The sequence below is a fragment of the Delphinus delphis genome, chromosome 2, assembly GCF_949987515.2.
Source record: "Delphinus delphis chromosome 2, mDelDel1.2, whole genome shotgun sequence".
Lineage (NCBI taxonomy): Eukaryota > Metazoa > Chordata > Mammalia > Artiodactyla > Delphinidae > Delphinus > Delphinus delphis.
In genome coordinates this window covers 28,117,706-28,178,653 of record NC_082684.1, presented here as the reverse complement: position 1 = coordinate 28,178,653, position 60,948 = coordinate 28,117,706, and the positions used below count along the sequence as shown (strand labels likewise).

Here is a 60,948-nt window from a genome sequence, read left to right as displayed (position 1 = left end):
CTGAGGCTTAGGAAGGCAATGTCACCTGCCCAAGGCCACACAAGTGTAAGATAAGGCAGGCAAGTCTGCCAAGGTCCGAGTTCGAAGCCCATGCCGCCTTCGGCTCTTTTCCGGTAGTGCAGAGGAGGAACGGCGCGGTGCCCCTGGGTGCCAGGACAGAGGGGCACCTTCGGGAGGACCGGCCCGGCCGGCTGGCAGCGCGGCAGCCTCACCAGCGCGGACAGCTGGCTTGAGGCGGTGGCAGCTCCGCGCTGCCCGTCGGTTCCCCCCGCCCGCCAGTGGTTCGCTCCGAACACCCCTCCCCGAGCGGCGGGTGCCGCGGCCCGCCCCGCTTCCGGTTGTTGCCGGGCCCTATATCCGGTGGCCGCCTGCCCTCCGCTCCGCCGCCTCCGCCACCGCCGGCGCGATGCTGTCCCGGTCCCGCTTCCTGTCCCGGGCGTTCAGCCGCTCGCTCTCCGCCTTCCAGAAGGTATGGTACGGCCGGGCCGGGGCCCCGGCGGGTGAGAAACTCGCCGGCGGCGGACGGGCGGCTTGGGGACAGGGACAGGGGCGTGGCGCCCCGGCCAGGCCGGGCACCAAGGGCACTGGGACTCGGAGGCCGCGGGCTGGGCGGCCCAGAGCCGCTGTTGCCCTCGGGGCCGTCTTGCGGAGCTCACCGGCCCGTCGCCTTCCCGAGACAGCCGGCGCCCCGTCCCCTGCTGGACCCCACCCTCCGCCCCGGCGGAGGAGCCGCCTTAGAGCCGCGCCCGCCCCCGCACGAGACTCAGAGTTCGGGAGGAGGCGCCGCGGAAGCCCCGACGGGATTCGGGGGCCCGCTTCCTGTTTAAGTTGGTGGATATCAATCCGGTTGGGAAGTTGAGATAGTTTGGCAGGCCCCGTGTGCTGACGGACTGAGAGCCCGCCCAGGCTGTTGCCTTCACCTTTTGGAGTCATGAGATTCGCCTGTCACCGGCACCTGGGCAGCTTTGAGTCTGTGCTTGAAAGAGAAAGCTGTTTATTCTCCCCTTTCGTCTTGGGTGACGTCGATAATGTCTTCTTTCTCAACAGGGGAACTGCCCTCTAGGGAGACGTTCCCTGCCTGGTAAGTTCTGCCCTTGCCGTCACCTAAAATGCTCTCCTCCTGGGCAGAGCAGTATGCGAGGAAATCGGGGTGCCTGTGTTTCTTCGCATCGTGTTCAGATAGATAGAAGTGAAACAGGTGTTGTTTAATAACAGCTATCATTTATTCATTTAGCACTTAGCTACTCAGTATCTGCTGAGTGTCAGGCACCATGTTAGGCCCTCACAAGGGATCCAGCAGTGATGGGTTCTCGCCCTCCTGGAGCTTACAGTCTAGTGGGAAAGAAAAAATGTAAATTGCTAAACAAGTGAACTATTGTGAATCTTGGTTAAATGCTGAGAAGGAAACATACGAAGCTGGACACTAAAGCTGTGACCCAGAGGATGTGACAGGCCAGCCGGATGAAAAGCAGGAGAAAGAAAGAGAATAGCATGTACAAAGTCCCTGAGGAGGGAAAAGCTTGGCAGTATTTGGGAACTGGAAAAAGGGTGGTTTGGCCAGAGCATATTAGTTGAGGGAGAGAGTGGCATGAGATAGAAGATGGCATAGAGACTAGCGAGAATTTAGGTTTTATCTCAACAGTTCTTTATATGCGTGGCATAAGTATTTGTTGAATGAGTTGATCTTATTGTGGGCATTCTGTGTGCCAGGCATTGTTCTGAGTGCTTTCTGTGCATTTTTTCAGTTAATCATCAAGAAAGAGTGAAAGAGGTGTTTTCTCTATTTTACAAATGTATAACTCAAGACTTAAGAGAGGTTAAGTGCCTTGACCAAGGTGATGCAGCCAACTATTGGTCAAGCCAGGTCTGCCTATTCCTCAGCCCGAACTCCTAACCCACCATGTTATCATTTACTCATATAATCAACAGATTATTGAATTCTTACTACATGCCAGGCAGTGTGCTACGTGACAGGGATAGAGGTGGTCTCTACCCTCCAGGATCTTAGGGGCTACTTGGAGAGAAAACAAATATATATTTATGCATACCTAAGGACATAATTACATTGTGATTACTATAAAGGAGAAGTGGAGTGTAATGAGAGGATGGGATGATGTAGCCAGGCTTGGGAGGGTGGAGAGTGTGGTGGCAACGTCAGTAAAGGCTTCCCCAAAGAAGTGACATTTAAGCTAAGTCTTGAAGAATACATAGGAGTTGGCCAGGAGAACGATATTCTAAACAAAAGGGATTGCTTGTGCAAAGGTTTTCAGGCAGGAAGAGACTTGACCGGTCATAGAAATGGAAAGGAAGCCTGTCTGGGAGGGCTAGACAGGAATATGGAAAGTTTTTGGACTTTATCCTTAGAGTCATGAGATCATAGGCACCTAGCACAGTGTTCGCTCATAGTGGACTCTCGGTAATAAACTTTTTAACTTGGAATTTTGAAAAATGTCAGTAAACATTTTCTCCGCTTCATAGATTGGCAGGACAATGGGAAGAGCCTTGTATTTGGGGGTTGCGTTGTGGTTCAGGGCTTCTCCTTGGGCTAGTCACTTAACTTCCAGAAGCCCTGCTTATATATGAAACGGGAGTAATGGCAGATGGTCGTTCCACTTCAGGGAGTTGTGAGACACAAAAATCAAAATGAGGTCATTACGTGAAAGCTTTTTATAAACTCTTAAACACTGTACAAATGAAACTTGCTATAGGATGAACTCTAAATTGGAGTTAGGGTTCCAAAAATCAGTAAGGGCTGCTGACTGTTCTAGCTCAAATATATGCTGTGTTTGGGATCTGTACTGCAGCATCATTGGTTACTGGATATAGAGGTGACTTAACTTGCCTCTGAAACCCTGGGGGTGTTTGTAAGGAGGAGGGCACAAGAGAGAGTTGTCTCCCATTTGGTGTTTACCCTGCCCGTGGTTCAGAAAGAGTTGTTAATAGATCTGAAAAAATAAGACACATGAAAGAATATAATCAGGTGAAGCAGATATAGTAATCAGTTGTCAGTTGAAGAAGTGCAGTTATCCGTGATAAGGACAATTGGTGGGGCAGAAAGGAGCTCGCACCTTGTTGAGTATGACCAGAGTGGAAGGCCTCGGGAAGAGTGTAGGAAAACAATAAACTGAAAGGAGGGACAATGATTTGCTTGGTCCTAGAGCAAGCTGGAGACCTTAGGCCTGAAGTAGCCTAGTCTTTGCTACTGGGGTTCAGGCAACAAGACTTCCTGCTCAGTGCATTTTAAGTAACCAGGGAAACAAACTCAGATCAAACATTCCCACTGCTTCTCTGATTAGGCTATATGTAGTCACAGGATAAGCCATCATGTGTCTTTTTCAAGCTTCAATTGTATTTGAAGTCTTGGGGAGTAGAGCATTTTATTATGAAAACATAAAGGGATAATGAAAGTTTATGAGTTTTAAGATAAATAAGATTATAGAATTCTCCCCTTTCTTCCTCAAAGCCATTCCCACCCAAAGTCCCACATGCATGTTGTTCTCTGCCATTACTATTGCTGTGGTGGAAAAGTTTAAGAAGCAGGGCTCTGTGTGATAAAGATTATGTTGTTGCCTGCTGTTGATCCTGTTCTACCTCAGAGTTAGGGGGTGAACAGACTTCTTTTCCATTCCCAGCAGGTATCCTGTATAAGATAAAGAGTTGTTGGTTAAGAGTTGTTTTGTTTCTTGCAGGGATCTCCTTATGTCAGGGACCAGGTTACCCTGACAGCAGGAAGACTGTGTAAGTATCACTGGGAAGCACAGATATGTGGACATGGGGTATTTAAGACACCAGTTGAACCATCTGCTGTCTTAACTGTCTTTCAAGCCCAGTAATCAAGCTGGTCATGTTGAGTCCCTCTACCTAATCTTGATGTTAATTTATGACATGTGCTTGAGCTTCAGCCCCATGTTAATTAAGTGCTGGACCAGGAGTGTGTCTGTCCTGAGGTGTTTAGATTATAATGGAAGTGAAGCTGGAATCCTCTTTTTATGGGAATAGATATAGAAAGGTGCTCCTAAATATTCTGGTTGGATACAAGTGAAGCTGAGGGACTGGAGGTTACATCTATTGTGGAGATTAAGAGCATCTGTTTGGTTGCATGGTTACTCATTTTAGAAACAGTAAAAGCAGAAGACTAGTCAGTTGAGTCATGGGACTTTGCCTAGTTCAGAGGGAATGCTATTATTGCATAATGCAAAGTTTGGGGAAAGGCCACCCATGTGTGTTTCAGATTAACTTCTGCTTATGAATGTTGCTTAATGCTACTTTGCATTCCAAGTATTTTCAGGGTGGTGGTAAGAGGATGCTCTTTAGTTACCTGTTGAGCAGCTGTCAAGCTATTTTCTCTACAGGTAGGATCTTCAAAATGAAGGGTGAGCAGATTGGCTCCTTCTTCACTGTGCATTACAAGCATAATCCCATTGTAAATGTTCTTTTTGCTGTTTCTAAGTATTCTACTGTTAACATCTAATACTTTTGTAATTTAAAAGTTATTTAGGGAGATTCAAAATGTGTTACTCATCTGCAGTTTAAATGAAAAGTGGAGCAGCCACAAATCCTATGCAATAAATGCAATAAATAACTATTCAAAAGTAAATTATTTTAAAATACCCTAAACTTTGAGGGATAAGGATCACACATTAGGGTATTACTCTAATCTAATAACTGTTTTTGTGTTGTATATTGTCTTTTTTCATGAATAAGGTACCCATTTTACTTAAAAATCTTTTATTGTAAAACTATTTTTGGTTTTATGTTTTTATTTAATAGCTTATAAATTTACATGGTTCAGAAGTAAAATGAGTGTCCATGAGAAGATTTTTTCCTGTTCTCCGGTGCCACCAAGTTTCTCTTCCCAGAGGAAGCCAGTGCTCCATGTTCTCGGGTGTCCTCAGAGAGCAGTCTCTGCATTTATACATTACCTGTTAGTTCTTGCCTACGAACATGTACCTATACATGGTTGTAAACTGTTGGCAGAACACTTTGTGTTCTGTATTTTTTTAATAACATACATTTTCCCCTTGATTTTACATAGACCTTATAGTTATTTTGAAATTATAAAAATAAAAATATCAAAAGGCAACTTAAATCTGTTATACTTTTCTGTTATAAAGATGCTTATGGTAGAATATTCAAACAGTCCTGAAGTGTAGAAAGTCCCCATCAGTCCAAATCACTCTTCCAAAATGTGTGTGTATGTAACAGATAACCATGGATACCGTATATATCTACGTGTCCCACTCTCCAGTGGTAACCACTATTAATGATTTTGTGCATACAAGGTAATATATTTTTTTGTGTGTGTGGTACGCGGGCCTCTCACTGTCGTGGCCTCTCCCGTTGCGGAGCACAGGCTCCGGACGCGCAGGCTCAGGGGCCATGGCTCACGGGCCCAGCCGCTCCGCGGCATGTGGGATCTTCCCAGACCGGGGCATGAACTCGTGTCCCCTGCATCGGCAGGCGGACTCTCAACCACTGCGCCACCAGGGAAGCCCTACCTTGCTCTTTTGAAGTTCCTCTTGAATGAGTCCAGAATGGACTGATATGCTGCCTCCTGGCAAGAGAACAGATTAGGAGATACTGTATCAGTTTTTTGGTGTTTTGTTTGTTTGTTTGTTTTGCATATAACACCTTGTTTTACTTGTTAACTGTCTCATCTTGCTGTCCTATATAAATCTATAATCGTGTGGACAGAAATTCTGTTGTATGTGGCACAGTGGCATGTACCCTGAGGACACACAATTTATCTTACTTGCATTTAGTTAAGAAAAAAACGTCATCAGGAAGCTGAGTCCTTTTGGTGGGTATGCAAAGAGCCAAGATGCTATCTTTTTCTTCAAAGACCCAAACTAGATCTGTTCTGGGAGAGCTGGCATTTCACTGCAGCACATTTCACTCACCCAAGGGACTCACTGTTTAAGACACCCAAGTCATCCAGGCTTTGCTCTAGACATGCTGAGTCAGAATCTCTGGGAATGGGGCCTAGACATGTATGCTTTGAAAAAGTTCTCCCAGGTAACACTGATGGGCACTCCTAGTCAAGAATCACTGATTTAAAGGGAAGGTGGGGCTTCCGTGGTGGTGCAGTGGTTGAGAGTCCGCCTGCCGATGCAGGGGACGCGGTTTCGCGCCCCGGTCCGGGAGGATCCCACATGCCGCAGAGCGGCTGGGCCCGTGAGCCATGGCTGCTGAGCCTGCGTGCCCGGAGACTGTGCTCCGCAACGGGAGAGGCCACAACAGTGAGAGGCCCGCGTACCGCAAAAAAAAAAAAAATAATAATAATAAAAAATAAAGGGAAGGTGAAGGAATCTAAAAAAGAGTGGATATATGTATAACTGATTCACTTTGCTGACAGCAGAAACTAACACAACATTGTAAATCAACTATACTCCAATAAAAATTTAAAAAATGAAAATAAAAAAGGGAAGGTGACCCGTGATGCCTTATCTAGACTAAAATGTGAGTGAATCACCTGTTAAAGGAGTTTACTTTTATGTTTGTTTTCTAGCATTAACAGCAGTAGTGTCTTCAGTGTTCGCTTTTTCAGAACTACAGCTGTGTGCAGTAAGTACCTTCAGCTCCCTACCTTATTGGGAATGGAGTTTTAATGGAAGAACAATTGACTGAATTTAATTAAAGAAAAAAATTAAAAAGGAGAAATGTGGACTATGTGATTTTTTTTCCCCCTCTTTTACTAGAGGATGATGTGATTACAGTCAATACCCCAGCATTTGCAGAATCTGTCACAGAAGGGGATGTCAGGTGGGAGAAAGGTAAGATTTAGTGCCTTCTCACTTCTTAAGTTTAAATACTTTTGAAAAGTCCCCTTTACCCCCACGATAATCAGTGGCTCCACCCTTTTCTTTACCTGCAGTGTACTTTCCCCTGGCTTTAGGAAAGGGGTCTTGTAACACACCTGCCAATGGGGATTTTGTGGCTACTGGAGGGTTCCCCCCTGCACCCTAAGAGGTAGCCTTTGACTATCTTTTCAGCTGTTGGAGACACAGTTGCAGAAGATGAAGTGGTTTGTGAGATTGAAACTGACAAGGTAGGCTTGTCCTATTAGTACCAACTTTTCATGGTCTCCCCTTGGTTTCTTAACCTAATGAAAGGAACAGGGACTTAACTGTTGGTTATAGATAATTTTTAACTGCCTCAGTTGTAAAATTGTTGGAATAGCTCATTAAAAAGAAAACATTAAAAGTTTAATTTTAGATTGTTCTAGGTGTATGTACTATGTACTTTAATAGCTTTAGTTTTATAGCTTTTGTGTGTGTGTGCATGAGCTGTTTCCAGTTGTTTTTATGTATCACTTGGAAACACATTAACTGAATCTTGCTTTAGTGTTCTGAGAAAGGACGGAAAGGGTGAATCTTCACAGTAGCATTGATTACTCTTACTCTGAAAGTGTGGCCTTGGTGTTTCTATATACAGGGTCTTGTGTATCTGTGTTGCAACTCTTGTGACTCATTTGAGATTCTATACAATTAATTTTCTAATGCTGAGTAAAAATTTGGACTCTTTCTCCATCTGTCTTCTTTTCAAGACATCTGTGCAGGTTCCATCACCAGCAAATGGCATGATTGAAGCTCTTTTGGTACCTGATGGGGGAAAAGTAGAAGGAGGCACTCCTCTTTTCACACTCAGGAAAACTGGCGGTAAAGAAGTTCTCCTGGTTGTCAAGGTCTCCAGTGTTCCCCCTTGGAACTGGGGCTGAGCATAATATACTAATTCCTTGATACCTCAAAGACCATTTGGCATTCCCTCTGCCCTTTTTGAGGCAGTAAGAGGGGAGCTATTTATATTGTGAACTTTAAATGTCAAGTTTTAGAAGAAAAGGGTATTAAAAAAATAAAGCTCATAATACTCTGTTCTTTATTGTGCTGGACCTTTTCTTAAATAGGAATGAAGAAGATTCTAAAGACAGTGATTTCCCCCCACCCCAATCCCGGCGTCAGAGTCACATGGAGGCTTTAAAAATAATACAAATGCCTAGATTCTGAGTCCCAGGGATTCTGATATATTAAATCTGGGGTTTTCAGATCCTGGTTATCTTATCATAGTTTTCATTGTTGTTGTTGTTGTTGTTGTTTTTAATGCTCTCCAAGTGATTCTGATACACAGCTAGGGCTGGGAGCCACTCTTCTAAAACGAGAAGTAGTATTTCATCCTGTCTGTTATAGAGAATTTGGTGTAGTTTTTTCATATCTATTCTCTCATAACATTTTTTAGGGAGAGTTGGATTTCTCTTGGGAAGAAATGAGAAATAAGGAAATGAATTTGTACTGGATCTCACAGCCAGTATTAGAGATTAGAAAAGAACTTTCTGATTCTTAATTAAATGCTGTAACTACTAAAGTATTTTTTTCATTGTTAAGATAGTTAAGCAGAAAGATGGTAGATTGCATCGTTATGATTGATCAGGGCAAGACCAGAAGCCCAGAATAGAAACAACATACAGTAGAAGGCTAGGGGATAAGATTGATTCTTCTAGTTGGAGAATTTCATCTTCTGATCATTCCTTAAGAGAATGTTCTTCTAATTTAAATGTAAACCCAGATGTGATGTCCAAATTGGTAAAATCAAAAATATTTAAAGTTGTGAATTTATATTGCTTGACCACCTCATTGGTTTATAAAGTTACCCTAGATAAAATGCTTTGAAGTCTTCAGTCTAAATGTGCCCTTGATTATTTAAACTTTTAAGTTTTAATAGTTAAGAGTATTCTCCCACATGGGATGTTAAAATAGAAGAGGAGACGATCAGTATTACCATAACTAGAAAGGTGTTGCTCTTATGTGTGTATTTTAACATCTTAAATTACCTGGGTTTCTTTTGCTTTGAAGTTTACATTACCATGGACTTCAGTAGGTGCTTTGAAAGTACTGGCTGAATTTGATGATCAGTAGATATTTGTGAAATCAGGAAGGCAGCTGAATTAAGTCAGTTATCTAACGTAGGACATCTAGGAGCCCTGGGGAATAGAAGCATAGTGCCTTAAATCATTCTGTGTATCTCAAAGCTTTACATGTATAGCAAATACTCAGGAAGCATTTGTTAATTGATTGGAGATAGAGCTTTTGCTGCTAAATTCTACTTAGTATCTGCAATTTGGTTGCTTTCCATTCTAGATAGTGCCAATGGCATCTATTTTTCCTGTTTTTCAGCTGTTCCTGCTAAGGCCAGGCCAGCCGAAGCTCCTGCTGCCGCAGCCCCAAAAGCAGAACCTGCAGCATCGGCAGTTCCTCCTCCCCCTGCAGCATCTATACCCACTCAGATGCCACCAGTGCCCTCGCCCTCACAACCTCTCACTAGCAAACCAGGTAAGCCTCTGGCTCCCACGTGTCTTTATGTGGGAGAACAACATCTCATCTTATGTCATGTTCCCTCACAGTCTAAGACTAATTACGGCTCTGAACAGGCTCCACTGTCTGCTTTGTAGAAAGAATTCTAGACTTTGTATCAGAAGACCTGATACAAAGGGTTTGCATCTCAGCTTTTTAGCTGAGTGTATAGCTGTGTGACTTTAGGCTAGTTATTTAACTTCTCTGAGCAGATTGTTCGTTCGTGAAGTAGGAATGATAGTAATTCACCTCAGCATATCTTGAAGATTAAGTGACAGTACGGTATGAAAGCACTGGCATGTACTCAAGTAAATGTTTCTCATTTTCTGATGCAGTGTACCCTTTCTTCATTTTCAGTGTCTGCCGTAAAACCCACTGCTGCCCCTCCAGTAGCTGAGCCAGGAGCTGGCACAGGTCTGCGTTCAGAACATCGGGTAAGTCTCTGAGGACCACTTCCAAGAAAGAAGCCGAGGGGCAGTGCTGAGATTAATGGAGTGGGTATGCTCTGCCTACGTTTGAATGGCTGGCAGCTGATTCCCTTGGCCTTGACAAGGAAATTGAGTTTAGGATGTGACTTGTTCAGTGACATGACTGTCAGATGACAGGACTAGAACCAGAGGTCTTCTGAACACTTGTCCATTGGTTTTTCCCACTTTGTTATGCCAGCAGTGAAATGCTGTGGGTGAGTAAGATATACGCAGGGGATGGTAGCCTAGTGACGCATCCCTTCCCTCCCACGATAACGCATACTTCGGAGAGGTGGTTTAGTGAGCTCTATTCCTATACTTCCGGGATACTTAGCTGAGGGCTACCCAGTGGCAGTCAGGAGCAGACATAAGACCTCAAGGAAGTATGGTCAAGAGGGTGGGTTCCTCTGCCTGAGAATACCTCCTAAAAATACTATAGCCTCAAAAGTTTGTTGCCTCTGAGTTTCCATTCCACCAGTAGCTATTCTCGGGCAAGTCTTTATTACCAGAAATTTCCCTTTGTGCAATGACTCCTGGGCTGGCTAGCCCTACCCCACACTCTTCCATAAATTGGTTTTGGTTTTTAAATCAAACCATATGCGAGGCCTCTATTCTTTTTTTTTTTTAATAGAAACATCTTTATTGGAGTATAACTGCTTTACAATGTTGTGTTAGTTTCTGCTGTATAACAAAGTGAATCAGCTATATGCATACGTATATCCCCATATCCCCTCCCTCTTGCGTCTCCCACCCTCATCCCACCCCTCTAGGTGGTCACAAAGCACCGAGCTGATCTCCCTGTGCTGTGCGGCTGCTTCCCACTAGCTATCTGTTTTACATTTGGAAGTGTATATATGTCCATGCCGCTCTCTCACTTCTTCCCAGCTTACCCTTCCCCCTCCCCGTGTCCTCAAGTCCATTCTCTACGTCTGTGTCTTTATTCCTGTCCTGCCCCTAGGGTCATCAGAACCATTTTTTTTTTTAGATTCCATATATATGTGTTAGCACACGGTATTTGTTTTTCTCTTTCTGACTCCACTCTGTATGACAGACTCTAGGTCCATCCACCTCACTACAAATAACTCAATTTCATTTCTTTTTATAGCTGAGTAATATTCCATTGTATATACGTGCCACATCTTCCTTATCCATTCATCTGTCGATGGACTCTTAGGTTGCTTCCATGTCTTGGCTATTGTAAATAGTGCTGCAGTGAACATTGTGGTACATGACTCTTTTTGAATTATGGTTTTCTCAGGGTATATGCCCAGTAGTGGGATTGCTGGGTCATATCGTAGTTCTATTTTTAATTTTTTAAGGAACTTCCATACTGTTCTCCATAGTGGCTTATCAATTTACATTCCCACTAACAGTGTAAGAGGGTTCCCTTTTCTCCACACCCTCTCCAGCATTTATTGTTTGTAGATTTTTTGATAATGGCCATTCTGACTAGTGTGAGGTGATAACCTCATTGTAGTTTTGATTTGCATTTCTCTAATGATTAGTGATGTTGAGCATCTTTTCATGTGTTTGTTGTAGGCCTCTATTCTTGGTCAAACTTCAGGCACATCTGAGTGGGTAGTTTGTGTTTCCTTGTTCTTGCACAGAGGAGCAAGGCCACCACAGGAAAGAGGAAGCCTGGATCTCTCCCTGTATTTAGATACTACAGTCTGTCCTTATCCACTCCTAGGAAGCCCAGTGCTCCCTCAGACTAAGTGTGAAGGGTTAGTTCCAGAGAGACCAGGTGGTCAATACTTGTCCCACTTTCCCTTTCAGGAGAAAATGAATAGGATGCGGCAGCGCATTGCTCAGCGTCTGAAGGAGGCTCAGAATACCTGCGCAATGCTTACCACTTTCAATGAGATTGACATGAGGTGAGAGCTCTAGTCCTCTTCCTCCCTGTGCCCATTTTCTTGGAGAACACTTGAACTTGCCCAAGTCCCTACCTAGTGCTGATTCTAAAACTAACTTAACAGGAAAGAAGTACTTCTTTGCAGTGCTTGTTGACTTATACAGAGTGACCCACTGGTTTCACTCTCTAATCGACTTTCCTAATACTGTGCCTGCCTCCTCTGTGACCTAAAAAACTTAGCCTTTTACTTTTATACCTGAATCTTGTGATTTCTGATAAACGAGGCTGGTAATAGTCTGAAAATCTAATGACTACTGTCGAGCTGACAAGTAGAGAGATAGGGCATCCAGGCTGACAAGGCTCCCCTAGGGATACAGAATCACTTGACAGCGTGTCCAGAGTCAGGCGCCATACCCTGCTTCCTTCTCACTGGGACTGCTCCTTATGTGTCTTCCTAAGCGACTCAGAATTGAGTGGGTGGAAAGGCATAGGCTTGTCGTATCTTTCACCTTTCCCAGCTTTGATAATGAAATGGGAAGCAAGTTGTGCTTTTAAAGAAAAACTTCAGAATTAACCAAAGGGGCTAATTCAGTATACCCATTTCTGTAGTGAGCTAATCGTTGACTCACTTATCTTCTTCAAGACTTTGATGTTTATAGGTGTCAGGACTGTAGGGAAGAGAATGTAGTTAAAGTCAACAAACAGTTTTTGAGTGCTTACTGTGCACAGTATATTACACTATATTTGAGGGGGATGCAAAGATGAGTGAAAAAGAGCCCTTACCTTCATAGAGCTACCATCTTGCTTAGATAAATAGAAAGTAAAATCTCTAGTGTCAGTATCAGGAGGATACAAAACGTATGAAGTGGAGAAGAGAATGAGATCATTTGTTTATGAGGTGACAGGGTGGAGGTAGGGATCAGGAAAGGCTTCCTGGAGGAAAGAGATTTTTAATAGACCTTAAAGAACGACTAGCACTTTGACATAGTGGAGGAAGGTCATTCCAGAAGATGTTAACAATATGGACCTGGCACAGACAGGAAAGTACATGACACATTTGAGAAACAATCGCTGTGAGAAATATGTGTAAGAAAGAATGGTAGAGAAAGTTGGATCCATACTTCAGAATGTTTTAAGTGCCAGGGTAAGAGTTCGTAGTTAATACAGGAGGTGAAATCATCAAGTCTTCAGGTCATCTCTTTGTTTTTTATTTTTGTCCCAAGTGTTTAGTCTGTGAATCTACATTTCATTAAGGAAATTGGTCTCCTTTGGAAGGAGTCTGAGAAGTGTAGAGAGGGGAGTGTGCTGTGGCGCTCACAGAGTAGGACTCTGTGGCCCATTTCACTAGATGTCATACATTCTATTGTGAAGCTTCCCAAAAGACTGGATGTCATTCAAGCCAAAGATTTCTCTCCTATCCATAGGATGTAGGGAAGGACCTTGACTAATGAATCACAAGGGCTGCAGCTTATGTTTCAGTGCATTAGGGCCAAATTGTACACAAATCGAATTGGGCTTTGAAATTCTACCCAATTCCTTAAGACAAAACATGTAAATATTTGTGGCCTTGAAAGATGCAGTTGGCCCAACAGCTTTGATTGAAGGTAAGTACAATAGCTGGATCTCCTTTCAGCAGCTAATCGAAGTGTCACTTAATGATGGCCTGGGGTCTTACTGCAGTCAGTAATCTGGTTTAGATTGAGTGCCCTTTGGGTCTTGCACTGATCAGCTAACCCATAAGGGGCCTTTCTGAGACCTTCTCCTCTCCCCTGTTGTCCCAGCCTCTGCCTGCAAGGGCAGAGCTCTGAAATAGAAACTACTTAATGACCAGACAATAGCATTTGGGCAGTTTTGAGAGCAGAGATGTTTATCACTCCTCTTTCCCTCTTCTGCAGCTCTTGTGTCTTGGGAACCAGTAATGTCTTTAGGGTGGTAATCCTAGCACTAAATGAGGTTAGACTCAGGAAAACAAAACATTTTAAAACCAATCAGTCTCCCTAGGAAAACTTCCCTTTTAAAAAACAAAAGGTCTAAAGGGGGGAGTTAAAGTTATATCATCTTATCTTTCGTGCTAATGTCAAATTAGGCCATTATAGAGAGAAAGGGAGAATTGAGCATTTGGGCCTAAGATAAAGTTAAATTCGATTTCCATCTCGGAACTGTATTCCCATAAATACAGAGGTTTCTGCAGCAAAATGATGGGAAAGCCATTTCCCACTAACTCTGTTGCACATGTGTTGTATGTATGTGAAAAAACCAGCCCCGAAGGAACGAAGACTGGTCACCTTGCAAAGGCTTCTTAGGGGCCTTGCTGCTTGTACTTTAAAAAGCTTAGATCCGCACATGGTCACTTTTCTAAATACCAGGGAAACCACGTCCATCAAACTAATCTTAACAGCAGGAACTGTGTCTTTATTATCTTTATATCTTGGTGCCCTGCATTGACCCCCACGTGTGGTGGGTGTTAGTACCTGTTTGAAGGAACAAACGGGGGCTTCCCTGGTGGCGCAGTGGTTGAGAGTCCACCTGCCGATGCAGGGGACACGGGTTCGTGCCCCGGTCTGGGAAGATCCCACATGCCGCGGAGCGGCTGGGCCCGTGAGCTATGGCCGCTGAGCCTGCGCGTCTGGAGCCTGTGCTCCGCAACGGGAGAAGCCACAGCAGTGAGAGGCCCGCGTACCACAAAAAAAAAAAAAAACGGTAGAAGGAACAAGCGGATGGAGCTGCTAACTCTGGGGAGATGAATGAATCTACTGACTTTCTCGTGAGCCTAAAACAACACTGGATTATACCCATCCACAGATAGTCATGACTGCTTTTGCTCCCATGAAGCCCATGCACCTGTGGGGCTTTGGGGTTTATTTCATCTTCACTAGTTAGGAGACAGGAGGAATGTCACAAGGAAGTCATAATCAGGTTTGGTGGTATTTTGAAAATAAATGAGACAAAAAGAATGGTGCTTACTTTGCGGACTTTGTTTATGCTTAAAAAAAAGCTTTTTTCGGTGTGGATGGCTCATGATTGTAGTGTAGCTGGAAGTCACTTTCTTGTCCAGGGTGAGGATGTTGCTGTGCTCTCTGAGCTCTCGTTCATATTGTCTGTAACTGAAATCTTTGACTTCTGGAACACAAAGGAGCCCTGTAAAGGGCTCAATCTACCTTAAAGACAGATTGGATCCGGTTCCTTTGCGTCCAGGTTTTGTAAAGGAATAAAGTTATTGTGTTGACCTCTAGTGGACTATTTCAAAACTTGAACTTAGGTAGTTGGTCCACAGTAAGGGAATAAAGCTTACGCAGCTGTGTACACAGAGTTAGAAACCAGTATGAAAGTCAGAATTGAGGCTGCTTTTGTGGTCAGTTTGTTTTGTAATGTTAATGTGTCTTTGCAGTAACATCCAGGAGATGAGGTCTCGGCACAGAGATGCTTTTCTGAAGAAACATAACCTCAAACTAGGCTTCATGTCGGCATTCGTGAAGGCCTCAGCCTTTGCCTTGCAGGAGCAGCCTGTTGTAAATGCAGGTGAGTTTGTGGTGGCTAGAATCACAGAGGTCCTGGGAGGTGTGCGTGTAAACACACACCTGCTCCCACACACAGACACAAAGACGGCGGTCGACAGACTAAGACTTCTTATTTCATACGTGTGAAAACTTGAGTACCTTCCCTGGGGATTTCTTGACTCACCTTCCCAAATGGACGTCATGATTACCTCCTCCCCCGCAGCTGGACAGAACAGGTTCTCTTCACAGTGCATAGCCTGGCAGCTGCTGTGGTGACAGGCAGTTCTGAGCCAGGCCAGCCATCCAGGCTTCTCGTGTCAGTGTGGAGACTTGTGTTCTGGCTGATGCCCACCCTCCCACAAGCCCTATTATCTTGGGACCTGACTCTTACACCTGGCATAGCTCCAGGGTGACCTTTGATTTCTGGTCAGTGGACCTCATTGGGAGGCCTTGGGCCTGGCCCCTCTTTCCTGGACTTGGTGCCCATTTTCCTTACTTTTTGCTCACCTACATCATTGGAATGTTGACCTAACAAGCAGTTCTCTTTCCCATTGAGACAATTCTCTGTTCCCTGGAAGATTAGAGAGGACAGTGGCACTTCTGCAACCCTCAGCAGTGCAGGGTCCCTAAAAGTCTAGAAATAGAAGTCCTAGTCCCTTCCGCCAAGTGGTGTGCCCTAAGGTGGGTGGAAGGGCTTTGTTTCACCCTGATGTGTATCTCTTTATTTCTTCCGTTCTTCTTATGCTTCCTGATGACTCTCTCCATCGCTTCTGCCTACACATACATGTAGGCATTTCTCAGAGTTCCCCTGACCTCTTTCTCACTTTACATGCTTTTCCCGGGGTGTCTTACCTGTAATACAGTGCAGACTTTCTATGAAAAAGATTCCCAAGCCTGTATTTTCTCATGAGCACCAGACCTAAATTTTTAGCTGCTGGTTTGCTCTCTCAGACCACCCTGCTTCCTACCGAGTCTCCTAGAAAGAGGCTTGCCTTCTTGTTGAGAGTGGGCAGCAGAATGGGCAACATCCCCATCCCCCCACTTCCTTTACTAATTTGCCCTTTTTGGGAACACTTTTTAAACCTGCCGTTCGCTAAGGGAGGGCTGGAGTAGAGCTAGCTGACAAGAACTTTGGCACATACTTATCCTGTGTTAGCCTGTGTATTGATCCCTCTGAGGGCTGCCAAGGAAACGGATGCCCCTGTGCTCATGCTTAGTCAGGGCACTTGGGGGAAGTTACAGTTGGCTGGCATGGGAGTAAGAGGAGTGTCAGCTGCCACTTGTAATGCGGTGGGTTTTGTGCTAGTTGGTCACCCCACACTGTACCAAGCACCGTGGTTTTTTCCTCTATGAATGCAAATTTTTCCTCACTAGCCTAGGCCTAGGGAGTTGTATGTAATGTGTGTTTTCTCTCTCATAGTGATTGATGATACAACCAAAGAGGTGGTGTATAGGGATTATATTGACATCAGCGTTGCAGTGGCCACGCCTCGGGTATGTTGGGGCAAGAAGTGGGGAGCTCTGATCTTTGACTCTCTCCTTACCTGTGTGAAGAAGCAGACCCCTGGGAGAGATCTTTCCTGTAGTTCTGTCTTTTTAGAAGGGAGTTACTAGAAGAGTAACCTGTTTTTGACCATACCACGTTCTTCTATCTCTGGCAAGCCTAAATATTTTAGACTCCGTTAATCACGAGTCTGGGGGATATTCTGGGGGAGGGGAGACCATAGGCTTGAATCAAGAGAGTTATAACTATAAAGGGTACTATTAATTTGCAACTGAAAAGAACGTTTCACTCTCATCAGGGTCTGGTGGTTCCCGTCATCAGGAATGTGGAAACTATGAATTATGCCGATATTGAGCGAACCATCAGTGAACTGGGAGAGAAGGTAAAAGAGAAAGGATGGTATGAGCTGCTGGGCAGGTCAGGGAAGAGAGCCTGGGGAAGGCTGGGCCAGTGAGCGGTGCTCAGGGAGCTGGAGCCTCACTTTCTTCTGAAAGGAGTGCGTGGCCCCTGTGAACAGCAGTCACAAGCGAGAGCTGAAGTACAGCTTCCTGGTGGAGCTTATCGTGCTCTTACGACTGAAGAGCTCATCAGAGGAAACCACAGAAAAGTAAAGATTCTGAAGTCCTTTCCCCTGGTGGAGCACTAGTCATAGGCATCTCAGCTGAATGCTTTCGCGTTAAAGCTAGACCTTGGATCGTTGATCTTAGATATGAGCCTTCTGGACTTCCTTTAGGTGAAGAAAGCTGGGTTGACCTTACCTTTCAATTATAAAATCTGTTTTTAGGCCCGGAAGAATGAACTTGCCATTGAAGATATGGATGGTGGTACTTTCACCATCAGCAACGGAGGCGTTTTTGGCTCACTCTTTGGAACGCCCATCATCAACCCCCCTCAGTCTGCCATCCTGGGCATGCATGCCATCTTTGATAGGCCAGTGGTCGTGGGAGGCAAGGTAGGGAACATCACCATTAATGTCCTAGCAGCTAGGCGATAAGGAGAGGTAAGTCTAACTAGATGCTCATTATAAAAGATTCGCTATACTTTCAGGCATAAGTTGCATCTCCTAGTTTCTAATTACTAGCTGAGGCACTGGTTCTTAAATTGTGTGTGGAGTAGTAGCACCTGGGAACTTGTTGGAAATGCAAATTCTTGGACCCCTTCCGAGACCTAGTGAAGCAGAAAGTACAGATGATTCTGATGCATGTTAAAGTTTGAGAACCTTTGAGCTGAGAACGCTTGCTCCTTCATCTGGGACTAGTCAACAGGCTTCATTCTCTAGGTGCTGTAGAGAGTGGGGATACAGTTGAAGACATGGTCCTTGCTCCTGGGGAACAGAGGACAGCAGGGCAGAGCCATCTACAAGCTGCCAAGTTGTAATGATGAGGCTTAGAGGTTTTCTGGGAGTTTACGGAATGAGGGCAAAGGGTCTGGAGCTGGCCCTAGAAGATATGTTGGTAGGAAAATGTTTTCTGGGACTCCTATGTTTAGAACCTTTTTGGGTCACTAACTCCTTTTTCAATCTAAAAATCATAGATCTTCCCTGAAAATGCTCATACACCCAACTTTGCATAGAGTTTCAGAGAATTTGTGGACCCCAGGATAAAAAAAAATTTTTTTGTTGTTACTATAACCCGAAAGAAGCAACTGCAGGCAGCCAGAACTGAAGAGGAACTTCCCTGTAGACAGCAGACAAGTGAGAGGGCAGAGCATGGTGTTTTGTTTTCTTTTGTTTTGTGTTTTTAAAGGCAGTTGTAAGGAGACTCCTGTTTTCTTGGTTTAAGCTTTTGAGTGTGGGAGCTTTGCACTCAGGGTAGGGCTTGGTCTTTGAATATACTGTACGTATCCAGAAGCAGCAAAGCAGGAAAGGCTCTGCAACTGGGAACTTAACTATGGGCTGTGCTGTGTCATCTCCCCTTTCATCTGGGCTTTCTCTGCCCCGCTGCAGACAACGGGGCAGACAAACCTGTCGACCTCTCTTCTCTGTAGGTGGAGGTGCGGCCCATGATGTACGTGGCCCTGACATATGATCACCGGCTGATTGATGGCAGAGAGGCCGTGACTTTCCTCCGGAAAATCAAGGCAGCGGTAGAGGATCCCAGAGTCCTCCTATTGGACCTGTAGGAGGAAGCCATGCGCCCTACACATCAACCATGCAGGAACTGAAAACCAGTCTTCTCCCTGTCCCCTCACGGGCCCCGGGTTAGCCTGGTGACAGACAGGCCTATGCTGTTGTTCTCAAGCAAGGAAACCAGGGCACTATGTAACCAGCAGTCACAGGTCTCTTGGTGTTCCTGCCAGGCTCTCTCCCTCTCTGCGCCGTTCTCTTACCCTCGAATATCTGATTTCCTTAGGCTTGAGGGAGAGAGAGAGCCTTAATGGATGCTCATTAATATTCCTGCCTTTCTCCATTAGCCCTCCGCTGAGATGATTTTGCTTCTCCCCCGTCCAGTATACCATAGGGAAACTGCCGGGGACCATGTGATTAAGTTTCTATCTCTTGAAAGTCTGTTCTCCAGAGATGCCTAGGAGGGTGCTGTGCCTCCCAAGCTCGGAGCAACCTCTGTCCTGGCTGTGCACGTCCTTACTCGGTTCCACCCGTGTGGAGGTATTGACCACAGGCCAGGAGGTGCTGCTTTGCTTCTTAAATGGCATCTTCATTCTCAGCTGTCACTGACTTCAAGCTGCCTCTTCTACCTCTTCCAGGAAGCACAGGCTGGGGGATTCGGAGGGGCAGGGGATGGGTAGGCAGTGTTGAGGGGGAGGACAGCTTCTGAGGTCAGAGGTTATAAATGAGGCTGGAGCAGAGCCCAGGCCTGCCCTCACACTCTCCGTCATAGCTTTGTACCAGGAAGACCCATTTTGGCACAAGCATGCCCAGCTGTGGTTGTGCTGCCCTTTCCAGACCACTGGGACCATTCTACCACATTATTCTCATCTAGAGCAGATCCTAGCACATGGCAGGGAGACAGCGTGTCACAACCAAGGGCTGGATGGCGCCTGGTAGAGATTGGAGTGAAGGAGGCATACTGTGGACTGGCTCACATTGTCTTGAGCTTTTAAATTCCATTGGTTTAAGCCTGTGGGCTGAAGAGGCAGTTCTGTTCCTTCCTGTATCATGGCCCTTAGGGAGCGGAGCCTTAGCGCTTCCTCCACAGAACACAGGTCTGGGAGAGGATGGATTGTGGTGGAAACCAGCCCAAGATGCTAGTGCACAGTGGGGAAATGGCCAATGTCACCTACGAGGTACTGCTTTGGGTCTGGACACAGTCATTGGAATTCTTCGGAGGATGGTTAAATGCACACGTCTTGTCATGAAAGCTACTGGGCTTCATCGCTTCGTATCCAACTGCATCCAGGCCTGAGGCTGCTGACACTTGACACAGGGAGCCATTTATTTAGTGCAGGGTGCCCATTTGTATTTTGAGCGAAGAAGCAAGGCCTGGGGGTTGGGGTAGGGGGAAGGGGTGGGAGCCAGTACTGAGTGCCTGCAGCATCTCCTATGTCTTCACTATTCAGAACTTGTAACTAAAATATTTAAAGAAACTGATTTTAAATGCAAATTAAAGGGCAAATGTTCGCAGACAGGGTTCCTGCTTCTGTACTTCTTTTGGTTACTGAGGTGGTGCAAGTCTCCAGCACTGTGACTGTCATTAGCACTGAAAGACACGTAATGTCCCTCTCATCCAGAAAAGTGCCCTGGCTTCCTTCCAGGGCACTTCCTTCCTTGAACCTGGTGAGCCCGGCAAGCCACACTGTTGAAGAGAAACTGGTTCTCACCTGCGTGAAGCCCCTTCAAACACCAACAGACATTTAGATTTTGGTGGCGTTGCCTTGCGTTATTTCTGGGATGGATGGGGGAGTGGTGGAGCAACATAGTTTCGCATTTTGCACTCGATTGCCACGTGGGTACCCAGATGCTCAAGGTTGATTTGAACAAATGAGGGTAGATCACCTCCTAGGAGCAAGTGGTGTGTGACGGCGAGTGGACGGGGTTGAGAGATAATCTGCGCTGACTACGTGTGATAGGCTTGATGGTGTCCAGGCTTAAACTCAGCCTGGCTTTTCCACACGCAGTCCCTGCCTGCTCATCTCGCTTGCGGTGATACCATGTTCATGTGAAGGTCTGTCACGGGAACAGAGTGGCTCCTAGAGGGTAGAACTAGAGCTAGTAGAAAAAGCTTGGGTTCAGTGAAAGGAAGAATTTTAGGTCAGGTTTGGGGCATGGAGCTAGAAGCTTTAATTTCTTTAGTAAACCTACAAAGGAGGTACATTTAGCCCCATTTTTATCAAATGGAAATAGACTGTACGCCTCTTAAGGGCTGGGACCACAGTATTCTAAAGTCAGGGCCTAGCAAAGTGCCGGATGTGCAGTGTTCATTGCATGAATGAGGCCCAGAAGTTCCAGAAGCAACTTGCACTTTGTACAGTAGTTGGAGGTGCTCTGACCTGACTGAGGGAGTATAGCGGAAGGAACAGACTTGGAGCGGGTTCCACCAGGCTCTGGCCGGGTCCTGTCATTTACCTCTTTGAATTCCAGTTCTCAGGAGCCACCATCTGTTGAAGAGGTCACCGTGAGGGTTAGGTCCACTCCCCTGCACCACCCCCAGGCACCATGACCCTCTTCAAAGATGTCTTTTCCTGTTTTACTTCTCACGGAGCCCAGTGCTGCCACTTTCTGGGGGGCTCACAACTGCTCTGCTGGGTACAGGCTGGCATGCTGTTCACTACCAGCCCTGCTTCCTCCTTCCTAGCAGGATCCAAGCACACTCTTGGTTATCATGGAGCTTGCTCTGGAGGAACCCTCCCATCTCCCCATCCCCTCTCATTGCGTTAATGAGGCAAGGACACCAGAGGCAACAGCAGGCTTTATTGGAGTCGGGGTGGAGGGACGTGGGCAAGCCCCAGGGAGAGCCAGGACCTTTCAAAGGCTGCACCTGCCACGTCCCCCAGACGCGTCCAGAGGGCCTGAGGAGCTTCGCGCCATGCCCACAACAGGTCCCCAGCCCCAGATTTAGAGCTGGGCCTTCACAGCCAGACTGGAGGGTGGTGTCAGAGGCGCCACCTGGTGGTGCCGGAGACGCAGGCGGGAAGGAGTTGGTGGAGATCTGTGGAAGTTTGTCTTAGATGCCACACCCCAGTGACAGGGTGAGTCCTGAGAGGAAGAAGGCCCCCAAATCTGGGGAGGGAATTGTCTTTGGGGATAACTACTTACCCCAGTTCTTCCGAGACCAGAAATATTTTGCTTCCGGCTAAAAGCTTGGGCAATCATTCCATGTGTTTTGTGGTTTCATTTCAAAAGGATATGAAGTCACAGTGGGCAGTGGATTGAGTGGACCCTCAAGACTAAAATGCAAAATGGTAAACAGGACGAACGTCCGAGAAGGGAGTCCTAGTGGGTACAACTTTTCTTCAAGTGGCTTCAGCCTGGAGACTGAATGGCGGTCTCCCCTCAGACCCATGGGGCAGGTTTTCCTTTCTCTCCACATGGGTGGGCTAGCTGGGGAAGGGAGCTCTTTGTTTCCAAAATTTCTCTAAGTGGCAGAGCTGTGCCTTCCTCTCTCCCCCCATTCCTCTTTATCCTTATTTTCCTCCCCTCCTTTCCTTTTGCTCTCCAAAGTCTGTAATCACAAGATAAGGGGCATGGTCAGGAGCGGGGAATGGGTTGTCCTGTCCCATTCCCTCACCCCACCCCATGCCCACTACAGACTTCTTGCCTGCTTCCCCAGCCTCCCGACCCCCTGCAAAAGTAGCCTCTGGTGGAAGAGGCCCACTAGTTGCATGGTTAAGATGACCAGCCAGGGCAGCCCTGGTTTGGGACCACTAAGCCGGTGGACTAGTATCCTGAGGTGAGTCTCCAGAGACATCCCGAGTGGGGCACATGGCAGATAATGAGTCACAAAATTTCACGGCTCAGCAGGTGGTCAGTAGCTCAGAGCTAATGCAAAGGAAGGCACCTTTTAACATGGTAGGTCCAAGTTCAAGTCCAGGGTGTGCACTCAGCAGGTGACTGTTGACTGATGGGTGGAGGGGTTCAAGCTGCCTAACAGGCTGAGATCTCTCTCTCCCTCCCGCTCAGCACCATCTAGGAAGGGTTTCTCCAGGACGTGGCTGGGGGACTCCATAGGCCCTTCCTGGTCAGTGAAGAGACTTCTGAGGCCCAAGGGAGGGGCCCGACCAGGAAAGGCAAGCTGCCTTTCATTCTCTGCCCGAGGGCCGCTGATTAGAATGGCCAGCTCTGGGTGGCAGGCAAAGAGAAGAGAGGAGATCCAGACCAGTCCACTGCTTCCACTGCCTACTCCACCCCCTCCGGTTACCCCACCAGTTTGCTCCACTGGATGGTGCTGAAAAAGGGGTGGGACTTGAGTTTGTTGACACCGCCTCCTCCAGCGCCCAGGCGCCCGGCGGGCTCAAACTTCAGCAGCTGTGGAGAAAGGCCCAGCCAGCACTGAGCAGGCCTTCCCAACCCCATTGCTCCCAGCCAGCCCGGCCCACAGAACCCCCAGTGTTACCCTGGGAGACATTGGTGTTTGGCCACCAACATATAGAAATTTGTTGTCCCCATTAACCTCCTGCACCCACATCAGACACCTAATATGCTGGGCAGCTTGTTCACACACAGGGCTCTGTCCTCCCTTCTGTCCACCCTCAGGCCAAAGAAGCTGCCTGCTCCGGCCCAGCCACACCTCACCTCAGTCAGCAGGGAGGCTGCGGGGCGACTGAGCCACTCGGGCAGCTGGAGCTGGGTGTGGGGTTGGATTCCTGAGGGGTGGCTCTGGGACAGCGCCTGGGAAGACACACGGGGGCGACCCCAGGAGGGTCTGTACACTCCAATGGCGGCCAGGTTTTATCTTTTTCCCCCTGTGTCACATCTCATGGGGATGATGATGCTGCTGCTTGTTGCATCTTGCTTTGGATCTACTGCATGTCAGGCTGTGGAAGATGCCTGAGACCCGTTATCCGTAATTTCCACAACAACCTTCAGAGTAAGTATTATTACCCCCATTTTAAAGACAAGAAGCAGGCTCAGAGAGGTCAAGGGATTTGTGCTGAGTTCAGGGTTTGAACCCAGGTCCCTCTGGCTCCAAGCTTGCTAGAAACATCGGTCTTGGGTTGCAGTCAGGGCAGGCACTCTATCAGGAATAGCACTGAAACTTGTCTCCTTACAGAAAAAAAATTTCCATGGGCGACTCATTTGACATCGCGTCCTACTGCCAGGGCCAAGGCAGGGCTGTGGCGAGGGAAGAAGGTAGGACCTCTCTCTGCTCCAGAAGGGTGCAGCTGCGGGGAGCAGAGAGGTCTGTCTGGAGGTCAGGAAGAGAGGCAAGAAGCGACCAGGAGGAAGGCCAGAAGCCCTGATCTGGAGACGTGGTGGGAGGCCAAGAGGAGAGAGCCACTCTGTGGGGCTGTGTGCAGCCAGGACTCTCAAAGGCCCTGGCTACAGGACCAAACCAGGAGGGAGCCAGGAGGGACCAGTCAGATCTGGACTTCCGGTCACACTGCATCCACTCGGGGCATTTCCTGTTCAAATGCAGTTTGGCCTCTCCCTGCTGCCCGACCTAACCAGCCCCAGGTGTGGCGTTGAGCTCACGAGGGAGGATGGAGGGCGGAGGCCATCATCCTGAGCAAGGGTACTTGCCAGGGGAACTTTAAGCTCTGGGTTGACCCAGGCCGGACAGGGCAGCTGCCAGCCTGGGATGAAGGAGGCCCTCTCTCTGGTCGTCCAGCCAAAGTCTGGGGGTTATAGCTCTGAAGGGTGTGGATGCGGGGAGTGAGCAGCGGGGAGAGGAGGCTTGGGGGATGATCCGGTGGCCTTCTAAGTAAAAGGGCTGTGTCAAACTCCACCCTCCCTCCAGATCCAGGCCCGGACGCTCTCTTCCAGAAACCTTCCCTGATCATCCCGACTCCACTCTCACTGAGTTGACAGTCTCCCTAGCTATAGCCACTCATTTGGCAGCGGTGCGAAGTGTGGCCATGGCCTGGGTGGGAGTGGCTTCCATGGTCTCTCATGGTCTTGGCGATGGAGGCGGGAGCTGTGCTGGCAGAACACTGGGCCCGACGGCCAGGTCTCCGGGAACCAGACAGGCTCTGCCCCAACACCGACTGGCTGGACTAACCCCAGCCCCTCCTACATTCAGTGACACCCACGAGGCCCTACACCCTGCCCACACACCGCTCACCGTTCCCGTCAGCAGTTCATACAGCAGAGACCCAAAGCTCCACCAGTCGCAGGCTTCGGTCAGCTCAGAAATCCCACCCACCTCTGTGGGAACAAGAACATACGTGTCTCAGTCTCGCCTGCCCAAGGAGGCGTGTCTCCCCTCCACTCACCCTACCCAGGTGCCCCAGGTCCCTCCATCATCCTCAGTCCCCTGGCTCAACCCACATAAAGACACCCAAGGGCTACCCCCTACCCCTTCCCTTCTTGCCTGGGGCGCTGTAGAGTTTGTCCAAAGCCTCCCTGCAGCACTGGGGCTCCACCTCTGACCACTGGCCGAAATACGTGAGCCGGATGTGGCCTTGTCATGCAGTGCATGCAGGGAGGAATAAAAGGGGACAAAAATTGCTATTAGTCATCTTGGAGCTGCAGGCGTGACGCAGGGGACTCCAGCGCTTCTCCCAACAGCCACAAGGCAGGGGCCAGCGGCTGCGCTGGGCAGAAGCTCCCTAAGGGCCCGCCCCCCCCGCAACGCCAAGGCCCCGAAACAACCTGGTCTTCACAGGAGCCTTGCCCTGAGCTCATCGAGGGAAAGGGTTTGTTTCCCAAGCTCAACCCTGACCAACCAGGCTCAGCAGAGTCCTTCCTGAAAAGGCCAGGGAGGGGAGGCAAGGGAAGAAGCAGATAACCTCTGCATCCGCTTGACTTTGGGGAAATTTCCTTCTCTGTCTTGAGGCTTCGGGGGCCTCCCGCCGGAGGGGTGGGGTAGGGTGAGGGCCCACTCTTCTCCCCCTGGGCCCAGGGCTCCTACCTGCCTGGTCCAGGAGCAGGTTCCGGGGATTGAGGTCCCGGCACAGCACCCCCTGCTCGTGCAGCGCCTCCAGGGCCACCAGCATCTCGGCTGCCCACTGCCTCACCTGCTCCTCCCTCACACTCCAGGCGGCTCCACCGGTTGAGGGGCGGCTCCGACCTCTGCCTCGGCCACAGCCCCCCAGCACCCGGCCGGCCCCTGCACGAACCCAAGGGAGCCCGCAAGGGGGCCCCGGATCAGAGCTCTGGCCGGGCCCTCGCCTGGCTTGGTGGTGCAGGTGGCCACCTGGGGCCTTTGGAAGGTCCCAGGAGCAGGAAGGGCCGGTCCCGGCTGAGGGTTCACCTTCAGCCTCTCTCTGGGGTCTGATGGCTGCGGCCCCCCTGGCCGGGGTAAGGCTCTGAGAAGTCCGGGGAGGCTCCAGGGGGATTCCGTCCTGCAGGCAGGTGTGGCCAGGTGGGAAGCGAGCTGGGGTCTGGAGGCTGAGTCGGGAGTCGAGCTGAGCCTTCATCCTCTCCAGGCTGGAGCCAGACCTAGTCCCAGACTGTTGGAGGCATGGCTGGGAGAGCAGGTGGGACCACAGAGTGCCTCCTGGGCCGTGCAGAGGGTGCAGCAAGCATGGGGACAGGAGTAAAAGAGCGTGGGGCCCAGGTCCCTCTCCCACTCCCGCCACCCCCCGCCCCCCGTCTTGGGCACGGACCCTTTTTGCCTTCCAGGTCCTCACCTCTGCTCCCTCCCCTCCCTCAGCCTAGGATGCCCTCTCCCCTCCTCTCCACCCACCTAAAGTGGCCCCAGCCTCACAACCTGGCACAAAATAGGTGCTTAACCCCTAAGGAGATGTAAATTATTCTTAATGTCCTTGGTCTAGGTGGTGGGTTCGCCAGTGTTCAATGTATTATAATTTTTTTTAAGGGAGAAAAGTGTAATGAAGCTTAAGTAAGTAAAATAAAAACAAGGCCAGGCACGGACCTGCGACGACTGTATATCATGACCCAGAGAGGTGTACCTCATTTTAAAAAAAAAGTCATAGCTGATCAGTAAATATCTGCTACGTGACCCAGTTCCTGTCCTTACAGCTTCAGCACCATCACCCCACGGGGCCACTCTGAGGGGTGGGCACAGACTAGGAAAGTGAAAAGAGCCAAGACCGGAGGAGAGGGTGACAAAGGGGACATCTGCATAAATGCCCTCTCACCCGCCCAAGATGTGAACATCCTCCCAGGACGTCCCCTGCCCCCCTGGCACCACACAGAAGCCCCCAGCAGCCATCATCCTCCAGGAAGGCTGGGTCCCCTGGTCTGTGCTGGGCATCTGGGCTCGGCAGTTTAAGAGGATGAGACAGGACGACATCCCAAAGGCCTGAGGAGCTGACAGGGCCCCCTCACCTTGCACATGCTCCAGGTGCAGGAAGATGGAGTCCTCGCTCACAAAATACCGCAGCAGCTTGGTCATGTAGGGGACGGCGTGTGGGATGATGGTCAGCCGCTCCCGGCTCACCGCATGGCACCTGGACAGGCTCTGGGGAGGGAGCAGAGCAGGCAGATCAGCTGGGGACTGGCCACAGGCTGCTCTGCTCTTCAGGGGCAACCAGACGAAGGGTGGGAGCCACCCTGGAGAGCAGCTGCCTGACCCCAGTTCCTAACCTGACCCTCAACCCTCTTTACACCCTGGAAGGCAGGCCCTCCCATCTCTGGTCCAAGGATGAGGCAATGTGTGTGTGCGTGTGCGCACATGCACATTTCTGGGAGGCGGGGTGCATGCTGGGGGCAGAACAAACAGCTGTTGGATTTGGAGGGAGTGTGGGTTTCCCATACGGCTTCTGGGTAGAGGTTCCCCAGGGGGTAGAGGTTTCCAAGAGCTCTGAGAAAGTCCAAAGGGGAATGCAGAACGGCAGGGGGTTGGGCGGCACCTGCCTTCACCACGAAGGTCCCTCCAGTCGCTGGGTCCTGGACCAGCTGCACCTGCCGAGGTCCAGGTGGCACTAGTCAAGTCACATGCTAGTTCCTGGGACTCCATGGCCCCAGCCCCAGCCTCCCAGGGTCCTCCACCAAGGCTGGGCTGGGAGGCCAGGCTTTGGTAGTGCAGAGTGTACCCCCCACCGCCAAACTGACATCGAACCTGTCCTGCTCATCCACCCTTGTTAGATCTGCAGGTCTTAGCTCAGGTAACACCTCCTCCAGGAAGCCTTCCCAACCCTCACGTTAGGCTGGGGCTCCTACTCTGTCTCCAGTGCTCTCTGGGCTCACCCTATCACACTGTGCCTAATTTCCTGTCTCCCCGCTGGGCTGTGAGCTCCGAGAGGGCAGGGACCACATGGCCAGCTCTGTACTCCCAGAGGCCTGCATAGGACAGGGAGGTAGTCGGTGCTTCCCGCATGCATGCTGAGTGGTCCATCCTGTACGGTCCGAGGGTGTCATGGCTGGAAGGGACCTCAGAGCCAGTCATCTTCTCTGATCTCTTATTTTACAGGTGAAGAAGCCAAGGCTCTGAGAATGTGGCCCCAGTGGTGCCCGAGACCTTGTGGTCTTGCCGTGCTCCTTCAGGTCTCGTCCCCTGCCCCTAGCCCCTTCTCTTAAATGGTCTTTCTTTCTGGAGGCTATCTTTGGAGGGCAGTCCACCCCTTCTCCTGTTGGTTTTGCTTGGAGGCAGTGGTCTGCCAATTGCTGGGCAGAGCCTTGTTTGGAGTTGGGCCCTAGGCTCATCTCCATGGTGGGCAGGGGTGGACCCCAGCCATAGGAGAGGACACGTCAGGGGAGGAAAGCGAAAGATTCGGCCCAGATGAGGGGCATGTGGGGGGCAAGGCCAGCACCCTGGTGTTGTGACTTCTTAGCCGTCAGCCTGCCCTGCACACGTTCCCCGTAGTGGCACATGGGAACCAGGCCCTGAGGCCAGGCCACTGGACAGTGACGAAGGCTGCAGCCTAGGATTGGGGTTCAGATCTTGGGTGAGTGAATTGATTTTCTCATCTACCAAACAGGAATTACAAATGCCCACCCTCCCTTATCACTGGTTTGTTGAGGCCACCAATGGGAAGGCCCTTGGAGAATGTAAAGGCGGTGGGAATGTCAGTTACATTTGCCAAGTCACATGGCCTCTGTGAACCTTGGCCTTCTTCACTGCAAAATGGGTCACAGCAGTACCTCCTTCAGAAGGCCATTAGGAGGATTCTATTAAAGCGAGCAACTCAAGTACAGCAGCAGCCTGTGCCTGCCACATCACATGCTCTCAATAGTCTATAGGGACGATTATTAATATCATCACAGGGGAACCCCACACTGGCTATATAGCATTTACTCTGCGCTAAGGGCTTTATCTAGGTCATTTAGTTTCATTCTCCGGCCCTACCAGGTGAGCATTACTAGTGACTCATTTTACTGATGAAGAAATTGAGGTTCAGAGAGGTTACGTTGCCTACGGTCCCCCTGCTAAAAAGTAGTAGAGCCAAGATGTGAATCCAGACAGGCTGATCCCGGAGCCCTGGAGACATAACTGCAAATAGGGGCACAACCAGGTGACCTGGTGCATGCCTTCCCCTCTGGGCCTCAGTTTCCCCATCGTCAGTGAGATGAAGGTGGTGGACTCTGAGCACAGGGGCAGCAGGCGTGAGGCATCCCTTCTGACCACTAGAGGTCTCTCCTCCAACAGCCAGAGATGGAGTTCAGCCTAGTCCCCGCTCTTTGGCCAAATTTACGCAAAGCTTGAAAAAGAAAGAAAGAACTCTGGGGTCATTTAGGATAATACAGTTTCCCACAAGTGCTGACACCCCGGATAATTCCCTACTGCCACTTGCCAAGTGGGATTCCCCTCCACCTTGTCTTGTCTTGGGCAAGTCTTCTCGTTTACAAAAAAACAGCAGTGAAGGTCGTGGAGGCCAGAAATAAAACTTGATCAGTACATTGAAACAAGTGTGTTAAAAAAGAGAAGAAAAAATGTATATATACACACACATCTATCAAGAAAGAATTAGACCAAGCCATTAACAGTGATTATCTTGGAATTAGACAGGATGGTGGGGAATTTTTTTTTTCTTTTCTGTTCTAAACTCCTTTCTCTTTCATGGTATTTCAAAAGGGGGCATTTTCCCATTAAACCAAGCAAATAAAAAAAATCCCCTTCCTCTTTTGCTCTGTGCTATAGAGCACTAGTTTGTCCCTTGACCTCTATGAACCTCAGTTACATTCTCTGTAAGACAATGATTAAAATGCAGCACTGTCCAGGGACTTCCCTGGTGGTCCAGTGAGTAAGAAAGACTCGGCACTCCCAATGCAGGGGGCCTGGGTTCGATCCCTGGTTGGGGAACTAGATCCCACATGCATGCCACAACTAAGAGTCCGCATGCCACAACTAAAAGGTCGCACATGCCACAACTAAGAAGTCCACGTGCCGCAACTAAGACCTGGCACAGCCAAAATAAATAAATACATAAATACCTTTAAAAAAATGCAGCACTGTCCAGTAGGACTTTCTGCCATGATGGAAATATTATATATCTGCACTGTCCATTAGAAGCCATTAGCCACATGTGGCTATCAAGCCCTTGAAAGGTGGCTGGTGCCACTGAGAAATAGAATATTTAATTTTAATTAATTTTAATGAATTAAAATAGTCTTACGTGGCTGGTGACTACTGTATCGGACTGCACAGGTTTATAACCCTTCTCCTCCCCAGGGTGACCGAGCGGGTTTAATGCGACAGCTTGGCAAACTAGAATGGGCCTTACGAATGTTAGGTGAGTATTGCTATCGGGAAGGCGGAAGGCAGTTCTGGTGAAGGGTGCCTGCGTTCATCTTTTTAAAAAGGGAAATCTCGGGCTTCCCTGGTGGCGCAGTGGTTAAGAATCCGCCTGCCAACGCAACGGACACGGGTTTGAGCCCTGGTCTGGGAAGCTCCCACATGCCGCGGAGCAACTAAGCCTGTGAGCCACAACTACTGAGCCTGAGCTCTAGAGCCTTCGAGCCACAGCTACTGAAGCCCGCGCACCTAGAGCCCGTGCTCAGCAACACGAGAAGCCACCGCAATGAGAAGCCCGTGCACAGCAACAAAGACCAAATGCAGCCATAAATAAATAATAAAAAATAAAAAGGGAAATCTCTTTTTTAAAAATGAAACCCACTGAGTTCTCGGGATTCAGGGACAGTGAAAGCTTTGGTGAAACACATTAACACTTTCTTTTAAAATGTCCACAGTATCAAGGCCAGGAGGACTCCTCCTGGAGCAAACAAATCCAGAAGTTTCAAGCAGGTTCTCAAGCACTAAGGTCCACAGGGGCTGGGCATGTGAGCCAATGGGCAGGATGAGAAAGGGGCCGACGGAGGGCAGGTGCCCCATTAAATCGGGCAGCCCGTCCTCTGCTCCGGCTGACATGAATGTGAGGCAGCATTTCCAGAGCTTCTGATTTCTCAGGATAAGTAGGAAATCTGGACTTCTCTACGAAACCTGCCAATTTTTAAATGCTGATAACTAACAATAATTCAAAAAACACCCCTGTGTTTGAGCCAAAAACACGAAGTGACTTGGCTGGTCTGCTCTTTCTTCCCCTCCCTGACTCAGGGCCTGGCTCCGGGACAAAGCTCAGCAAATAGGCAGCATTGTGTCCCAAGCCCCCCAGGCTCCCCAAGAGCAGACCCTGGCTCTCCTGGCCTGCTGCCTGCCTAGTCCTTGATCCACCCTCCTTGCTCTTCCCAGCCACCCCCTACCCCTGCCAGTATCTCTTCGGTCCCGAGGGACCCCCGCTCCCCAGCCCCTTTAACCCTCACAATGGGGTGTTTCTGGGGGCACTCAAGGCTTCCTGAGCCAGGCCCTCTGCTCCCCCTGAGTCTGCGAGCTGCTGCAGGCTGGTACTGCCCTCCCACCTGCCTGCCCAGATCTGCCTGGGCAGAGCTGTGGTATGGAATGTGGTGATACTCATCCAGGCCTGGCTGCAGGGACCTGGGCCCAGTGGCCCCAACACCTCTCCTAATTTGAGGAGATTGGTGTTTCTGGCTTGGGAATGACTCAGAAAAAGGAAGCAGGATTTTAGGAGGGAGGTGGAGTAAGTAAATTGAGTGCCCAAGAAAGTATATAAAAAGAAAGAAAAGAGGGCACTCTCAAGACAGAATGGCTGGGCTTGGCCTGAATTTCTAATTCCCATATGCACAGGCCTCAGTATATGGGATTCCAAAAATGCTTTGCACATGTGTGTCCGGGGTTAAATTCAAATTCGGGGAATACTGTCACAGACCTCCCTCTTGGAGATTCACTGTGTACATCTGCATCCTAAAAGCTTGAAACTTCCTATACTTAAAAAACGGAAGTAATGTAACTTTAACTCACTGTTTCCAAAACTTATTTGACCCAGAACCCCTCTCTCCAAAACACCACTGGTTCGGTGGGATCCCACACGGGGAAACAGTGGTGGCTGTCACCTCCTCCGCCTGCCCGGGGAAGCGGCCAAGCCACGTGGACTCGCGCAATGGGAGGGAAGGGCTGGGCAGATGGAAGCTGCTGGGCCTTGGCTGACAGACTGGGGCCTGTTCCAGGGACCTGGGAGCAGCAGCTGGAGCAAGGCTGGGATGGGAAGCCTGCTCGCCACACACTCTCGCCATTCGCCTTCACGGCCACCAAACTTGTATCAAACGCTTTAGCGTGTGCTAGGCCTTTCCCCCGAATCATTTCACTTTAGTTCCCACATCACGCTGGGTGGGGCGGGGGTGGGTGGGAGGATCCTTACCTCCACTTCCAGATGAGGAAACCAGCGCCCAGACAGGGAAAGGAGCTCGTCTGTGGCCATGCGGTGCCAGCCCGGCCAGCACTTCACCCTCGGCATGTCGGGGAGCACACACCGGTCCCCTTTTCTCTGCGGGCTCCCAGACCCGTCCAAATCCCCCATGAGTGTTTTAAATTACAGGTGCCTGGGCTCAACCCTAGAAATTCTGACTCAGTGGGTTTGGGATGGGGCCCGGGCATCTGTATTTTTAGGAAGCTCCCCGAGGGGATTCTGATAAACAGCCAGTTTGAGGAAAAAAACGCTTTAGCAAATATTCAGGTATCCCTGGGCTGGGGCGGAGAGCGATCCAATATTGGCTCAAATCTCATTTGACCCAACTTGTCTGTCCTTCTGAAGAGTGTCCCAGGTTCAGGTTTGGCTGTCAGCTCCTATCTTCCTGTCTGCCCTGAATTAAGGGAAAAGATCCCAGATGGGGTCAGGATGGGGGGGGGGTGGCCGGAGGAGCCAGGAGAGAAAGGGCAGAGCTGCCAAGGCCCTGGACAAGGCACCAGCCCACTTCGACCATCCGCAGAACGGGTTTCTGGAGATAAGCGCACTCCCACCACAGGAACCTCTGGGCTGTGCTAGGTGGGGAGACTCCTGGCTGCAGCCCTGGCGAAGTGGAATTGGGGCAGGCAGGCAGGGCAGCGCGGGCTGGCTGGGGGCCCCGGAGGGAGTGGCTTTCTGCGTCTGAGCTGGCGGGCTGTGGAGAGGAGCTGCGCGCCTCTGCTTTTTCCTCACATTTTCCTTTCCAGAGCTGACTGGTGTGGGCTGGGGTGGAGGAAGGGTGGGGGACCGCCACAGCCACTCTCCTCCCCTTGGACCCTCTGACCCCTTCCCAACACCTGCCCCTCCCAATTATACGCAACACCTCCTCCCACACCTCGGGCGGTGCTCACTCACCTTCTCGATGACCGCAACCACCTTGCAGCCCCTCAGCTGCTCTAGGGCAGAGCTCAGTGTGCGGATGGGCCGCAGCCTCAGGCTGCTGAAACCCTGCAGAGGCAGGAGAGAGCCACGTAGTGGCCTCAGGGTGAGTCCTACTCAGCCACAGCCTTCTCAGCAGGCAGTGGGCAGGGCCCCGGCTGCCAGGAGAGCAGTGGCCACAGAGGGCAGGACCAGGGTACAGGCAGGGCCCACCTCACAGGGACAGACTGAGCAGAGAAGCTGGCCTTGGTCCAGGGTGGCCAGGCCACCCTCTCAGCTCGGTCCCCACCTAGCCCTCCTCCCAGACACAGGGAGTTCTCAGGGCTTCAGAAACCCCCTCTCAGAAGCCTCATCCACAGGAGGCAGATACGCCCAGGGAGGGGGGAAGTAACCTGGGGACATGTGCATCTCGGGGAACACGCCTCGAAGACCAAGGCATGTGGCCCAGGCACCTGCTTTGGGGGAAGCAGCTTACAAGGTGCAGCAAGCCTAGAAGGGGTGTGTACGTGCACACCTGTGGGCGTGAGAAGTGTGCGTGCATCTTCAACCCTGTCTGAGTGCCCACTGGGTCAAGAAAAGCCGTATGGGGAGAGGACTTTTGCACATTTATATATGCACATGTTCATGTGTGTGTATACGCACGTGGGTATTTGTGTCTGCTCCGAATACTCACTGCAGCCCAGCCAAACACAGAGAGATCTGGGAGCCTGAGTGTGCGCATAGGTGAGCACGTGTATGGGCCATGCGTGAGGGTAGGGAGGTGTGTGTGTGTGTGTGTGTGTGTGTGTGTGTGTGTGTGTGTGTGTACTCTGTGAGGGCGTAAGACTGGACTGGAGATGATTCACTAAGCGTTTGCAAATGAATGAATTACGGAGAGTGTGGGATAGAGAGGAAGCCAGGAGCGGGGAGGAGGGCAGCCCTGGCACACACACCAGCCGAACTGTGCTCTGCACCGTCTGCCTGCCGCCCGGGATGGCGGGCGACAGCTCCTTGGCCTGTGGGGTGAGGGCCTCAGCTCTCTCCCCTCAGAGCCCTCAGGCCTTTGGGGTCTCCTTACCGTGCCAGGGCTGGCTCCACTGCCCAGCGTCCTCTGCAGGTGGCAATTAAAGATCTCCTCCGCCCGCCGCAGGTACTTGGTAATTTTCAGCTTTACAGCCTCACATCTCTCCTTGTTGGGGTCGACTGTGGGGAGGAGGGGTCCTGTCCTTGGGAGGACGCTGGGGTTTGGGCTCCCACTGCCCGCCCTCTGCCCTCCAGAGGAGGTAGTGCCTATTTCTGATGCTGCTCAGTGGATTCTGACCCCACCTCTGTCCTTGGGTCCTCCTCTGGATGGGAGACCAGCAGGGGAGGAGGAGGAGGGATGGTGGCAGGAGAGGTTGGGAACCACAGTCGCCACTCAGCCTACAGCACTTTACAGTTGGCACCTACTACCTCGCTGGCCACCATCACACCCTGGGAAGGGACACAGTGTGGATTTCCATGTCCGTTTTTCAGAGTAGGAGACAGAAGCCCCCAGAGAGCACACGTTCTATCTATCTCTGATGCCCAGTGTGAAAGAGGCCAGAATGGGGATCAGGACGGGAGGGTAAAGGAAGTCACTGGACAGGCACGAAGCCCAGGTGTCGAGAGGTCTCATCGGAGGGAGGGTAGGAAGCGTGAATTGGGGCCTGACTCCTACCCCCAGCCTGGCCACCAAGGCCCTCAGGGGTCTCCAAGTGGCTTCAGGGCCAGCCTCTCCCCCTACTTGGAAATGCCTTCCTTTTCCCTGAACAGGCCTCCCCTCTCACCTCCAGGCCTGTGCGGTTCTCCCTCTGGAGCCCCACCCAGCCCTTCAGCTGGACAACATGCCCACCATTCTTCAGTGCTCAGATTAGGGTTCTGACTTCTAGAAAACGCCCTATGCCAGCCTAATCTGGCCTCAGTTTCCCTCTTCCCTCCCTTCAGTTCCTCCTCATTGTTCTTGCCACCTGGGACTATAATAGTCCATCATCAACTCATCAATCTCCCCCCATTAGAATGCAAGCCTCCCGAGGGCAGGACCCCAGCCCAGCTCCAGGGGCGGGCAAGCTGAGTGAGCTAAGCGCACAGCCTCTGGAGCCCACACTGTTCAAACCCCAGCTTTGCCACTTGACAGCTGTGGGGTCTCAAGCAAGCTAGTTAACTGCCCTGTGCCTCAGTTTCCTCATCTGGAAAGCAGGAATAAAAATCATTCTTATATATTTGGAAGTACATGCAAGAACATATACAGTGGTTTGTATTACTGTGAATGGGAAATGAGTTGATACAAGTAAAGCCCTTAGACCAGCGCCTGGTGTATAGGAACCGTTCGATAAATGAGAACTGTTATTACTGTCCTTTGCAGAGGCCCTGCAGGGCCCACACAGAGAGCCCTGCTCGCCCAGCTCAGATGGACAGATGGCGGGATGAGCCCTTCACCACCGGCCTCCGTCCCTGCCCAGCCCCAGCCTCACCATTTACGCCTCGGAGCAGAACGTCCACGCCATTCTGGTAGTGGCTGAAGGCTGCCTCATACTCCTCACTGACATCACGCTCCAGGGCCAGCCGGATCTGTGTGGCTGCATCCACAAGGTAGTCGCGCTTGGTCATGTCAGATGCCCCTGGAGTGACCCGGTTGCGAATCTGCTCCCGGTACACTAGGGCCTGGGACCGCACTCATGAGCAGGGCTCGGGGTCCAGGCCAGGGCCAGGGGGACACTCACGGGCCACCAGGCTCATGGCTGCCCTGGAGCAGGGACCTGGAATGAGCAGAGGCATTAGGGAGAATCCTGCTGGGAGTAACACCCCATCTGCACCCTGGTTTCCTCCACTGAGTATTGGGAAGACTAATGCTCACGTCCAAGGGCTGGAGGGATCAGAGCTAATGTGGGTAACATCCCTCACTGAGCCAGACCTTTCCTAAGTGGTGGTAATAACAGAATAATAACATGCTTTGGGCTCTGGGTTTTTTGTTTTCAATTCAAATTCAGTTCATCAAGTATTTCTTGAGCACTTACTATGTGTTGAGCACTGGAGAGAGCTGAGGATATGCCTGCAAAGGGCCTCTATACACATTAAACATGGAGGTCACACACTCTGAGGCTGAAGCCAGGGCCCGGGGCCCAAAGGCCATTCCTTATACTGTTCCCTCCATCCTGCCTGTTCTCCCCTCCCTGGTCCTCCCATGGGAATCTCATTTATCCTTCAAGGTTCGGCTCCATGGTACCTCCTCGAACAGAATGGATTGCCCCTGCTTTATTTCATTTCCCTAGGTCCTGAGGTCAGTGTGGCCAGGGAGTGAGGACCCCCAAGAAGCCAGGCAGAGAGCCGGGCACAGGGCTTGGCCTTAAAGTCTGCGGGCAAATGAGATGACTGAGTGGCAGATTCAGTGCCACTCTGGGTGGAGTTAGAGGAATGAGGTCAGAGCCCAAGCAGCCCTAGGGAGGGGATGCCTCTGGCCTCCTGGCTCTGTCTCTGAGAAGGTCAGGAGGCCACGTGGCCTCCAAGGACCGTACAGCAGCTCCTCCCTGAGCAGTGTGCGATACAAGTGGCCAAAGGGATAAGCGCAGTGTCTTCAGGAAAGGAAAGGGCTCAGAGAGAGGCCAGCAGAGCTGCCTTTGCCCCTCACTGCAGCCTCTGCACCTTCGCTCCCTCAGGCCCCACTGGGAAGGAGCAGGGCCCAAATTGCCAACTCCAGGTCATTTCTGCCTCTGTGGAGAGAGGGAGGAGAGAACAGGATGGGGAGTGGGGCGGGGAGGAAAACCCACATTGTGAAGCCAGCGGGGAGCTGAACTCTGGCCAGGATGCGGCCAGGAGGTGGAGGGAGGGGGGAAGGGAAGCCGCACCCTCCCCACTCGGCCTAGTCACCAGGGACATGCCGCGCTGAGTCCCGTGCTCAGAGGCACCAAGGCCGACAGGGCGGGCTGCTCTGTGTCAGGGCCCGGTTTCCGGGACCACCCGCCGGGCCGGGTCCCTCCGGGCAGAACCGCATAGCCGCGCCTGGACCCAGAAAGCGTCGCGTCCAACCCGCGAGTCCCCGGTACGCAAGGTGCACCGCCTCTCGGGGGTCTCCGAGGAAGGCGGGCTGGGGGAGTGAGAAGAGGGGGCATCCTCTCCTAGGGGAGGGGGATGGAGGAGGAGCCGGGCAAACACCGTACCTGCCCGAGCCAGGAGCTCGGTCCGCGTGGCCAGACCCAGCCCGGCCGCCACTGCCCCTTCGCCCCCGCGGGGGACCTTGCACCGTGGGCGGCTGCTTTCAGCCCTCCGCCCAGGTGCAGGGGTCTGGCCGGATGCAGCTCGGTCATTGGTTGCAGATGAGCTCATCCTCTATCCGTTAGAATAAACCACCAATCAGCGCCCGGCTCGACTTCTGCGGGGCCCTTAAAGCAGAAGCGCCCGCAATACGGAGCACTGGGGGAGGGGGGGGAAGGGGGGGGAAGGGGAGGGGGGCGGGGAAGGGATTGGGGTGGGGGTAAAAACTGCGTAAAGAGGAGGTCCAGAATCTCACAGGGATGCGGAAGGAGTTGCTTCAGAAATCTAGGCCGACTAAAAGCACACATGCAGCTTCCAGGACTTTTCTCATCCATTACTTCATTCATTTATTCAACTATTTAAATATTATGTATTGAGAGACTACTGTGTGGGAGGAGCTAGATGCCAAGATACCGCGACGGAGGGGACAGTCTCTGCTCATGTCTTCATGGGGTTTACAGTCTAGGGAGGGTTACAGGGATTAAAGAATTAAAGAATGCAGTTGATATTTCATTCCAGTTGTGATCAGAGTTGCGAGAGAGAAGCACCACAGGGGCCATGAGGCAGCAAGGGGAGTGACCTAGTCTGGGGGTGAGAAGACTTTCAGGAAGGGGTGATATCTGAACTGGGCACACAGACCTCACCTGCACCCTAATGCTGCCTGGACTCACACTATTCTTCCCTAGTGCACTTGCTCTCTTCTAGATAACTTTTCACTCCATTCCCTTCTAATTCCCAACACCTCCTCCCCCTCACTCAGCCAAAGACCATGCTTCTTCCATCGCTTGAAAATTTAGGAACACAGACTCCTACCCTGCCTACTATCTGCCTTCTGGCCAGGTCTGCACCCACATACTGTCTCCCCATCTCTTTCGACAGATGACCTGTCCGAGCCCCATCAAAGGCCAACCTTCCCCTTGGGATCAATCTTGTCCCGTCACCTCCTCAAGGAACCCCGTCCGGCAATTCTCCCCTTTCTCTCCTACATCATTAATTTTTGGCTCCCACTGCATCGTTCATTCCTGTCTGAAACAAACATCATGCTGATTCTCCCATCTTGAAAACAAAACAAAAAACACTCTTGGCCTCACTTCTCTCCTATCTACCACCCCAGGTTTGCAGCAAAACTCCTCAAAAGAGATGTCTCTCCTGTCTCCAGTTTCTCTTCTCCCACTCATTCTTGAACCCGCTCTGATGAGGTTTTCTTCCCTGACATCCCTCTGAAATAGCTCTTGGTCAACCAGGAGCTCCATGACCTCCTGGGTGCTAAACCCAATGGTCATTTCTCAGTCCTCATCTTACTTGACCTCTTAGGAGCATCTGACCCAGGTGATCACAGCCTTCTGTCCATGCACTTTCTCCCCAGGCTTCCAGGACCCATACTCTCTATTGCCTCCCTCTCACCAGCAGCCCCTTCTCTGTCCCCTGTGATGGCTTCTTCTCTTCCAGATGTTCGAGTGTGCCAGTTTTGGGCATCTTCCTTCTCTCTGTCCTTACTCACTTGATGAGGGATTGCACCTAGTCTCATGATTTTAAGTAGTATTCTTCCATATATTGATGATTCTGTATATCTATTTACAGATATCTTATAGTTTCTGTATCCTTTAGCCCTCACCTCTCTACCAGACTTAAATATTTAATAGTCTAATAAAACACCTCAAATTCAAAGAGTCCAGAACCTTGGAAAAATTATGCTGAATGAAAGAAGTCAGACACAAAAGGCTACATACTGTATGATTCCATCTATATATCATTTCCAAAATAGGCAGATACATAGAGACAGAAAGTAGATGCCTAGGAGGGGGGGAAGGAGAGTGGATAATGGGTATGGGTTCCTTTTGGGGGGGTCAACAAATGTTCTGGAATTAGTGTGATGGTTGCACAACTCATGAATATTTTAAGAACCATAGGAGTCACATTTTAAAGAGGTGAATTTTATGATATGTGAATTTTATCTCAATAAAATAATTATCATAATGAAAAAGAAAAAAAAACCTGAACCCTTGATCCTCCCCCACCTGAAACCTTCTCTACCTAAAGTCTCTTCCACTCTTCCAGCTCCATCCTTCCCATTGCTCAGGCCAAAGTTTTGGAGCCATCCTGGCTTCTCTTATTTTCTCACACTCCACATCTAATCCATTAGAATATCATCATGGTTTTTCCTTCAGAATGTATCCAGAATCTCAGCACTTCTCACCACCTCCACTGCTATGACTCTCGTAGGAGCATCTTCATCTCACACCTGAGTTATCGTAGGCGATTCCTCCTGTCTTCCTGTTTCTACCTTTGCCACCCTAAAGGTGGTTCTCACCACTGCAGCAGGGGGATCCTTTCAAAGCTCAGTCAGATTCTGTCCTTCTGTTCAAAAGTCTGCAAGGGGAGGGAGACGCAAGAGGGAAGACATATGGGAACATATGTTTATGTATGACTGATTCACTTTGTTATAAAGCAGAAACTAACACACCATTGTAAAGCAATTATACCCCAATAAAGATGTTAATAAAAAAAAATAAAAAAAAAAAAGTCCGCAAGGGCTCCCATCTTAGTCCAAGAAAAACTCAAAGGCCCTGCTATGACCTCTAAGGCCCTCACAGTCACCCTCCTCTACTATTTCTCCAGCTTCATCCCTTGCCAGGCTCACTCACTCAGTTTCAATCCCGGAACTTCCTCACTGCTCCTAGAACCCACATGGCAATTCCCACCCCAGGGCCTTTGCCCCACTGCTACCCTCTGCCTGGAACGGTCTGCTTTTGGATACCTACCTAGTAAACTCTGCCCCTGCTTTGAGTCGTTGCCCTGATGTCATGAGAGACCTACTCTGACTATACCCTCCCAACATCTCCATTTCTCCCTTGCCCTGCTCTGCTTCTTCTCTGTTGTACTCAAGACTATTGGCATGCTATCTAATTTACTTATTTATTTTATACGTTTCTTTTCTTTCCTCCCCCCAGTGTAAGATCCACATGGGCAAGACCTTTATCTGCTCTGTATCCCAGATGTATCCCAGGTGCCTAGAACAACATCTGGCACATAGCATTGCTCAATCAATATTGGCTGGCTGAGTGAATGAGCTCTAAAGAATGAGAATTAACCAGGAAAACTGTTTGAAGAGGACAGTGGAGGAGAATGTTCTGGGTAAAGAAACAGCATATATAAATGCCTTAACAAATTAAGGGAGAAAAATAACATTTACACATCAAACAGATGACATAAAAACAGTTGATAAAATTTAACACTCATTCATGATAAGGACAAACTCTTTACTTAACAAGTTCTAAACAAACTCGTGCACTTACTTCTAAACTTGATAAAGGGTTATCTACCAGAAACTTAGAGCAAACACCATGTGTAACGGTGGAGCGTGAGAAGCATTCCCACGGTCCAGCTGTTCTTCTGGCATATGGAAGGATCACACTTCCCTACCCCTTTGGAAGTTAGGCTTGGCCATGTAACTTGCTTTGAAATGTCAGTGGACAGAACAGCAGTTACTTCAGGGTGGAAGCTTCAAAAGCCAGTACATAATTCCTCTTGCCATAGTGATTGTGGAAGCACACGTCCATGTGCTTAGCCTCCATCAGCCTGAGTCTCTGAGAAATAACAATAAGGAACCCCTCCCTGACCCATGACTTGTGTTGAATATAGGTGTAAGTGAGAAATAAATTTTGATTGTGTTGAGCCAGTAGATTTTGGGACTGTTTGTTACTGCAGCAAACCTTGACCTATCTTGAATGATACCCCAGTGCAGTCAGAAATGAGCCAAGACCTCTACTCATCAACAATATACTGGAAGTTACAACTAACACGATAAGAAATTAAAAACAAAGAAGAGAATAAAGACGCAGATGAAGAGAACTGACTTGGGGACGCGGGGTGAGGGGGGGAAGGGGAAGCTGGGAGGTAGTGAGAGAGTAGCAATGACATATATACACTACCAAATGTAAAATAGCTAGCTAGTGGGAAGCTGCTGCATAGCACAGGGAGATCAGCTCAGTGCTTTGCGACCACCTAGAGGGGTGGGATAGGGAGGCTCAAGAGGGAGGGGATACAGGGATATATGTATACATATAGCTGATTCACTTTGTTGTACAGCAGAAACTAACACAACATTGTAAAGCAATTATACTCCAATAAAGATGTAAACAAACAAACAAGCCAAAACAAAAAAAAGAAGAGGTTTAAAGATTGGAAAGGAAGAGGCCAAATTGCCATTATTTGTGATAATGTGATTACTCACCTAGAAAACCCAGAGCAACAATTAGTGAGTTAGAACGGTTCAATATTTACAAATCAAGAGAACTTTTCTATATATCAACAATAACAATTTGAAAATGTAATAGTAACTTTAAGATCCCATTCATCACAGTAACAAAAACTATGAAATGCTTATGAATAAACTAATCAGAAGTATATAAGACCTTCATGGAGGAAATAATAAAATTGAAAGTCACAAAAAATGGAGAGACGTGCTGTGTTCAATAATGGAATGACTATCGTCGTAAAGATGTTGATTCTCTCCAAAATAATTTAAAACTTCAATGCAATCTCAATCAAAATACTAAAAACACTCTGTAGTACTTGACAGGATGCTTCTAAAATCCATGTGTTTATTCATTCCCTCAACAAAAACTTATGGAGGGCCTACTATGGGCCTAACCCTGTTCTAGATAGTAAGGAGATGGTGGTAAATAAAACAAAACAAAAACGCCTTCCTGGAGCTCTTTTTCTAATGGAGAAAAACAGTAGTAAAGACACAGATACATAATATCTCATGATGATTTTATACAGTATATGAAAATGTGCAACAATAGCCCAGCCCCTTGGAAAAAAACAAATGGTGGGGGTTAGGATCTTGCCTTACCAGATCTAAAGAGTTATTATAAAGCTGCAATTTTTAAAAGAGGTGACGTTGGTACACATGAATAGACAAGAATAGACTGGAGTCCAAAAAAAAAAAATTCATGTATCTAGGGGATTTGACTTAGGATAAAGAAGGCATTTCGAACCAGTGGGCTAAGGATGAATTCTTCATGAGAGGTGTCGGGACAACTGACTTAAGGAAAAAAAATTGATCTCTTCCTCATACCTTATACAAAAATAAATTCAAGTTTAAAATTCTAAATTAAAAAAAAGAGAGCAACCTCAAAATTTTAGAAGAAAGTATCGAAGAATATCAGCACGATCTTCAGGTAGAAATCGCCTTTTAAATATTCCTGGTGGGGAGGGATATGTGAATTAGCATATTTTGGAGGGTGATTTATCAGAACTATTTAAAATGGAAATACACATAATCTATGACCTATCAATTCCACTTCTAGACATTTAATCTAAAAAAAAAAACACTTGCTAAGATACATAAGGATATACATGGATATTCACTGCAGCATTGCCTGCAATATTAAAAAATTGGAAAAAATTCCAAATTTAGTATCTTGTGAAATATCAATGTAGAAATGAATTAATAAAATGTGGTATATTCATATATTGAGTTATTATTATTATTCAGCATTTTAAAGGAATGAAACAGAACTAAATCTCTGTGTACGAACATGCAAGATCTGAAAAACATATTGTTGAGTAAAAACAGTCAGTTCCTAAGAGCTACCTGCCATATGATGCCATTTATATTTATATATATTTTTGATTTATGTATTTATTTTTTATAATTTTTAAAAAAATTTTTGGCTGCGTTGGGTCTTCGTTGCTGTGCATGGGCTTTCTCTAGTTGCGGCGAGCGGGAGCTACTCTTTGTGGTAGCGCGCGGGCTTCTCATTGCGGTGGCTTCTGTTGTTGCAGAGCATGGGCTCTAGGTGCACAGGCTTCAGTAGCTGTGGTGCACGGGCTCAGTAGTTGTGGCTCACGGGCTCTAGAGCGCAGGCTCGGTAGTTGTGGCACACGGGCTTAGTTGCTCCGCAGCATGTGGGATCCTCCCGGAACAGGGATTGAACCCATGTCCCCAGCATTGGCGGGCGGGTTCTTAACCACTGCGCCACCAGGGAAGTCCTATATTTTTAATATTTATTTTTTATTTATTTATTTTATTTTTTGGTTACGTGGGGTCTTAGTCGCGGCATGCAGGCTCTTCTTTGTGGCGCACGGGCTTCTCTCTAGTTGTGGCGTGCAGGCTCCAGAGCTTGAGGGCTCTTCGTTGCAGCGTGTGGGCTCCAGAGTGTGTGGGCTCAGTAGCTGTGGCACGCGGGCTTAGTCGCCCCACAGCATGTGGGATCTTAGTTCCCCAACCAGGGATCGAACCTGGGTCCCCTGCATTGGAAGGTGGACTCTTAACCACCAGGGAAGTCCCTATATTTATATTTTTAAACTACACACACACAAAAATACTGTATACGATCTATATATTATAGAGTATTAGGATTCTCCAGAAAAACAGAACCAATAGGTTGGATAAACAGATAGATAGATAGATATAAATAGGTGATAGATTCCTTACCGTAAGAAACTAACTCGTGCAATTATGGAGGCTGAGACGTCCCATGATCTGCTGATCTGATGTCTGCAAGCTGTAGACCTAGAAAAGCCTGGCCTAGCTCCAGTCTGAGTCTGAAGGCCTGAGAACCAGGAACACTGGGCATAAGTCTCCGATCAGCGTCCCAGCTCAGTGAGGCAGAGAGAGTGGGTTTTCCCCTCCTTCACTGTTTTGTTCTATTCAGGCCCTCAGTGGATTGAATGACGCTCATCCACATTGAGGAGGGCAATCTGCTTTACTGAATCTACCAATACAAATGCTAATCTCATCTGGAAACATTCTCACAGACACATCCAGAAATAACGTTTAACCATATATCTGGACACGCCATGACCCAGTCAAGCTGACACGTAAAATTAACTATCACATATAGTAATAGCTAACTTCTACTCAGCACTTATTATGAGCCTGGCACTACCCCAATCACTTAACATGGAACATCTCATATAAATCTTAATCCTACACCCTTAGTTAATATTATTAATCCATAGTTTACAGATGATAGAACTGAGGCAGAGAAAGATTAAGTAACTTGCTTAAGGTTACATAGGAAGTAGGAGCAAGCACTGGGACTCAGATCTTAGCAGTTTGGCTCCAGAACCGAACCTCTGAGCCACGATGCTGATCATCTTAAGCTCATAACAGTGATGTTATCTAGGAAGTGGGGGAAGGCAGGGAGCGAGACTTGGGGGAGGAGCTGGGTAGTGGTCAAATAAAGCTCTGCAATACCTGTAATGTTCTATGTTTTTAAAGGGCAAAGTAAACTCGTATATTATTTGTGATAATAAATTAATTTTAAAAAATTACATATGGGGGCTTCCCTGGTGGCGCAGTGGTTGAGAGTCCACCTGCCGATGCAGGGGACACGGGTTCGTGCCCCGGTCCGGGAAGATCCCACATGCCGCGGAGCGGCTGGGCCCGTGAGCCATGGCCACTGAGCCTGTGCGTCCGGAGCCTGTGCTCCGCAACGGGAGAGGCCACAACAGTGAGAGGCTCACATACCACAAAAAAAAAAAAAAAAAAATTACATATGAAAAAAAAAATATATATATATACATGAAAATATATAATTATTTTTCAGGATATAGTGATTAATGCTACAAGGAAGTAGACAGTGCTCCATAGCCTTTAATGGTGGGCTAGACCTAGTCTGATGCGGAGGGATGTTTGGGAAACTTGCCTGAGGAAGTGTCTTTGAGCTGAGTTGTGGATGATGCATGTGTATTAGTCAGCAAGGGTAAGGAGTTGGGCGTGGGAGGGTGGAAAGATTTCCTGGCATAAGAAACTGCATGAGCAAAGGCCCTGAGGGGGGTACTACAAATTCCCAGAACTAAGAAAAGGTAAGTGTGTTAGGCTTTAGAGAAAGAGGGGACATGGCTTGAGATGAGGTTGGGGAGGTGGACAGGGCTCTGACCTCATGGAGGCCTGTAGGCTGAGGAAAGGACTGGGAGTTTAATTCTCAGAATATTGTGTGCTGTTGGGTAAGATGAAAACTGGACACTCTGATTGGCACCATGGAAATCGCTGGAATCACTTTCGCAGGGCTGTGTTATGATAGTGAGTAGAAATGCCAAGAAAGAGACTGAAAATATAGACAAATCTCAAAACACGTGGATCTAAAGCACAAGACTGGGATAGGGAGGCCCCTGGAGGGTGAACGTGCCATTGAAGTCTGGGTTTAATTCCGGCTGCTGTTGTTATTTTTATGATGGGAAAGACTTTTACACACAAAGACATATCCACAAGGACGTTCATCATAGTATTGTTTATTACAACAACAACAAAGAGAAACTAAATATCCAACAACAGATCAAGTAATCAAATTACGGGATATCCAAGTGACGCAAAGCAATTCAGTGCTTACAAAACTATATCGTAGAAGAATATCTATCGTTGTGGGGAATGTCTACAACATATTAAGTTTAAGAAGCAAGTTATAACATCATGAATATATTACGATCTCATTTCGGTGTCAGGATGTCTCCTCCACCTCCTCCCTTCTCCCTGTCTTCATGCCTGGTGGTGGGAGGAGGAGGGGGTCATTTGACATAACGCAACATGCCCAAAATTATGCCAAGGGAAGTGATCCACTTTATCAAAAGAGAGGTTTATTTGTCTTGTGGATGCTCCATGTGGGTCCAGGATGGAGCTGGAATGCTGGGGGAGGGCAGAGGGATAAGAAGGAAGGCACTTGAGGTCCCAGCTTAGGCCAAATTTATACCAAAGCTGAAAAAAATGTATTGCTCGTTCTCTGGATTTTGGAGGAATTTGTGATAGGTTATAGGAAATATCTGGGTGGGGGGCAGAGTTTTAAAGGAAGATGTGACCGCTCACTATCAGAAACAGGAGTCTTGAGTGTACTGCTTGCTTAAGAGAGCTGTACCTGCGAAGGCATCTCTGAGCAAGGGGGAGAGGTCATCTCATATAGGCTTTGGGGAAGCGTGGAGTTCAGCGATGGGTCAACTTTCAGAGTGTTTAGGAATGGTCGACCTTTGGCTCTAGAAGCACCGTCAATGGAGTGAGGTCGCTGCTGACTGGTTATTCTCAGAAGGGTGGGCTATGACTGCTGGAGCGTGCGGCTCCAGGAGCATGGTTACTGAAACAAGTGGTCATAGAAGAAGCCGGGTAGATAACTGGTGCTAAGAGTTACTTGTTACTATAGCCACATAACAATCCATCTTTTCCTGAGAGGATGGGAAGAGAAGGAAAGAGAAGGGAAGAGATGGCAGGGCAGTCTACACATACATGAAGACGAAGGGTCTCAGTGAAACAGCCCAGGGGGAGTCTTTGTGCTACAGCTAATCCTGATTGGCCAGGACTGGTTTCTAAAGAAGGATCCCAAAGGCACCCAGAGCTTCCTGGATTGGGAATCAGGACTTGGTTGTGAGAGAAGAGTGCTATCCCCTCCTTACCTCCGCGGGTCTGGTGAGAAGTTGTATTTCCAGTGAGCTGGGGTGGGGGAGGCATAGCTCCCGGGTGCCCCCCTACCCTCAGGTTCCCCCCTACCCTCAGGTTCCGATTGGGCCCTCCCTCCTGAGTGATGACCTCCATGACCCCAAAGGGCTGGCCTGGGGTCCACGAGCCGATCAGAGCCCGCGAGGCCTCAGCTTCTGCCTCGCTGTGTGGCAGCCGCGGCCAGCTGTCAGCCCCCTGGACCCTCCAGAGACTCTGGGGCTGGAATTCCTCGGGCAGATTTCTCACCCTCTCAGTACTTCCTTCCAACTTGTCTGGCAAATGAAAAGACTTCACAGGCTTCCGAAGAGGACTGTGGCAGGGACAGCTTTGGGAGGGATAAAGAGCTCAAGGAGGGGCGGATATCACCATCATTACAGTCTAAACCTCAGACCCCCGCTGGGGGCGTCAGGCGGTTACATGTCTGTAAACAACCAGGGCTGCCGGCCTGGCTGTGTGAGCACAGAGGCTCCCGTTGCTGAGTGGCTCACACGGTGACTCATGGGGGGCCCGGGCTGACTGCTGGGTGGGGGTGGGGGTGGGGGAGCCGGGGCCTTAGATGGGAGAGAAGAAGGGATAGGCCTAGAGATGGGGGCTGGCGGTGGGGGACTCTCCTCTTCCGAGTCCAGTGAGGACAGGGGCTGATTCTCCAAAGTGCCTCGACGGAAGGTCAGTATGGCCGCAGGGCCCTCTGCCCGTCACCCAGGTAACGCCCTCTCCGTGGGAGGAATGCAGGTGGGAGGGTGCCCAGCCCCGTGGGGAAGCCCTCACCCTCCTCCCCGCCGGACTGTCCTGCCTGGTGGTTGCCATGGTAAAAAGCTACCTCAGGGGCTAGAAACACTATCTTTTTGGCCTGGAGCCCTGTGGCCTGTGAGGTGGGATCCACAGATGGCTAGTAGGGACCAGGCCCTCATCTGCCTGTCACAGCCAGCGTCGGGGTAGGGAGAGCACACTCCAGGCTTCCCTCAGGAAAGGGAAGGGTCGGCCTTCTCTAGGAAAACAGCTGCCGGGCTCCGGTGCTGACAGAGCCGTCTTCCACACCAAGGCTCTGTCCTGTCACCGCCCTGTCTGGAGCCTCGGTTTCCCACCAGTGTGTGCAGAGGGGCCCGTTCTGTGGACCCACCACGCAGATGTCTGGCCTGCCTCTTAGGTTTGGAGCAGACACAGTTCTCCTCCCCTCCTCTCCTCTGCGCTCCATCCTGAGGAGAGATGATGCGGTGAGGGGTAGAGAGCACGGAGTTTGGATCCAGATCTGGATTCAATTCCATTCCTGTCACTTACTGGTCAATTGTGAAATTCTGACTCACTTAACTTCCACGGCTTTGGACGCACCTGGCCCTCAGCTTCTTCATTGGCAAAATGAGGGTATGGAAATGGATTATTTGTAAATTTTCTTTCAGCCTGGAATTCCAAGATCACGTCACCCTCCTGCCTAGAACACTTCCGTGCCTCCCGCTGCTTCGCAAAGTCCTGACTCCCCGAGGATGGTGCCTGGGGCCCAGCCCACCTTCTGGCCTTAACCATAACTCCTCTGCTGCACCTACCTTACGCATCAGTCACACTGAACCACTGGAAAAGCCCTGGCTTTTACCCTGGATTTGGGGGAGGGGGCACCTCTGGGTCTTTGTTAGTGGGTTGCCTCCACCTAGAACACCTTCCCCAGCCATCTCCCTGCACTCAGGCTTGCCTATTCCTCAATGTCACTGACTTTGCAAAGCTGGCCCTGACTTTCTCCATGGGTAAATCAGCTCAGCTCGGATTTCTTTAGTAGCACTCCATCTGCCTTTGCTGAAGCTATGTGGCCTTCTTTCCTTCTGTTGTGATCACCTGTGCGTATCTGATTCCTTTGACGAGTTTTTCTAGGAGCAGGGACAATGTCTTAGCTATCTCCGTGTAATCCTAGCTAATCCAGGTGTTTCACTGGGTTGGGTTTCTGCCTAAGAACATTAGGGCCTTCAGCATTAGGGAAGTGTAGCAACATTCCCCAAACCCTTCCTTCGCTCCCCATGCTGTCTTAAATCATCAGAAGCTCCAAGCAGAGCACCAAGCTCTTTCTCTAGCTCTGGCCCTGGCATCTTTTATTTCTCTCTCAGAATCGTGCCTTCTCTCTCTTAGTTCTCAGGTAAACAACTTAGTCTTCCCAGCTAAGACCTCTCTCTTTATCCTTATTTCTTCCAGAATGGGATTTCTTTAGTAAGTGGGGACGCTGGAAAGACTTTCATGTGCTAACATATTTTGCCCCTTCACACATGTATCTGCTACAAAATGCCTGGTCCTAGTAGACTCAAAAAATGTTCATGAATGAATGAATGATCGGAGTAACGAGCCCACATGCATAATTAAGACCAAACTCTACTTCTCTCCATTCCAGGTGCTTCTTCCTAGACAAAGCCACCATAATTGGTTGTCTGGATTTGCTATAGCCTTCTAGGTGGTATTTGTACCTCTGGGCTTGTGCCCTTAGAGTCCATCCTCCGCATGGAAGGCAGAGTGATCTTTCAAAAATGTACGTAATGCCACTTCATTCCCCTGCTTGAAACCCTCCAGTGGTTTCCCTCTACATTACAACAAAATTCAAACTCCTTACCCTGCAAAGCCCTTCATGACCTGCCTACCTCTAACATCACATCTCCTGGCCCTTCCTTCCTTACTCATCACGCTCTAGCCACACTGGGATTCCTTCTAGGCCTTTGCATCAGCTGTGTTTTCTGTTCAAAGGGCTCTTGTCCTGTTTTGGAGTGATCTTCACATGACCATAACTTCACCATAAATGTCACCTCCACAGAGAGGCCTTCCGTGACCTCCTGGTCTAGAGAACCTTCCCCAAACACTATCTCATCACCTTTCCTTATTTTCCATTCAGCCCCTATTGCTGCATAGCAAACTGCCCCCAGACACTTTGTTTTTATTACATCTCATAATTCTATGGATTAGGAAATCAAACAGGGGACAGTGGGTACAGCTAATGTCTCTCTTCTCTATGGGGTCTGGGGCTTCAGCTGAGATGACTGTAATGCCTGGGAGCTGGAGCAACTGGAAGCTGGCTGCTACCCCTGCCTACATATCCATACGTATCTAAATTGCTAGCTTGGGCTTCCTTCCAACATGGTGACCTCACAATAGTTGGACTGCTTACATGGCAGCCCAGGGTTCCAAGAGACCAAGGCAGAAGCTGCCAGTGCTCTTTAAAGGACTTGGAACAATTATAAAGTCCCTTCTGCTATACTCTATTGATCAAAGCAGACCCAGGTCAACTCAAAGGAAGGGCCATCTCTAATATGCCAGAACCGTATTCTGGCAATAAGTCATTTTCTCGTTAATTTCTCTGTTTACATGTATAGATTGCTTATTGAGCAAACCCTGGGAGCACAAACAAACCAGTTTCTTTCTCTCATCATTGCTTGTAGATTAACTATGTTGATCCTCCTTTTCCTGTTTCTTAATAGCATCTTGGGCAGACCTTCTAATGTTCCTGTCACTTTAATTTATTAAAGGTCCAGCCCCATCTAGGCTGGTCCATCCAATTTAAGACTAAGCCCTTTCTCTCCCCTGGGCAGGGCCTGGACTTGGCTCAAGGGAGTGGGGAGAGGCGTAGTCTGCCCCTGTACTCCTCTCTATTTTCCTCGCCAAAGTCCCTTTCTCTTTTTTCACAGGGCCGGGAAGGAGAAATTAGGGGAAAGTTTCTCTTCGCTGTGGCCATTTCTTCTCCAGCTATGAATGTGCCTCGTATGACGGGCGTCTAGATGCCCACTCTCACGTGGGTGCACTGCACACTACAGGGCTACCCCACGCACTGCTCCCTACTGTGTGCCCTTTCCAGATCTATACCTGACACCTCCACTCAGCTACTGTCCCAACCCTAGGTCCACAGCCTCGAGCCTCTGGGGTTTCCTCATCTGCACGTATCCCTCTTGGGAGAACACGGGAAAGGAGGCTCGTGGCCATTCACCTTCCCCTATGTCCCCCTGGAAACTCCCGCTGGAGGTGCTGAGGTGTCCCCTCTCCCCATCCTCTGTTACTCACTATTCAGTTCTCCATTCCTCCAACTCCCAGCCAGCTAGCACATGGGCTAATCTGAATGACAAATCCAGCTCCAGGGAGACGAGAAGGGGCCAGCAACCCAGGTCTCTGGTGACCTCCCCTCCTTCTCTCTCCTTTCCCCCTCCCTGGTCCTCCGCTTATGGAGACTGAGGAAGGGGATGCTGGGTGATGTTTGAGCCTAGCAGGATTACTTCAGCCATCTCTTAATAAATCCTGTAGGCAGATGTGTCCAGCCCCAAATTGCTTCTTCTTTGTTTTAGAGTGTGGGATACTCAAGACCCCTTTTTCCTAAGTTATGGTCCAGTCTCCAATTTGAAAAAGAATAAAGTCCACCCAACATCCTTATTGGACCACGATTATGGTCTGTCTCTCCGCTAAATACAAGATCCATGAGAGCAGGTCCTGGGAGTTTTATTTCCCACTGAGTCCTTGGTGCCTAGGACAGTGTCAGGTACACAGGTGGGGCTCCACAAATATATAAAGAGCAAAGGAAAAGGGCCCTCTAGGTCCTAAATGATTTGAAAGGACGGTCAGTGTAGTCAGGTGGACAGTCAGCTCCTTTCCTACTGACTCCTGCTGTGAGGCTCTGGCCCGGATGCAGACTTTTGCTTCTGGCCTCTGGATGCTCCCCTGGTCTCTGTCTAGTTCTCTACAGAGGTGGCTGGTCTGGGTGGGGAGGCAGACCTCCATGTGGGTGACTTGTGAATCTGAGAGCCTTGGAGATGCTGCAAGGGCTGCGGTAGGGTCCCTGGGGCCACATCAGAGCCTAAGGGGGAGGGGTGCTCTTCTCAGTTCTCAGTCTGTCAGAGGCAACGGCTCAGAATGCGTACAGCCCAAGAGTGGAGAAGCTGGAGAGAAAGTGCGTTTCTTCTGCAAAGCGTGTCCCCCGGGGCTGGCCCACCCCTACTCTGTGATCACCAGCCAGAAGCACATTCTGACCAGACTGTCCTCCAGGGGGGCCCAGGCCTCGGTGAACAGACCACCAAGGGCCTCAGCAGGGCCTCCCCACTCCACCTACCTCACTGGAGCGTCCGTGGCTTCCTTCCAAAGCCTGGGGCGGGCCCCTGCCCCCGGGCCTTGTGGCTTTGTCTGAGCAGCCTGCAATTAGAGAGAACAGGGAGCTCCCCTTCCCAAAACACAACAGGAAAACAAACACATCTTGTGGGTCAAAGGCAGAAGGGAATCAGAGAGTAAGTGTATGGGATTGAAAAAAGAAAAAACATTTTTTTCTCATTTCATGCCAAGGTGTTCAGGAGGAAGACAGAGGAAGACAGGAGGTCAAAGGAGGAAGAGATCAGGCAGCATCTGCCAATCCCTGCGTTCAGCAGCCAGCGTGGGTTGGAGGTGGTGCAGTTCAGTCCCCCAGGGCCACAATCTGTGGCACCTGGGAGCCCCCATTCACTCAGGGTCCAGAGGGTAGGGCACTGGGCTGGGTATAGGGTGGCCCTGGCGGGGAGAGGAAGGGGACTGTGCTCTTGAATTTGAGGGTGATCGGGGTGGCTGGGGTCAGGGCCTCCCAAGTTTGGGGCCAAGCCTCCATCCTGGGAACCCCTCATTATGGGAGGAGTGGGCCTCAGGGTCGTGCTTAAAGCACCTGGGAGAAGATGCCCCAGGGAGCTGCAGCAACAGGCTCGAGCTACCCCCGGGGAGCCCTGGAGCCCACGGTCCCTTTTACTTCTGTCCTGCTTCCATGTCCTGCTATTGCCCGCTGCTCTGGCCGACACACTCCCCTGGAAAGCTGTTTCCAGACTAAAATACTTTATTCAAGAGAATCTGGCTTGGTGGTCAAACAGCCACGCGGGGGCAGCTCGCTCCATGTCCAGCCTGGGGCCACTCTTTGCCTGTGTCCCTGGGAGGGGCAGGATGGTGACGCCTTAGCCGTAAAGAACAATGTCCCAGCACAAGCAGTGGCAAGATGTGAGGCCAGACCTAGGGGACAAGGAGTGGCCAAGGCCCCCAGGCAACCACTGTTCTCCACAGCTGAATGTTCTGATTTCCAGGGGTAGAGCTGCTGCCAGGAAGAGGGTGCAGAGCTGCTGCCTGCTCACTCTCCCAGCAGGGCCAGTGGGAGCAGGCTTCTCCACTCCCACCCCGGCCAGGAGCTCCCCCAGCAAGGGCTGCTGGTCCATGCGGAGCCCAAGGCCGGGGGGCAGGCGGTGGGTCTCCAGTCCTTCCCTCTCCAGCCCCCTGGTGACCCCTGGAGCCTCTGGGGCCTGGCCTGCCCCTCACAAAGCCACACGTCTTGCTTCTTCCCAAGCTGAAGCCACATGGGTCTGTCTTCTGTCTTTCTCTCACGTTCTGTTTAAGGCACTGAATTCCTGAGGGTCCTGTCCCTCCCTGCCCCTCCTCTTGGAGGGAGTGAGTCATTCAGCAGGGATACAATTGGCTAATAAATAGAGGGCAGGTGCCAGCAGGGAGGTAATAAATACACGAGCTGGGTGTGGGGTCTCTCTCCTCCGAGGGGCTGGTTACCTCCGGGGAACAGTATCGCCGCACCTGCCAGAGATCAAACACAGAAAGGGGGTATCAGCCCAGTGTGGAGGGTGGGGTCCCTCCTATGGGAGGGGGGACAAGCCCAGAGGGGAAGCTTGGACAGGGAGCATGGGAAGCCTGGATCTCTGCTTGCACGAGGCCAAGAAGCATCTAGGAGCTACCCCTCACCAAGCACGCACCCAGGTGCCCAGCCCCGCGCTAAGCACTCTCTCGTTTACCCTTAAAAATATCCCATGAGGAAGGCACTATCATCCTTTTGCAGATGAGGAAACTGAGGCTCAGAGAGGTTAAGAAACTTGCCCAAGGTCACACAGCTAGTCAGAGACGAAGTCTACTTTGAACGCAATTTGGCTCCATGCACCAATGCCTTTGCTTACTCTGGGACAGCAGTCTTCAAACGAGGATATGGGAACCCCTAGGTGTACGTGAAGGTTTTCCAAGGTGTATGTACTGATGGTTTTAAAGAAATTCGTTTTCAGCCTTCCCATGTACTCTGCCTGAAAACTGTCTGTGTGAGAGGTCCGCTTCCCCCATCTTCTCCACCTGAGGTCTGCTTCCCACCATCTTGTTCCCAGTTGCCCTTCTCCCTTAGGAAGGAAGGAAGCATCTTGTCCATTCTAAATCCTGTTACAGTACTTTTCCCCAAGGTAAGAAGGATTCGAGGGGACACTGAATAAAATAACCATCTGAGACATTGTTGTAGGCGTTGAGAAAGGAAATATGGTGACTGACTGGGTAAGCAAGCATTTTGCAAGTGGGGTGGTTTCCAAGTCTGCTTTCAACAAAATTGAAGAACAGCTTAACCGAATTGTCAGTTAATCTGTCATGAGAAGTAATTTTTGTAGCAGATCACCTTGAGGTTTTTGGCAAACAACTTGGAAGGAGTTCAAGTGATTGAGTGACTTCCAGTCCCATTTACCTGTTTATGTGAACATGGTTTTTCAGTCTTTTCATCTATAAAAAACGATGCACAGGAATGGGATTACTATTGAATCCTGCCTCAGTCTGGCAGGAGGTAACATTCGTTACTGAGTTCATTAACTAATTGAAAAGAAGTAGCTGCAGCCATCTCATTGAGGTGCATTCCCAATAGATGGGTTGTACTTCTGCGTTTAGCATCTAGTAAAATATGATGTATTTGTGCTGTTTTGATCAGTTGCTACTGATAATAATTATTGTGATAATTCATTCCAAGAGAAAATTGAATTTCGAGTTTTCTGCTCACAGAAAATTTAAAATAATTCAAACCATTGTTGTGGCAGATAAATATGACAAGGTGATAAATAAAAGACATTTGAATATTAAAAAAATACTACATTAGGCTGAAATTCTGTGGGGAAAGTAAAGTGGAAAGACAAGTTCAAGGAAAAAAGAAGCAATGGAAATATTCAACTATCAAAGGAGAGCGTTCACGTATTTTTTTTGTTGCTGTTGTTCAGTTTTTTTAAGAGTGGATGATGGTATTAAATTAGGATGGCTTATTCCACAGGATACATTTGGAGAGTGATATAATGGCTTTATATTAAAATATTAATATTCATGATCGGCCACAAGTTACATCCTTTGCAACTATTTACAATTTTGATGAAAAAGTTCAATGTCAACTTAAAAGTGAACAAGGGAGCACATGAGTTTTTGAATTTCTTTCAAGAGATTCCCGAATGAAACATTTGAAGACTGCTGCCCTAGCAGATAGAGGACAGGCCGCTTTCCATCTGGGGCTGCCCAGCTGGGGAGCCCCGCAGTGACTACACTGCCAGCTCCTCCCCCAGTCGCTGCTTGGGCCCAGGGGAGAAATTAGTGCCATGTGCCTGCAGAGGACCCACCCAGAATCCTCCCCAGCATCCCTATCTTCACAGAGTGGGGTGGAGGTCTCCGCTCGTGCAGGGTTGGGCTCATGGGGTAGGACTTGGCCAGCCCCAGTCCCATGGCATGAAATGATTTCCTGAGTCCTGTTGGTGGAAGGAGACAGGCCCTGAAGGAGAACCGTGGTGTGACTGAGTTACTGTGCATGATGAAATCCTTTATTTTTACTCTTTACTCTCACAGATTTGGGTTTTCCCTTCTCTAATCCTGCTCTCCCAACACTCAGGCTTGGACTCCAGCCTAGTCCTCCGGATGTGAAGCCAAATGGGCAGGTAACATGGAGAGGGAAAGGGAAGCGAGTGGACCCCAAGGCTCCCTGGGAGGGTGGAAGAAATATTGGTCTGGGAGCCGGTGAGGGGCTACACCTTCCCCAGGGCCACCAGGAGGTAGCCCTGGCTGAGTGTTTGGATGTTTTAGCAGTAGAATGTAAGCCCTGTAAGAGCAGGAAGCTTGTTGGTTTGCCCACTGACGTACCTGGCACACAGTAAGTGCTTAGTAAACGTAGACCGACTGAATGCTTGGTGGACCCCCTGACCCCTCATTCTACACACAGAGAAAAACTTGGCTCAGAGAGGTGACGTGACCTGCTCAAGGCCACACAGAAACTTAGAGCTAAGCCAGGACAAGAAGCAAGGCTTCCTGGTTCCTGTCCTGGTTCACTTGAGGCTTCCTAGGCCCTAGAATCTCTAGGTTGTGGCCCCCGACCACTGGCTTTGTCCCTCCCCAACCACTGACCCTGCTGGCAGGGTTGGGCTCCCCTCTGGCCCAGCCTCCTTGCCATCCCTGGGCCCCCCGCGCACTCACAGGTGGCAGTCTGTGTGTCTCTGCTTCTCTCTCTTCCTCTTCCCCCTGCCCTTGGGTCTCCTCCTGTAATAAGCCAAAAGCGTCAGGACAGAGTGGCTGGGGACCCCCATGCTAGGACAGGGGCTGGCAGGCCTGAGAACAGCCCGGTGCCCCAGCCAGGCTGCTTACCTTTCTGGCTTCATCTTCTCCCGCAGAGGCCTGGGAAAACAGAGAGGAGCAGGGGAGAATCAGGAAAGCAGTAAGCGGGGGCTCCCTGCCCCGCTAAGCCCCCTCGGACATCACCGGCGCTGGTCCTGTAGTTGGCACTGAAGCCACTAGGGGGTAGCATGGAGCTAGTTAGGGAGAGATGCCCAGAGGCCTTGGGGCTTCCGCTCCCACTCTAGCCTCTGGTGACCCCACCAAGAGAGGTGTGAATGCCCTCTTGGGGGTCCTCTCCACACCCTCTGCTCTCCTCTGCCTCTTGGCATCAAATCTGGGGAATGAGTCTGCTCTCTGCTGCCTTTCTCTGTTCACTTCCTTCCCTCGCATCTGCCCTTCCTTCCTGGGTGCCCTCTGGGAGTTTCCTCGCTGACAGTGAATGAGGCGCAAGGCCACCTGTCAGGTGGACATCGCGCCACCCCCCACCCTGAGGATGTGTGACGGTGCAGGCAACATCAGGGGGCCAGGGTGAAGGGTGGGGTGAGGGGAGCTGATTGAACGCCCCACAGTCACCAGGCTCGTCCTGGCTCTGCCTCCGGGCGCTGTGGCTGTTGACCCAGAAGAGAGAAGAAAGGTGGCCCTGTTGCCCAGCCCTCTGGAAGGGGACAGGGCCTCAGTCTCCCCTGGGAGCCAGAGTGGGGGCATGGGGCAGCGCAGCGACAGCAAGCTTTGAGGTCAGGGAAGACTCCCTAGGCTGGCCATCTCCCTTGGGAGCCAGGGCAGGGTACCAGCGCCTCCTGGGACTGCCTGGTCGTGTCTCTGCCATCTGGGACCAGTCAGAGACACTCTTGGACCCTCAGTCTTCTCATCTGTCTGCCCCAACAGAGAGGCTGTGAGGGCAAAGGTGATGTGGAAGGTGAAAGGTCACTGTCAAGCACTGTGCCCGGGAGGGTTTGTTACTGAACTGTTGTTATATGGCCAAGCCCTGGCAAGGGGGGACAGGAGGAAACAGATTGGGGCAGGGCCTCTAACAGTGGTACAGATCCAAAAGGGGTGGCCAGAGCCCAGGACAGTAGGCAGGACCAAGCCCAGGGCAGTACCGGGGCTCCTGGAGAGTGTGGTAACGGCCACGAGAGGTAGCAAGAAAAAGGGCAAGCTTAGGGGTTAGACAGGCTGGGGTCCACTCACTAGCTGTGGCAAATCATGTAACCATAGCAAGCCTCAGTTTCTTCATCCGTAAAATGGGACAACAATGGTACCTATCTCCTAGGGTTGTTAGGCGAGCTGGGACTTGGTCTCTCTTGCTCACCACTGTATCCCAAGGAGCTGGAACAGTGCCTAGCATACAGTCGGTGCTCAATGGATGTTTATTGAATAAATGAGAAAACACAGTCAGGTGCCTAATGCGTGGCGAGGCACAGAGGAGATGCACCATAAATGGTGGTCCTCCCCCTCCTCCTGCCCCAGGATAGGGCTCAGGACCTCTTGTCTGGTGTCTCCATCCATGGCCCAGGGATACCAGGAGAGCACCTGAGCCCATTTCTCTCTTCCCTGTGCCTGGTTGGCAGTGCCAGGCCTGCTGCTCCTGGTAACTAATGCTCAGAGTACCCTGGGCACCAGCAGCAAGATGTGCTGGTGACAGGCTCTCCCGGGTGGGGGAGCGACTTTAAAGAAAGCTCCTTCCCTCTGCCCCTTCCCTCCCACCAGGGCTTGTCCGTCTCTGCGCGCCTCAGCCAGTTGACCCCTCCCGTGGGCACCAGCCTGGCCTAGAACTAAGTCCAGTCACTTCTTCCAGGGCCGTGGCAGCTGCCTCCCAGCTTGAGGAGGGAGATGGCGTGCCCTGAGCCTGGCAAGTTTGGGAGGGACCCTGGCTCCCTCCATCCCTGTGGTTTCTCAGCAGCTGTGGTCCAGCTGCTGGGGCCAGCTCCCTGGGCAAAACCGGCTGATGGGGAGACACAAGCAGCTGCCACTGGTCGCCGATTTCCCTGGTCTCCCTCAACTAGGAAGCAGGGACGGGCAGCCCCTGGCTGAAGCTGCCAGGCTCGTGGGGGCTGTCCCTGCCACACCCGAGGACCCACCTGCACTCGCAGCGCACATGCTGAGAGAACGTCAGCTCCACGTAGGAGGGCCGGTCCCCAGAGCGGATCTTCAGGAGCTGAGGGGAGAGGAAGGTTGGGTGACTGGATTGGGGGCGGCCTGGGGTTTCCAATACTCCCTCCAGCCTCCCCTTGCATGAGGACCAGGCTCCCTATTTCCCACCAGCCTTTGGACTACACACCCTCATTTCGCTTTGAGTGTGGGGCAAATAGCCCTCCCGCCTGCATGTGGAGCTGAGGGAGGCCCCTGTCCCTCCCGTCCCAGGGCCACCAGCATAGCAATAGTGTAGGAAGGGGGCCCCTGCTCTGGAGGCAGCGAGACCTATGTTCAAAGCTTGGCTCTTCCACCTGCTGAGCAAGTGAAATAACATCTCTGAACCTCAGGTTCCTCATCTGTGAAATGGGAATATCACTTAGCTCCAAGGATCGAATGTTGAGGTAACATTTCTGAAGCACCTAGCATAGCGCTTGGCATTATTCAACTAATGCTCAAAAAACCACTGTAGGTGTGAGTGTGTAAGAAAGCTCAGGGCGTGAAATGCCAAATGTCCCTGGTATAAACAGGGACATCTTGAATCCGAACAGATTTCTTTTCCAACCTCAACCAGATATCCTAGGTCCTGGGCCAGGGCTAAGCCAGAGGCTGAGAAAGCTGGTAAGGGAGGAGGTGAGGGGGCTCAAAGCTGGGGCAGGGGTTCAGGAAGGAGGGGCACTGTGGTAAGAGGATAGGCCTGGGCGTAAGTCCCAGTCCTGTGACCCTGGCCTGCCCTCCTTCCCTCCCGGGCCCCCTCGGGGGCAGGTTCTGTGGCCCTCTGAGCAGCATGTGGACAGAGGGGCAGGCCCGGACACGAGGAGGAGAGCCCGCTTACCTGCATGGTGACATTGACCGTCTCCACTGGAACACAGTGCAGGTTCTCATCGCCACAGCAGCCCGTGCAGCGCAGCAGGGAGACGCAGGACGGGCTGAACATGTGCTCAACCTCGCCGGGGTACTCAGACACGATGTCCACCAGCCTCTCCAGGGCCCGGCAGTAGCTACGGCCCCACACTTCCTGGAAGGGCACCACTGCGAGGAGGCACAGACAGCTGCGTCAGGCCAGGAGGGGCCTGCTCCTTGAAGCCTAGGCCCTGCGGGTCCTCCCAGGTTCGGCCCACACCCCCTCCTCCAGGAAGCCCCCTGCCTATGTGAGCTCCCCCGGCTCTGAACTCCTGATGTGATCCCTCTGGGATGACAGCTGGACCTCCAACCCGTCTGCCGGATGGAAATCCCAGTGGAACGGAATTTCTCAGTGTCTTGAGCTCTCAGCTCTATTCTCAAGTCAGGGGCCGCATCTGCCTCGGTGCCTTGAAGCTTCGAGGAGCGTGCTCTGGCAGCTCCCCAGGCCCTCTGGATCTTTCTTAGCCCTGACCTGGTGCTTCCTCAGTCTTGGGGAATTGGCAGAAAACAGTCAGTTCTGCAAGACTGGCTTGCAGAGTCCCACAGGGAGGGTTAGCCTTCCCCTTAGTCCTTGTTTCCTGCCCACACTGGGCCAGCTCCTCTGCCTGGTGGCCAAGACTGCAGTCAGCAACATGCCCCATTCCCGTGCTCCATTTCGGTCAGGCCACCCTCGTGAGAGCTCGGGGCCACATCATCCTAATTCCCACTTGAGGTCCATGCTCCTTGCCCCCTTCTCGTTTCTAACCAAATAAAGCCCACTTCCCACTTCCCCAGGCCCGCCTCCCTTCCTCCTCTCCGAAGCCTTCTCCTACTTGTCCAGCGTGAACAGATGTTCCTTTTTTGAGCATAACTCAGCCCCAAGGGCTTGCCTTATCTCCGTCACTGGTGGCTCTTATCTTTTTTACAAGCAAGTTGAGGCTCCTTGAAGACACGGACCCAAGCACCCAGTAAACACAGGCTAAGTAATTACTGATGGATTAGATGAGAATTCACTGAAGGTTATCAGGGACATCCCTGACCCCCACGATGTCCTGGTGGTCTTGACCAGGAACTTCTGCGGGCTGATCTGGAGTCTCTCAAAAGACGTTGCTCCTTCAGGGGAGGGCCTGGGGCCTGGTCCCAAACAGAGGCTCACAGGAAGTGAGTAGCCAGAGCCAGGAGACCTGGCTTCTAGTCCTGGCCCTACACTGGCTGTGTGACCTTGGGGCGGTCACTTCACCTTTCTGGGTATATCAGTTTCCTCAGCTGAGGAAAAAGAAGAAGGTTGGGAATAGATGGTTGCTAAGGGCTCTCCCAGATCTGACAGGCAGTCTGTGATTCTGTGCACACAACCCAGCCCAGCTGTGAGACCGTGAGCAGAGACACATCTCCAGTCCTGGGTCATCCTGCTCTGTACCTGGTGGTCATCCTCAGCTGGTGGGGGAGGACAGGGAAGCTGGGCCACCTGGGGACGCTGCAGCCTCTGCCCTAGGGCAATGGCCTCTCCTAGCAGCCCCTCACTACCTTCCATGTCCCTTCCTAGGAGGCAGAAGGGGCTGAAGTCCATTCTACTGAGCCTATGAGGACGTGAGTCTCAGGGTAATCTCAGAGGAA

General features: G+C 50.2%; 3 protein-coding genes across 6 annotated transcripts in view; 1 reads left to right on the top strand and 2 right to left on the bottom strand.

The window, feature by feature from the left end:
- The first annotated feature begins 363 nt into the window (after positions 1–363).
- On the top strand, positions 364–20,236 carry DLST (dihydrolipoamide S-succinyltransferase). Its single transcript, XM_060004180.1, has 15 exons — positions 364–469; positions 1,048–1,081; positions 3,690–3,738; positions 6,509–6,564; positions 6,699–6,773; positions 6,993–7,048; positions 7,547–7,658; positions 9,168–9,323; positions 9,702–9,778; positions 11,588–11,685; positions 15,052–15,182; positions 16,581–16,654; positions 16,963–17,046; positions 17,449–17,616; positions 18,651–20,236. The coding sequence occupies exons 1-15, from the start codon at positions 407–409 to the stop codon at positions 18,783–18,785; spliced, it is 1,368 nt and encodes a 455-aa protein (XP_059860163.1). The 5' UTR covers positions 364–406; the 3' UTR covers positions 18,786–20,236.
- Positions 20,237–21,512: 1,276 nt separating this feature from the next.
- RPS6KL1 (ribosomal protein S6 kinase like 1) lies at positions 21,513–37,555 on the bottom strand. 2 transcript variants are annotated; one of them, XM_069540415.1, is made up of 14 exons: positions 37,454–37,555; positions 36,939–37,006; positions 35,771–36,055; positions 34,357–34,481; positions 33,276–33,368; positions 32,337–32,462; positions 27,541–27,588; positions 27,013–27,145; positions 25,631–26,218; positions 25,091–25,180; positions 24,842–24,924; positions 23,353–23,448; positions 22,619–23,085; positions 21,513–22,007 (listed from the first exon to the last, which is right to left on the bottom strand). In XM_069540415.1, the coding sequence occupies exons 3-13, from the start codon at positions 35,904–35,906 to the stop codon at positions 22,975–22,977; spliced, it is 1,629 nt and encodes a 542-aa protein (XP_069396516.1). In that variant the 5' UTR covers positions 35,907–36,055; positions 36,939–37,006; positions 37,454–37,555; the 3' UTR covers positions 21,513–22,007; positions 22,619–22,974. The 2 variants fall into 2 exon arrangements, with proteins under 2 accessions (XP_069396516.1, XP_069396517.1); XM_069540416.1 differs by lacking the exon at positions 36,939–37,006 and having other exon boundaries at positions 37,454–37,545.
- Positions 37,556–51,760: 14,205 nt separating this feature from the next.
- PGF (placental growth factor) overlaps positions 51,761–60,948 on the bottom strand; it is a 13,778-nt gene continuing 4,590 nt past the window's right edge. Inside the window, exons 3-8 of one of the 3 annotated variants that reach the window (XM_060003381.1) lie at positions 59,288–59,484; positions 58,401–58,477; positions 56,353–56,382; positions 53,494–53,517; positions 52,040–52,119; positions 51,761–51,787 (exon numbers count right to left, since the gene is read on the bottom strand). In XM_060003381.1, coding sequence (XP_059859364.1) covers positions 52,041–52,119; positions 53,494–53,517; positions 56,353–56,382; positions 58,401–58,477; positions 59,288–59,484 — 407 coding nt within the window. In that variant the 3' untranslated portion in view covers positions 51,761–51,787; position 52,040. Of the gene's footprint in view, positions 51,788–52,039; positions 52,120–52,551; positions 53,518–56,184; positions 56,248–56,352; positions 56,383–58,400; positions 58,478–59,287; positions 59,485–60,948 lie in introns of those variants that run through there. The other 2 variants (XM_060003382.1, XM_060003384.1) reach the window with 2 other exon arrangements.

Coding starts and splice junctions, on each gene's coding strand:
- RPS6KL1 (XM_069540415.1), bottom strand. CDS start 35,906: ATGACCAAGCGCGACTACCTTGTGGATGCAGCCACACAGATCCGGCTG. Junction 34,482..35,770: donor TCTGCTCCGAGGCGTAAATG/GTGAGGCTGGGG, acceptor TCCTCCCCACAG/TCGACCCCAACAAGGAGAGA. Junction 33,369..34,356: donor GTGGAGCCAGCCCTGGCACG/GTAAGGAGACCC, acceptor CTGCCTCTGCAG/GGTTTCAGCAGCCTGAGGCT.
- DLST (XM_060004180.1), top strand. CDS start 407: ATGCTGTCCCGGTCCCGCTTCCTGTCCCGGGCGTTCAGCCGCTCGCTC. Junction 1,082..3,689: donor AGGGAGACGTTCCCTGCCTG/GTAAGTTCTGCC, acceptor TGTTTCTTGCAG/GGATCTCCTTATGTCAGGGA. Junction 9,779..11,587: donor GTCTGCGTTCAGAACATCGG/GTAAGTCTCTGA, acceptor TTTCCCTTTCAG/GAGAAAATGAATAGGATGCG.